This window comes from Pseudochaenichthys georgianus, chromosome 13 (genome assembly GCF_902827115.2).
Source record: "Pseudochaenichthys georgianus chromosome 13, fPseGeo1.2, whole genome shotgun sequence".
NCBI classification, from domain to species: domain Eukaryota; kingdom Metazoa; phylum Chordata; class Actinopteri; order Perciformes; family Channichthyidae; genus Pseudochaenichthys; species Pseudochaenichthys georgianus.
In genome coordinates, this window is record NC_047515.1 from 32245864 (window position 1) to 32300484 (window position 54621).

The 54621-nt window shown below is 40.9% G+C and overlaps 3 protein-coding genes and 1 long non-coding RNA gene across 4 annotated transcripts; 1 reads left to right on the forward strand and 3 right to left on the reverse strand.

Moving 5' to 3' along the window:
- Positions 1-3234: 3234 nt before the first annotated feature.
- fzd9b (frizzled class receptor 9b) lies at positions 3235-6028 on the reverse strand. Its single transcript, XM_034096673.2, has one exon. The coding sequence runs from the start codon at positions 5488-5490 to the stop codon at positions 3745-3747; it is 1746 nt and encodes a 581-aa protein (XP_033952564.1). The 5' UTR covers positions 5491-6028; the 3' UTR covers positions 3235-3744.
- Positions 6029-30011: 23983 nt separating this feature from the next.
- Positions 30012-30621, forward strand: LOC139434948 (uncharacterized). The gene is made up of 3 exons (XR_011644230.1): positions 30012-30100; positions 30230-30309; positions 30421-30621. It is a non-coding gene; the product is annotated as an uncharacterized lncRNA (long non-coding RNA).
- Positions 30622-44388: 13767 nt separating this feature from the next.
- On the reverse strand, positions 44389-48805 carry LOC117457041 (rhodopsin kinase grk7a-like). Its single transcript, XM_034096909.1, has 4 exons — positions 48206-48805; positions 47611-48048; positions 46363-46634; positions 44389-44716 (listed from the first exon to the last, which is right to left on the reverse strand). The coding sequence occupies exons 1-4, from the start codon at positions 48803-48805 to the stop codon at positions 44389-44391; spliced, it is 1638 nt and encodes a 545-aa protein (XP_033952800.1).
- Positions 48806-51161: 2356 nt separating this feature from the next.
- rnf7 (ring finger protein 7) lies at positions 51162-52819 on the reverse strand. The gene is made up of 3 exons (XM_034096723.2): positions 52614-52819; positions 52426-52473; positions 51162-51637 (listed from the first exon to the last, which is right to left on the reverse strand). Exons 1-3 carry the CDS (start codon positions 52777-52779, stop codon positions 51519-51521), a joined length of 333 nt encoding a protein of 110 aa, XP_033952614.1. The 5' UTR covers positions 52780-52819; the 3' UTR covers positions 51162-51518.
- Positions 52820-54621: the final 1802 nt, after the last annotated feature.

Genomic DNA, 54621 nt, shown 5'->3' on the forward strand with positions numbered 1-54621 from the left:
CACTGAACAACACAGAGAATCCTCTGTACTCTGAAGCAGTCTTACTCTCAGATGCCGTGCTTTTATTTCACTGACATGATAGATGCTGCAGAAAAATCTCAGCTGCTTTAACTCTTCAACAACTTGACACTGTATCTTCATTTCAACCATAAAAGTCTCTGCAAAGCCAAATCCTCGCCTTTGTGCATTTGTACCTCTTGAGTGGATTATTCTCAAAGGTCACAGTGTAAATGTTATGAGTCAGCATGCGCAATTGTGTGTGTGATTTTATGTTTGTGTCTTGCTCTAACAGGCGAGACAGCAGCGGCGTAGTGTGTGTCTGACCGGAGTCCGGTTGCGAGGAGTGGTGAGCTGTGTGAACTCTCTACCGCATTTTCATGGAAAGCATCTCTTTGGGGGCCTGCAGGTTTTCAATACGCTCATTTACACATCAAAACAGCACAGGAAAGGGATAGTGCTCAAGGGGGGTGAGGGACTGCAGAAGGAGGGAGGGCAGGGTAATGAAGGATGCTTTATTTTCTCTTTTTTCCCCCTCAGGGGTGGGTAGGGGTTTAAGTCTATGAGGGAGGCACATTGATGCCATAATGATCGCCTTTAATCAGACCCGTGACCAGATGGAGGGATTTCTCCTCGGCAGACAAAAACATGGCGTCAGCAGCTAAAGCGGGAAAGGTGTTTTTACGCCCCTTTACAAAAAATAAATGTACAAATCCCTACAAATGGACCTGTTCTGTGTTGCTCTAGAACAAATAAATACTCTGTTAAGCTCACAGTCAACACAATGGAATATTCCTGAGAAACCTATGAGGAAAAGTGTTGGCTTTTCTGGGAGTAGTCTCAATCTTGGCCCAGACAAACTTGCTGCTCAGTGCGACTGACACTATTTAACCTTCTGAGCCAGAAGAGAAGAAAAACAGCGCGGAGACTCAGCCAAACTAAATCTTATAAGCGAGACAGAGCTTACTTACTCCTGAAGTTGGACTGAATCAACACAACAAGCTTGGTGTTGATTGGTTGCTGCTGCTCAAGCACTGCAGACCTCGTGTGTGTGTGTGTGTGTGTGTGTGTGTGTAAAGGTGTTCCCGGCAGCCACATCTCTGGCGCCAAAGCAGCCACAGCTCAAACAAACTCTGTTTTTGGAATGAAGCTTTATTCCTTGACTCTATCTGAAGCACTGTGCTCCTCTGTGATTCCTTTCCTCTGCGAAAGAGAGGGGCTAAAAATAGCTGTCAGTGACCTGGAAATGGAGTGATAGAATTCATATTTGCGGAAAAAGAAACGGAGCAAAAAGACACCCTGTGCTGCTATAAAAGTCATTTCGGTTTACTTTTGGGATTTTTATAAAACCTGTCTTACTCATTCAGCAAACACATAGGGAAAAGAGGAAGGGCAGAAAGGGCAAGAAAATGCTGAAAAGGAAAAAGAGGTGTAAACAAAGCTGAAGAACACAAATGTGCCCTCTGTTCTACCCCAGTGTCCTTAACCCTCTGCTGCCACCTCCTTCCTATCTAATCAGTGCAGCTCAGCGCAGGTGGGACAGGCTGGTTTGTGTCTCACACAGCAAGTGTTTGGCCTCTCTAGGTCATGTCAATGGAGTGTAAACTGGGAAGGGAGCACGCGCCCCCCTTCAGGCGCCCATGAACTGGAACATGTGTCTGAAACACCACCAGCCGAGACTCTGGCTGGGGGAGCGCTCCAAGCAAAACAGCCTCTTTTTTTTCATAGTTAAATGTGATCCACGCGGTGTCAGGGTCCAGGATTGCAACGCTCGCCTGCCAAGCCATAGCCAACGTCTACAATGGCTAAGTAATGAAAACAAAAAAGGGGATGATGTTGGTATGTCAACCCACATCTTGGTTTGCAGGAGGAAGGAATAAGTAATTAAGGTTAACTCAGGCATTGCACAGAGTTGAAGTGTGGTTAATCTACTACAGAGACATAATACAGCTTTGATTTCGACCCATGTCTTGAATACTAACGTGTGCTGTAGTATATTCTGCTGGATTGCAAATGGTGGAAAAATGAAAACAAAACAACTTTTAACCTCTGGAGATGTCAGCCAGCACACGCCCCCTTCACACCGCTCAGGTTCCACTAAATGTAATGAAAATAAGCTCCTGGTCATCACATTTTTTCCATGCTATCACTGCCATGTGCTGCTGCTAGTGACACGGCACACAATTACACAGACAGAATAATCAATCCCGCTGCTGTCAAACATTGTAATTTCCACCGTGTTTTTCTGTGAAACGACTTGCTGTGTGCGGCGGTAATTTACCTTGGCACTTAAATTGTTAAAGTCCCCGTAATGTAACAGCTATTTATTATTTTCACTTTTTATGGACCATGTGAGAACACAGTGGCTCTTGTGCATTATGAACTGGACTTTTATTACTGAAATGTTAGTTGCAAGGCTAAACATAGGGAGTTTATTAAGGAAAATAATGTTATGCACACTTTTTCTCTGAGTAAGTCATCGATTATTCATACCTGATGGTTGCATTGTTTTCTTAGCCAAATTAAAGGCCTCGCAGTTTATCAAACTCCAAACATCTACACATGGGACAATATGGATATTTTCTATAGTACAATTCCCTTCATTTATACCAGAAACACAGCTTCCAAAGCCACAAACCACATATAAACTTAATTATTAAGTACGAAAATCCATCTACTCAATGAACAACCACAATTCTAAGCGCCTGTGCTTAACCTAAATCTGCCAGTGAGACCATGCAATACGTCTGAAATCCATCTGAGATTGGTCCTCTCAGATCAAAGTGCTGAGTGTTTGCGCAGGGATCAAATGGAGCAGCAAGAGGGCAACAACAATGATTTTATGGAAGGATTAGACCAGCCATTAATTAAATATATTCCTCCCGCTCCTGCATTTCTGAAGACGGTGAAGCAAACATTAATACTTGCCACGGTTTGCCACTCTATTCATCAGTAATTCTCTTTGAGGATTATTGTTGGGGATGCCTCTGGGATGAGTAGCATGCACTTGAAAGACAACACATTTGGCAGGGAGACCCTCTGTACAAAAAAATGGAGAATCCCCGGAGAAGAATGGCAGGAAAATCAGGAAAACAAGACTGAAACGAGCGAGCATTTGTGACTATTAAATCTGTAACCGTTTGAGTCTGTCAGAATTGTTAAATAGTCATTAAAAGCTACTGTGAGAGAGTTACGAACAATAACACCAGGCAGCTGGGATTTTAACATGAATTCCACACATTTATTATCCTCCAAAAAGGCCAGAACCAATTTTAAAAAGGCACTTCATTTCCCTTTTAATAAATGCATCTAAACAACAAATCTGATAAGAGCCAACTTTAAATTAAATATATTTACAATAAATAAAACATTTATACAGATTTATACATGTAATCATGCCACTTTCACGGAGGAAAACACTTCCCCAGATTCCTCCTATACCTCTTTTCTTTTGCTTTGAAACACTGGGCATGACTACTGCACAGAAAAATATGGGTAACAATACTGAACATTTCCCTTTATGCATTGAATACTGTTTATAGATAGTTTTTCATAGTGACGCTAGTACCTGTGTGTCCCTCGGCAGCAGTAGCAGAGCAGCAACTGACATTTAAATTCATCTTCTTACAAAGTCTTTAGCAGCTCCTCACTCAGGGCATTGGTGTGTGCATATGTGTTTTTGAGTGTATGTGGTGCATTTAGCAGTGTGTGTGTGTGTGTGTGTGTGTGTCTCTGTCATGCTCCCTGTCAGACATGTGTAGGGTTGTCTGAGTGCAGGTCAGTCTTGGCCATGTGCAGAACCACAGCAGGAGATTTGTAGTGGCAGTGTGTGCTGCCGCAGCTGACCCCGCTGCAGGGTTTTCTGCTTCTAGTCCTGTCTGTGAGCTTCCGGCTGCATAGCCCCTGCCAGGTCTGCAGGGTCTTAGAGCTCCACACCCATACGCCACTGGTGATGCCCACCACCAGTGACATGAAGATCTTCAACATGAACACGGCCACTGTGGGCACAGAGGTATGGAGCGAGCAGTCCCCGCTGAGACCGTTAAACGAGCCACACTTCATCTGCAGCCCCCTCAGCTTCCAGTAGTCCATGTTTAGCCTCTCGTAGAAGTAGCAGACTATGACGCAGGTGGCCGGCACCGTGTACAGGATGGAGTAGATGCCGATTTTCACCATGAGCTTTTCCAGCTTCTCTGTGTTGGTGCCCTCCGTCTTCATCACTTTCCGGATGTGGAAGAGAGCCACAAAGCCAGTGAGGATGAAGGAGGTGCCGATGATCAGGTAGCAGGACAGAGGGATGAGGACGAAGCCTGTGAGCGCCCCGGGGTCCATGCTCCCCACGTAGCACAGGCCCGTCAGCTCATCTCCAGCCACCTTCCTCATCGTGAGGATGATGATGGTCTTCAAAGCTGGAATGCCCCACGCAGCCATGTGGAAGTAGTTGCTGTGAGCTTCGATGGCCTCGTGGCCCCACTTCTTCCCTGCAGCCAGGAACCAGGTGAGGGTGAGGATGACCCACCAGATAGAAGAGGCCATGCCAAAGTAGTAGAGGATGAGGAAGACGATGGTGCAGCCGGTGGACTCCAGCCCTTCCTGGATGATGTACGGTTCTCCGTTCTCCCGGTCGCAGGCGATGTTCTCAGCCCCGGCTACTGAGCGGATGATGAATGCCACAGAGTAGACGTTGTAACACATTGAGAGGAAGATGATGGGGCGCTCCGGATACTGGAAGCGATGGGGCTCCAGGAGGAAAGTGAGTACGGTGAAGGCGGTGGAGACGAAGCAGAGGGTGGACCACACTGTCATCCAAATGAAGGCAAAGTCTTTGTCCTGCCTGGACCAGAAGACGTCTACAGCAGGGGAGCAGCGCGGCGCACACGACTGGCTCTTCTCCACAAACTGGAATTTTTCCGGGTTCTCGCAGCCTGGGGGGCGACCACTGCTGGGGCCCATTGGCCTGGGGCGATGGGGCACCGGAAGCATGCCTTCGCCCTTCTTGACCTCGGTCCTGGTTTCATTCTCGGGCGCCTCCATGCACAAGGCGTTGGGGTCGTTTCTGGTGGGCAGCTTGGAGCAGTTGAGCGATTCTGGCCAGGTGTAGCTGAACTTCTTCATGATAGGGACACACCTCTCTCTGGCCTGCTCACACATGGGTCTGCAGGCTGGGATGGAGGTCGACACTTTGTCCGTGCACATGGGGGCGTAGAGGGAGCAGAGGAAGAAGCGGAGGTGCACATCACAGCCATAAGTCACCAGAGGGGCAAACTCGTTCAGCTTGATAGCAGCCTCCTTCTGGTCGTCGTGGTCCATGAAATTGGGCATCCGCGTGAGGTTATAGCCGATGCCGACGCACATGGGGATCGTGATTGCCTCGCACTTGGCCGGTCTGTCTCGCTCCAGGTCGTAGGAGCCTATCTCAAAGCTGGAGCCAGATATCACCAGCAAACACCACAACAAAATCACAACCTTCAGCCGACAACCATCCATGCTCATTGTGGTAGTCAAAAACTGAGCAATGTCTTTTAAAAATAGTCATTAAAAAGTAAAAAACACGGGGTGGGTTACACCGCTATTTCTCCATGGCAAAGGCAGGTCCTAATGTAGCCTACCGTTACTGCTCCGTTAGAAAAAAACACTCCACAAAAGAAAAACCGCCTTAGAAAGAAAGTAGTTAAGAGTCCAATTATGAAGTGTTGAATTAAAACGATTAATCCCACAGACAGTCGAGATAAAGGTCCGTAACTAAGACGTGACAGTCGCAAACTTCGACAAACAATGGAGGAAAATCATCTAAATTAAACACCGAGAGCTCAGTGTAAATCCTCAAAGCGACCGGTAGTAATCGTGGATAAAAAGCAGAATTCAAAGAGGCGGTTTTTCTGTTTCTTACGAGTCCAAATAGGCTGTTGAGCTGCGACTCTATGTTTGTCTTTCGCTCTCTGCTCTTCGTTCTCCGCTTTCAGGCTCGACACTGAAGTCAGAGAGCCGCTCAGTGGGACTTCAGTCGGGGAGAGACGGAGAGAGGAGGGGGGTGGGCGCTCTGTGACGCTCACATTTCAACCGGCAGCACCACACAAGGAAAATTATCAGACAGATGCTGGAGGATGGTCAAATTAAATACCTCTGACATTTCTGCTTTCAAATGTGTTCAGACCTTTTATTTGAGAGAAATGTCAAAACTACAATGTTTACATTAGGATTGCATTAATAACTTTAAGTATTTTAGACCTAGTATGGTACTTATAACCAGCACCTAAAATAGGCCAACTATATTTCAGTGGTGGAATGTAATAGACACTCACCCAAGTAGGGTGAGGCTTTTGCACTTTACTTTAGTATTTCCATTTCAAACTTGGGCTACATTTAAACTCTGCTGCAGTTAAGAGGAAATATGGCAACTCTTAGGCATAAGGGACACAAGAATGTGAGTAGTAGGCTACCTAGGAACAAATATTTTTAATTAATGAATCACATTTTATATAATTGCCTGCCATTGTGTTATTTTTTACATACAGGCTCGACTGGTTACTCTATTAGATTGAATTTTACAAAACAGTATAAAGAAGCTCAAATGTGCTTTACCTCACCACCTAAAACAGCCAACAACAGCAATGACACAGACACTGATGCATCAGTTTAATAATTCAATGATATACAATAGTCTACCACTCGTTCCATGCTTTGCATGATGAATATTTTCTTTACATTTTGCTAAGGTAACCTTTTGAATGCTTTACTTTCAGGCTGTTGTATTGCTATTTCTCAAGTAATCTAAATATGCCATTTCTACTACAAAATCCAGATGTATAATCAGAAAAAGTGTTTGTGTTGGTTATACCTAGGATCCCTTATCATATTATTGTAAGTTGACATTTGTATGCGTGGAAATAAGATTTTAACAAACTTGAGTAAAAATATGAAAGTATAATAGACAAAATACTATATGTCAGTGCAATATTAAAACTGATGCATACGTGTATACTTAAGACTACTTTTGTAAGTGTTAAAGTGGTAATTTGCTAAGTAACTAGTAACTGTAATTGTTGGATGAAATGTTAATATGCAAAATACACCACTTTGAGTTTCTCAAAATGTAGCTTAAATGTGTATGACAAAATCCTGAGAAAACAGTACAGTCGGTTATCAACATAATGTGAAAATTAACAACCACCAAATGAATCTGGAACAATGAGTAATAAGCTTTAAGAGTGATGGAGGAAAATACAAATTGTGAGTGCATAACTTCCTCTTCTGGATCCCTAAGACTCTGCCTTTATTGCTGAAAAACTAGTATAGTTGTTCCTCCAATATAGTTATAGAAAAGAAAAGCCCACTCCTCTTGTAAAGCGATAGTCCCAGCGGCGTTTTACTGTTGCTGACTCATAATTACTCTGTCACCATTTTCTGCTAATGTTTTCATTCAGTATAATGTGAAACTTTATTGAGCCCTGCAGGTCGGATCTCTTCTGTAAAACAAAGCTCTCGTGCAGCTGGTGCAGAGTTTCACTGCCTTGCTTAAGGACATGTTGGCAGACGGCAGGTGCTTTAGGAGTCGACTTGTTAGCAATGGTCTCTGTAAAAAAGCAAAAACAAAGACACGTGTACAATTAATCCATAATTATGATGATTTGAATTGGAATGGCAAAACAGTGCACAGAATCAGGCAACATGCAACAAATGGATGCAGCAGTGATTGTGCTGCGAAAGGACTATTGTTTCCATCTAGTGGCTGAGTGGGGAGAGCCTGCAGATCCACAGCTGTTCCAATGAGCATTTGATCTTTTCTCAAACAGGGCTGGAACTGGAACTCAAGGATTTTGGCCTCTCGCCCTGCAGGACTGAATTGGCTGTCAACTGCATACTGTCTCTATTAGCCCCTGTGCTAAAACTCTGCTGGAGGTAGTTTTGCACATGTATGGTCTAAAAGTGATTTGTTTCATGTTGAATAAGCTGAGAAATAAGCACAACGCTTTTGACTGTTGCACATACGACAAAACACAATCAAAAAGAAAAACGTTTTTGAAGGAATAGTTGAACATTTTGGGAAATAACAGTATTTTGTTGAGAGATGAGAAGCTTGATACCACTCTCCATGCTAAATATAAGGCTTAAGCCAATAAACAAGACAGGAAGACAAGGGAAACAGCTAGCCTGTCGCTATCCACTGGTGACAAAATCCAGCACCTTCAAAGTTGACTGATTAACAAGTTATATGTTGTTTATTTATTTTAATAAAACACATTGCACAAGCATTAATTGTTAGAGTATTTTTTTTTTACTGTAAAACCAAAACAATTTGTTTTACTTTTTGGGTTTTGCAGTGATAAAAAACAAGATATCAATTGTTAATTTGTGAGCCTTAAAAGTTGTACCTTTGTCTCCCTGTTTCCAGTCTTTTGGCTAAACTAATCTAACCAACTGCAGACTCTATATTTGTATTTACTGAATAAATATGAGCGTTGTATCTTATCTAACTCTAAGCAGGCCAGCATTTCAGCATTTCCCCCCAAGCTGAACTATTTATTTCAGACAACTGTATCCAACAATATTTAGATATTGTCCAATGAGGTGTGAAAATACTGCAGCCTAAATACTAAACTTTGTAAAATAATCCTATAAATTTGCCTCTGATTTATGAAGGAAAATCTCTTCTAGATGACACATTGAACTAGATGAAGGCACTGTGTGCAGTTTTATCAGATCTGGCTTCAGGTAGAAAAAAAAGCCTCCAACTGTAAATTAAGCCCGATCGAGCGTGAGAGGAAATACATTCCAGACTATGAGATGATATCTTATTGTACGTCAGTGCCAAGGCTTTGGGTGAATCACATAGAAATGCTTTGACTGAAGTTCCATTACTAACTTCTCCACTTTAACATTCGTCAGGTTCACACTTCAAAGACCAGGGGGTCATTGGAGAAGGTTTAGTGAAGCCTGATTGTGCCCTTAGAAGGCCTCAGATTATAATCGGACTGATATCTCTCTCCAAGGTAAGCACAACATATCAGGACGCATTAGTATCTAAGTCACAGAGCCTCTTAAGGTGGGAGCACCAGTGGATCAAGGTTTGACCCTCAAACTAGTTCGGATTAAAGTAAACTAACCCTAAATATGTGTGAGTGAGGGTTGAACTAAGAAGCAAATGTATTGATGCTAATGATTATCTCAACATTTTACTAACTTAAAAGAATTGTCACAGATTTAGGAAAAAAATATTATTTTCTCTTCTGCAAAGAGTTTGAGGAGAAGCCTACTTTTATTTCTGCAAATGTAAAGCTGCATACAAGTAGTCCCTTTCACACATGCACTGCAATCCTCACTGTAGTATTTCCAGTAAGTGATAACGCACATGACACGGAACATCTCCTGTTGTGCGAAAGTGAAACTCAGGTCAATTTCAAGACCTGATTGGGTTCATATCAGAAAAAACAGCTGGAAACAACAGGGGGAACAGGTTGTCCTGCTCCAGCTGGCTCCTTCTTTTGTTGGTTTCAAAGGTTTTTGTACAAATTAAACAAAATAGATGTAACATGTAAATCAGTGGTGTTTCTGGGTGCTGGTAGTCAGAGCTAAGCTAGCTGTTTCCCCCAAAGCTAAGCTAACCAGCTGCTGCTTCTAGCTTTATATTTGTATCAACATGAAAGAAATATATATGTTCTTATCTAACTCTTTGCAATAAAAATGTAATTACCGTAGTTTCCAAAATGTCAAATGTTATAAACGAACAATTGAGCACATTGAGTTTGGGTGGCTTTTCATTTTCCTTTGTGTGCCTGGGACCACATAAAGAATAAATGGCACTGAGCTGCTGATCAGTTTAGGAGACACGAGGTCTGGCCGCACCACTGTTTGTGTCCTGGACCCTACAATAGGATACCATTGTGCTTTCTTTGTGTATTTCTATTTCACCTAATCGTGTTATTTCTTCTTGAACCGAACATAGAATGGAAAAGAAGTTGGACTATGTGCAACTGAGTATTTAGATTTGCTGGCTTGCCGCTGATTTGTTTTAGGAAGGTCAATGCTATTTACTTTGCCATTTGGTAGAGGAAATTGATATAGCTATATATTTCTCCCCCTGCTCGCGCTTCCCCGCCATAATACCGCCGTTTGTCAAGGTTCTGTATGTCTTTGTAATAACTAGCCTCCACAAAGAACCCCCCGTATTTTATTTCAAACATTCATCAAGCGATCTGGTGGAGTGTGGGCCTTGTAATTACTACCTCTTACTTATTGGTTATCATATATCAGGCACAAAGCTATAAACATCCTGCAGAGAACAATGAGAGAGCCTTGCCACAGCCCGGCATGACATTAGAGACACGGGCTGTCTGAGATTGTTATGGGTGTAATAAGAGACACCTCACACTTAAAGCAATACATCTGGACCAGTGTACTGCCTTTGACAGGGAGTATAATGGCAAATTGTTAAGGCTTGGATCATGTAATCATGTCTTTGTTCACATTGTGTAGTAATACTCTGTAATTTATGCAGTGCCAGGGGAATGAGCACAGGAGACGAGTGAAAGCTAGCCGCAGTTTTCTTGTTTTCTAATCACCACTTCAGAGTTATGATGCCTTTTAAAGTGTTGACTTCTTTTTGAATCCACAATTGTAAATGACTGTTTGCTGTAATGAGAGGACACTGGGTACAAAATGTCTCCGTTTCACTGTTATGCAATTTATGTAGCGCTATTAGGTGAGGGAGTGAATGGGCCTGATTCTTCACCTCAGTCCATCTGTGTTCCTCATCCTCCACTGTTTTGAAATGAGATAATGTCCTTTACAGCCTGTCTACAGCAGGTAGCGGTAACAACTCTAATGTCATATCCTCAAAAGTCTGCATTACTGGAATTAAAACAGCGGATAATTTACCCTCAAAGGTTGTAAATTATCCAAGCTCCTTTGACATTTATATACAAAGAACTGTGTTTTGAGTATGAATGCATCCAAGCCAAACAATCCACTAGACATTCTCACTTTTTTGGTGGTATGTCCACACTTGAAAACATTCAAAGTATGCTTTAGAATGCCAGCATGGATACCATAATCACTTGATTTATGTTTTAGCCGTTATAATAATGTCAGTCGATGGTCCCACAGTGTAATACACAGCGGAAATGTAGGAGCTACCCACAGCTGGAAAAAAGGTAAAAAAACAAATGGTGGCGCAATGGGAACAACAGCTCAAAACACAGAAATTAAAGTAATAAATCCTGGGAAGCATTTTTGACAGGGAAGTTAAGGTTTTGAATAGGTTTACTACAGTCATATTGTACTTGAACAGTTATCTGTCAACCTAGTGTGAATATACAGTGTATACTTTATCATACAAATATTTATTTTAGAATAATGGAAAAGTCTCAGTTATATATCTGGAGTAAACTGTCTTAGCTACCAGCTGGAAACATTTTGGCAGTGTTGCCAGCCCTTCTTTCAAGGACAGTGGCTACTTGTGGCTAAAAAGGTTTCAACAAGTTGCCAGTAGATGGTTTGTATAAATAGGATAATTTATTTTCTACAGTTTAGAAGTGAAGGGTTGCACAGCAGATCAAAGCAGTCCAATCAGTGTTTTGAGTTTTAGGTATACTTAACTGTGGTTAAATTGACTGGAATAAAGGGTTTTCCTAACCCAAAAAATATAAAGATAAATCCAAATAGACCCCACCTTAACCAAGTGCAACACTGAAATAATTAATACATTAATTAATTAATAATCACAATACAATTATTTAAAAATAATGGCGCTTAAATGGCCCATTCTGCAAAACGACTACTTTAACTGTTGGTACTTTAAATTTATAATTTTACTTAAGTACAATTTTGAATGCAGGACTTATACTTGTACCTGAGTTTACACTGTAGTATTGCTACTTGTATTTAAGTAAAAATCTGAGTACTTCTTCCAACTTTGAAAATAAGTAAACACTTCCAGTAATCTCACTAATTGTTTTTCTTAATAAGTCAACAAACTTAAGAAGTGCAAAAACTATTCATGCTTAGTTGGAAACATTGGATTCTTATCTATAAAATGACCCATATATTAAAATAAAAGTGAGTTTTAGGTGGACTATTTCTGATATTGAGGGGCATCACCTTTAGCTATAAATCTGCATCTCAAATATCACAAAGCTAAAAATACTTCGGAAAATGGGCTCTGAAACTATTTGACATACTTCCTTACTATATTTACATACATTCAAAAGCTGGAAGTATCTATAAATAATGACTTTAACATGGATTAATGAGTGCAGATCAATACGTCTATTTTAAGAGAATAATAATTGTATAGAAACAGTTGCTATACAACAGCTGTCCTCTCTCTGAACCATCCCACCCTGACTGTGACATAAGTTTAAAATGGCTCCTGTGGGAAAGAGGTCTATAGGGTTCCAGTCCTGCAGCTGAATCATCAACTAAAAAAAGCCATCCGGGAAACTTGCAAAAAAAGGTTACAGATGTTTACAATAGCACTGAAGAGTTTAAGAGATTAAAGAGCCTCCTCCATGGGAGTACAAAGGTGATGATTTTGTGATGGTGTTTTTCTCACAGCACCCTCAGACAACACTATAACGTAACCATTTAAAAGAAGTTCAAAACATTTCTTTTAATTTTATGTTTATCCACTTTTAAGAGATCATGAAGTCAGCGCTTACATTACAGTCACATTTGAAAGGATGTTCTAAAATAAACATGGTCCTTTGAGGGAATTTCATGAATGTGTCCACAATGTCCTTAACGTTTGAATCAGCAGATAATGCTGAGAAAGATACAAAAATCGAAATTGAAATAGATGTATCTGTTTATATATGTGTGGGTGTTTGCACTGGAAGACTAATGCTGAGCAGCTCAATTTGCAACAGTTAAATGTGTCTGCTTTGTTTTTAAAGGCTGGAGTTTCCAGGCACACTCATGGTCCACTCTGGGATGTCCTTGGGGAGCAATGCAGTTGAAAGCAATACTACATCGCGGTCATACAGCCGTAGTGGAGAGCAGTGGGGGTGTTTTGAATGGCTGAGGCTTTGCACAGAGGGAAAGTGGGGTCAGAGGATTTAGAGTTATCTAAAGATATAGTTTTTAGGGGAGAGAGAAGCCTAAACAATGATATTTGGTTGTTTAAATGGTTTGAATTTTTGTGGTAGGGTATAAGAATTGACAATGCCTGTTTGCAAAGGTTGTATAACTGGAGAAGATGTCTTATTCTTCCTTCCAAGAATATGAATTCTCCGCAAACGTCCCGCTCTGGTAAGTGGTTGGATTGATTGTATTTCACTATGGGTTCGGAGTGCAGCGAGTGAACGACTTTAGACTGGCAGCCAGGCCGGCCTGAAAGGACTAAAAATGGACCAAGGGGTGGGGGTGGTGGGCCGAGCAAGGTTAAAGGAACAAGTAGAATATCTGACTTGAAATAACACTTGCAGTTGCCGTTTATTTTGTCAAGGGTCTGTCAATCAGCTTTAGAAACTATACTTACAGAATGAAAACACATAAAGCAAGGTTGAATTTCAAATATGGTTAGTACATTCTAACTTCATCTGCATTTCAAACCACTGTGAGAGAAAGTATTCATACTTTAGAATCAATTTAGAGTTTTGCTTTCTTGCTGAACGTTTACTTTTTTCATAAAGGCTAGTGGGAAAACAGTCTATCAACATCTGCCACTGCTAAAGCTGTAGTTAACAAGTTATAGCTCACTTTTGAATCCGACAAAAAAATCTAAAAACACGTTATATCAGAGTTATGTGTATTTCTTGGGTGTAAAACCACAAATTGTCTTTTTCTACTCTTTTTTATGTTCTTATCAAGCTAACTATCGATATAACATGTCAATCTGTACATTCAGAGGTGCTGGTATAGGGTTTGTTGATATCTTTGGACAAGGCTAGGTTTGCTTTTTCTCTCCTTTTCCTTTCTTTCAGCTTAACAAAGCTGACAGGTTGCTGGCTGTAGTATTTAATGTGCAAATGGCAAGAGAACGACTAAGAGTATTTCCCAAAATGTCAATCAGTTTCTTACATGTTTTAAATTCTTGCACATAAACAAGGAAATTGTTTGCATACTCTGCATTGTGCATTGCCTTTTTAAGGAAATCAGAACAAAAGTACCAAAATATCAAAGGGTAAAAGTCTAATAAGAGACAAAAGCTAGTATAATGAGCAGGCCCTGCACGTTTTGTAATAGTTGTTGGTCAAACTAGTGCTCCGTTTTGGTAAACCATCCGGAGGAGCACAGGTTCAAGTTCAGCCCCCTGCCAGGCCCTCACATTTCACCCTCCTCTCTTTCCCTTCTCTGCTTCTTCTCCGTACCGTCGGAAAACTAATAAAAAACTGAAGGAGGGCGGATCGCTTGCTCTTCTATCGAAAAAACGAAGAGAGAGGGCTATTCCTCACAGCTGTGCAGTCCAGACTCCAGAGGACATATCCAAGGAGCCGCCACCTAAGGGGTCTCACCCTGGCCCTTAAATCAATCACATGTCAAGGCTGTGAATAGCAGGCCAATAAGCTCAATTAACACCAAAATACTCTGAATCCGTGCCCTTCTGCCGCCCGTCACCACCTCCAGGGAGACGCCTCTTAGATCTCGGCACATGAGAAGATACCGACCCATCAGAGCTGCCCGCCCCGCCGCGGCCTCGCAGCCACGCACAGCCTCTATCAAGCTATAGCCACATAACTTAAGCCGGCACTCACACACAAACAGCTCGGGGCCTATTTATAAATCACATCCTGGCAACACAGGGAAAACAAGACCCCTGCACTATCAATGTACCCAGTGTTGTCTGCCTCTTACTGTTCTGTCCCTGTCTGATTCTGGGGGTTAGAGATAGCTGCTCAGGATAGCTGAAAGATGGCTGCTTTAGATAGCTGGAGATACCAAAACAACTTGATTATGTGTTTGGCAGCGGGGAGCAGTTGTTGATATCCAAGACGATGCATTCCCTGCAGGCATTCCTGCATGTGTAATTGTCTGCAGTGTCGTGATATCAAGTCATTATGAACATGCGTTAGCTTGAATAAAACAGCGGGACGGCATGATTCAACTCTGCCTGCGGTGCTTCATGCTGCACTGGGAAATAAAAAGGCACAAATGATTCTTCAACCTCTGTTCTTTATTTGGATCCAACTGATACCTCGATCAAAAAGACTTCACGGAGGGCTGAACAATTAATCGATTTAAAATCGAAATCGCGATTTGAAATGATGCGATTATCAAATCGAAAAGCCTGCGATTATTTTATTTTATTAAATTGTTCTTGTGTGTCAGTCAGAAGTGGCCCATGATAGAAGGTGATTGACAGATTGATCCAATCACCTGTCAAGTATTTTTGAAAGTGCCTGCCCTTTTCCAAATGGCTTCCAATGGAGCTTTCCTAGATGGTTTGGTGAAACAAACCATCTGAGTCAGGTTAGTAATGCTCCATCACATGTTTTACATCTATTACAGGGCGAATCTTAAACTGAAGCTTGACTTTAAAGCAACCCAACGGAAGTTTAATGTAAGTTTAGTTCTTTCACTCGTAGCTCGGGCTGTGGGGGTGCTAGAGATGGGAGCACGTTGATACAACCTTCCTAGCCGGAGATATGGCTGCATTTTACAATAAACTTCCGTTGGGTCGCTAAAAAACAAAAAAATATCGCAAATCGAATCGCAATCTCAATATCTGTCAGAAAAATCGCAATTAGATTATATCCCCAAATCGTGCAGCCCTACTTCACGGCACAACTAGACGAGCAACGTGTTGAACATGTGATGTGCAACATATCAGGAACACCTCACAGTATGTTGCTGTTCAATTAATAGCAATATTTCTGCAATACATTTAATGTAATCGTTTTTGTTATGGCTGTGTTTGGGCCAGTAGCGTAACTATCGACGGTGCAGCCGGTGCAACGCACCGGGGCCCCGAGCCGGCAAGGGGCCCGTGCAAAAAAAATAAAAAGAAACAAATAAATGTATATATATTTTTTTAATATTCTTTTTTTATATATATTCTTTTGGGGCCCCAATGGCATTGACCGGTTCACGCAGTCTTCAAAGTAACCAAGCAACCTAAATTAATTTGTCTATCCAATGACCTTGCTCCCTTTCATGTCATGTGATACCTTGCGTGACGAGCGAACCTGTACTGTACTGTAGCTAGCAGCAGCAAGTTCGACAGCATTATAAAAAATGTAATAGCTTGCATTTATAATGTACAGCAAACCAAAGCACAAGAGCGGTGCTCAAAAGAGAAAGGACAAGAGAGAACAAGGGGATGTAACAGCTAAACTGACTAAATTAGACCGTTTTTTTAGTCATACATCGTCCTCCAAATCGAGCGCTAACGTTAGCACTGTTGACGTGCAGTGGCAACCGGAGCCGGAGGCTAATGATAGCTCACCTCCATCATTGCCATCTAGCTCCACAAGTGAAGCTGTATCCCTGGCCGTGGCTGTGCAACCTTCTTCTCCAGTCAGCCAGGAGGAGAGGCTGGATTTGGCTGTTCCTGGCGGTGGTCCAACAGTTCCCCCAAGGGCCCCAACCGATAGGGGACTCTATGGCGCTATTGAGACCCCCAACGCCAAGATCAAAAGCTATATTATAACAACCGGTCTATGTAGGCCTACCGGCCCATTCCCCAGAGACAAACATCAAGGACACAGGTTTAATCCTCATCTTAGTTCGCTGTGCCATTGTCAGGCTGTGATGGTCTGAGGCCAGGGCAGGCTGTTGTTGATAGCCTATACATGTGGCGCTTCTGAGTGGTTGTGTATGTCCGTGTGTGTGTGAGCGCATCAGCGTGTGTGTCAGTATGTTTGGGGCGATGGGGGGGGGCCCAAAACAATATTTGCACCGGGGCCAATCACAACCTTGTTACGCCACTGGTTTGGGCAGATGTATTGGATTATTATACTGTAACATAGTCTGTTATTTTGTCCAACCATTCAGGTGTAAAAGTCAAGTCAATTTAGACTTTGTGTCACAATCATGTTATATCAAGATAACATTTCAATAACAAATAACAACAAAACAATAAGCTATAAAGACAGAAATATATGTGTAACTTTGTTCTCATGTTTCATTTTCTTATAACAAAACAGTTATTCTGTGAGCTTTACACAAGAACAACAACACCAATACCAATGAACAAACAAAAATGATTTTTGTATAATGAGTATTATCTCTTTAAGCTGTTAATGCGTCCCTGTACTTATCACTTTATCACCCAAAAATAATAAAGAAAAATTGAAGGCTTTTGAAGTAGATGCTGCAGCAAAACAAAAACTTTTAAAAATTACTGAAGCATTTTTTTATGTTGAGCATGGGTTTGCATTTCACCTTAAGAATACTAATTTCACAATATAACAAAAATAATAATGAATAAGAAATAATTAGTAACACATGTCCTTTGAAGGTATTGTAACTGTGACTTGTCTGTAAATATATATCATGTATTTTAGGGTTTGTCAATGATCTGAGTGCCACCAGATGACCCAAGGAAGCACATGTTTATCAGTGTGTTGTGCTCAGGACTGGCTGTGGGAGATCAAACCCAGGTCAGCAGCCCAGCATGGGTCCTCTTATCTCCATTACTGTTTTATCTCTGTTTTCTTACCAGAAGAAGCATCCGACATGGCACCAGGAAGTGTAATCCGCCAGGCTTGTTTGGTTTTAGAGCACTTCAGAGGTGGATCAACAGTGATCACACAATGTCAGCCAAAAAGTATACGCTTATATAAGACAGGGTTTAAAATCAATTTGTTGTTCTCCCCTCACTTAGACTTTGTATTTAATCCATCTGATCTTCTTTAATCTTGTTAATCTGGATATCCCGTTTCTCAGGGACCCTCTGTTGGGAAATGTGCAGGCCAGAAATAAAAATCATAGTTCATATATTAACCTATTAACACATTCTCCTCTCCAGCCAAGTGTGAATATATGTTCAGGGGGGAGGGGTTAGGGGTCCACTATAATTATGATGATGAAGCAGAAATATCTCGGACCATTTGCCATGTGTCTGAGCAGTTAGATTACAAGCTGTCAGCCCAAAGTGAGAGAGAGAGCAGTCTGCAACCCTGATGATGAAGCACAAATACCGCTTGCCATTTGTCATGTTTTCATGTGTTTGACCATTTCAATTACATGCTGTCAGCTGGAGAGGCAGAGAGAAGGAGACAGAGAGAGAGTGCATGAGGGACAGAGTGCATGCCAGAGAGAGTGCGAGTGACACATGTTACACAGACAGAGTGAGGGGGGACACATGGCGAGATAGGGAGGGAGAGAAAGAAAAGACAGTGAGGGCTGAGTTGCATGTGAGAGAAAGCTCGCAGCAGAGAGAAGGGGGGTTATATACAGAGAGAGAGAGCGGTTAGAGGACAAGCACAGGGATATCAACTATCTTTGACCCTCCATCGCCTTCCAGAGAACCCCACCCCCCCTCCATCTGCCCACCCTGTAAGTCTCCGCACTGGTACGTCAAACAAGTCCTATTTATAACCTGTGGATGGATGAGGGAATCAGGTGGACTCCTATCTGAAAACAGTACACATTTGAAGGGTCGCTGTGTGTGTGAGTGTATATAGGTGTGAGAATGTAGCGATGTGTGCGTGTAAAGGGGTAGGAGGTTAGCATAATGTGTATTTATCTCAATTAGTGAGCAAAGAAATGTGCTAATATATGTTGTCTAATTTTAAGAATTAGTTTTCTTCTTTTTGATTGGTTTGTTGCAGTAGGATCCCTTATGTCCATATCTCAAGGGTCGGTGTGTGTATCCATCTCAATTAGTGAGCACAGAACTGTATTAATTTCTAAATAAATGAAGTCTTCCTTTTTATTGATTTGTTGCAGTGGGATCCCTTATCTGTGTCTTTTTTCCTAGGATATCAAGAAGGTGTTTTTATATTAATCAATGCAGTGAACATCATCTACCAATTTCTGTTTCTGATATGTTTTGAGCTGAGACATTCCCAGAGGTAATACACACTATCAAAAGTCAAATTGGATTCAGAAGACAGTAAATAAAATCAAGTCAACATGTCTGAAGATGTGTAGGTTGACAGTAGATTTGGTATGTGAGGAACATAGATGATAGTAGCAGGGAAGTTGCATTTGTTTTGTTGCTGTCTGGACATTGGTAGCGTGCCTGCTAGTTTGGTTATAAAATCTGCAGCTGTTTGTTTTGGTTGGTGAGAGCTTTCTGATGTGTGTCTTGGGACAACTTGTTGGCTAGTCAGTCTTTGTTTTAGAGGAACCTTGGGTGGTCTGCTTAGTTTAGCACATTATGTGTTCCAATTTTGGTTGCAGGAATTTTGTAAAGGCCAACCATCTTAATCTATGTTTTGTCTAACTACAGGACAATATGAAAAAGCATAGATCAACATTTTTTCATGTATGCTTTGGGTCAGGGGTTGAACCTCATTTCCTGCTGACCATACTAGCACTGTTTTTTTTACCTTGTGTTTCTGCAAAAAAAAAATGTCTCAAGGTAGCCACAGCTTTACACTTTTGGATGCCACAAAAGTTCAGAAACTCTCATCCCAATCGCTCATGCAACAATTTCATGTTGACCCTTAAATTGCTCCCTTGGATACGTTGGATGTTGGGTGGGCATCTAATCAGGTAAGATGGATGTTGGTGGTTACTATTCATATAGTCATTTATATATGTCTTTCTACACTTTAAACGCATGTGATGCTAATGTTTTTTACTTTTGTTGAGGTAAAAGGTTGAATCCAGGTCATTTAGCCAAAGCCAACCGAGAAACATAAATACAGCACTGATAATCCTCAAGTTCAGTCAAAATTAACAACTTCTACAAACAGGTAAATGGAAACAAGTGTGGAAGCGATTTGATCTCTTCCAATGAATTTGATTGTTTCTTCTTTGACTATTTGTACACAGATTAAAAGCAGGGTTGTAGGTGCAGGAGCTACTTTGTGTTCATTTGATTTAAACATGTCCAAAATCTGATCTCCTCATCTCCTCCTTAGATGGTCCTCACACCAAAATGAGCGCGTGTGTGTGTCCCAAGGCAGAGGTGTAAGGCTAAACCTGAGCTAACACTCGGGAGCTAATAGGCTCATCCATCATGGAGGAAATGAGACAGGCTCTGCCCCGCACTCTCTCCTCTCTCCCCTTCGCTCAGCCAACTCCTGAGCCCAGATATACTTACAGGCAATATTACTGCAAAGTTCTCCACCATGGGTATCCTTTCTTTATTATTCTAAGTGAACAAGGGGGCCCTTTATAGTCAATGTAATTCATCCAGTGTCTCATTTCAGAATAAAAAAGCTCCAAAAATGAAGCGAAAATGAGCGAGAAGGTCGTTGTGGTTAGAAACCTCCAAACCTCAGGCCTTCCTGAGCGGCAAGAACATGGAGACGAGGACAGGGGGTCATGAGGAGGCCCATTCAGTCCTGGCTCTGTTTTGACATGGGCAAAAACACAGATCCATCAGTAGCACCATTAATAAACCCTCGCATTCCTGCACTTTTTTCCCCTGCTTAATAATTTGCGGTACTGTAATTTCAGAATACTTCAGTTTCAAGGCTTTAAAGAGAATAGGACACTAAAAACATCTTGAAGATCTTTCATTTTCTTCAACACAGCGAGATGGGAAATAAAGTATATTCCCAAGGATATTTTTTAGGATGACATATCAAAAGCCTCTTCACTGAAACTCGTGACACTCAACTTTTATTTGGGTTAAAAAGCTTGCGGCGCCTGAGGAAAGGGTCATAAAACACAATGTTTACAAGGGTGTGAGCCTCATGTGGTACAAAGTTTTGAAGCAACAGATTATTTGTGTTCAGCCAAATGCAATTAAGTGTACAATCAAATGTTACATTTTTCCGACATCAGTAACTTAAACTGAAAGGAATTTAAGTTTTAACATGAGCATTCATATTTTGGTTTGTCAGTTCTGGTATTACACTGAACAAAAATATTAATGCAACACTTTTGTTTTTGCTCCAATTTTTCATGAGATGAACTCAAAGATCTAAAACATTTTCTATACACACAAAATAACCATTTCTCTCAAATATTGTTCACAAATCTGAAAAAATCTGTGATAGTGAGCACTTCTCCTTTGCCGAGATAATCCATCCCACCTCACAGGTGTGGCATAACAAGATGCTGATTAGACAGCATGATTATTGCACAGGTGTGCCTTAGGCTGGCCACTATAAAAGGCCACTCTGAAATGTTCAGTTTGATCACACAGCACAATGCCACAGATGTCGCAAGTTTTGAAGGAGCGTGCAATTGGCATGCTGACAGCAGGAATGTCCACCAGAGCTGTTGCCCGTGAATTGAATGTTCATTCCTCTACCATAAGCCGTCTCCAAAGGCGTTTCAGAGAATTTGGCAGTACATCCAACCGGACTCACAACCGCAGACCACGTGTAACCACACCCGCCCAGGACCTCCACATCCAGCATGTTCACCTCCAAGATCGTCTGAGACCAGCCACTCGGACAGCTGCTGCAACAATCGGTTTGCATAACCAAAGAATTTCTGCACAAACTGTCAGAAACCGTCTCAGGGAAGCTCATCTGCATGCTCGTCGTCCTCTTCGGGGTCTCGACCTGACTCCGGTTCGTCGTCGTAACCGACTTGGGCAAATGCTCACATTCGATGGCGTCTGGCACGTTGGAGAGGTGTTCTCTTCACGGATTAATCCCGGTTTTCACTGTTCAGGGCAGATGGCAGACAGCGTGTGTGGCGTCGTGTGGGTGAGCGGTTTTCTGATGTCAATGTTGTGAATCGAGTGGCCCATGGTGGTGGTGGAGTTATGGTATGGGCAGGCGTATGTTATGGACGGCGAACACAGGTGCATTTTATTGATGGCATTGTGAATGCACAGAGATGCCTAAGGCACACCTGTGCAATAATCCTAAACAAGCGGATGAGACAACACTAAACAGACAAATCCACTCCCTGCATATCATTGTACATGACATATGGCAGTGTACCAGGGTAAGTATCCTAAAGGAGACACACACAGGACTACAACACGCTGCAGTAAGAATGTGATGCTCCTGTGGGTTCATCTGGAGAGGGTGTGGCTGTGCTGCATCCAGCAGCCTTGATTGCAGTAACTCAGGGCACCTGGGTCTGGTGTCCTGCAGCCTCTCTGCTCCTCTCTGTCTTCCCTCTGCTTTTTCCTGCAGGCACCCAGTTCTGTTGAGTATGCTATTAGTTATTTCAGTTGCTTCACTTTGTGCACCTCAACACCCTCACAGATACATGTCCATGCAACCCTCACCCTGCATTTACACTAGTGATACCACTGACGTCCACACCTCATGCTTTACTTACTTTGCACTGAATTAATTTGGTTAATTTGATTTACTTGCTTAAATAAACACATTTTGTTAACCATTGATATGGTGTGTCCTCTTTGTTGTGGCCTTTTGAGCCAGGTCATAACAAAGAACTACAGAACTTATCAGTCTATCTCCTGGCAACACCATTCTAGAATGTAATTGTTGCCGTGGGAAACGTCCACTCTGAAGGCCAAGGCACAGTATTCAAAATATTAAATTCTCTTTAAAATAATATGATACTGTAGCACCTGCAGCATTATTTTAGTTTCCTTACAGGAATTTGTTTTAGGTTCACTGAATTGTTTATTACACACACACACACACACACACACACACACACACACACACACACACACACACACACACACACACACACACACACACACACACACACACACACACACACACACACACACACACACACACACACACACACACACACACACACACACACACACACACACACACACACACACACACACACACACACACACACACACACACACACACACACACACACACACACACACACACACACACACACACACACACACACACACACACACACACACACACACACACACACACACACACACACACACACACACACACACACACACACACACACACACACACACACACACACACCATGGCTTATGGAGACTTATCCTAACCTTAACCAACACATGCCTAACCCTTACCCTTAACATGAACCTTACCCTAAACCTAACCAAGTCTTCACCCTAAAATTAATTCCCCTCATGGGGACCTCCAATTTGTCCACATAAGGGAGGCGAGTCCCCACACGTGACTGTGTAAACAGATTTAGGTCCCCACAAGTATAGTAATGCTAGGCCACACACACACACACACACACACACACACACACACACACACACACACACACACACACACACACACACACACACACACACACACACACACACACACACACACACACACACACACACACACACACACACACACACACACACACACACACACACACACACACACACACACACACACACACACACACACACACACACACACACACACACACACACACACCTCTTTTGATCATAAAAGACGTCTTTGATTTGGTCCCAAGTGCTGTACCCAAAAGTCTGTATGTTTTCCCAAAAGCAGAAAAATCATGAAAAACTCCAGGTTCCTAAATTACTGTCACTCAAAGAGTTTCTTTCTCCTCTTCTCTCTCTCCCGTCTCAATTCACCTCTCTTCCCGCCAGCCCCGCAGTCTCCGACCCTTTCCTGCCTCCACCAGCAGCAATGGGGGCTTTCTCTTGTTTCCTGGTGCTGGCGCTGCTGGATAAATACAACCTCCCCCTCGTATAAAGGCTCAATTCTTCTCCATCATGTTTAAATATGGATACAAAGAGAAACTTGTATGATAATTTTTGGCATATGGTGGTGGGGGTCAGCGGGTGGGGGGGTGTGTGTGTATAAGAGAGGGGGTGGAGCAGGCTAGACAGAGTTCTGCCTTGTTCTGATACTTGTCTAAGATTTCGAGGTTTTTTGTTTTATGCAAGACCAGACCAATGCCATCTGACACAGAGTGCGTGACTGAGCAACAGTTTGTGTTTGAGCGTGCCTGAAAATGTGAGCTTTAACAAACTCCTGCCAGTCGTATGTGATGATATGATAAGTGCTGGCAGGGTATGTTGCAGCATAATGCAGCTCTGTTTTGTAATTTGGGTGGCATGTGAACACACAAAAACAAAGTCTTAATTGGAGAACTCAAATGAAGGGGATCACTTCCCCTCTCCGATGTCCTGTCTGCTATCTTCCATCTTTGATTTTGCGATGGAGTAATGGAAAGGGAGGCACAATCTGGCTCCTGGGTTGGAACATGCCGGAGATGACACAGATACCCAGGATGATACAGATGGCCTGCTGATAGCCTGCAGATCACCTTACTGCCCCCGTGCCAACAGCAGCACAGGCTTCTGAGGAGAGGGGTGATTCCCTCCATGGGTGCTTCAGAGGCTGCAACAGCTTCCAGTTATAGAACATACAAAGCTTGTATAATGACCATTTGCCTCTCAATAACTCACCCTGTGTAACCTTGAATTGTTAAAACAAAAAAATTCAAAAACAGAAAAAAGTCTTGATCAATTTAAGTAAATGGGGGCAGCTTTTAACAACAGCAAAACTATAGAAGATGGGTACTCTCATTCGGGTCATGCAATATAATCATTGTCGGTAAACACATGTACTGTAACTACTCTTTGCACTTTCTTGTTGGATGCAAGCTGCATTTCGTTGTTCACGTATAATGACAATAAAGTTGAATCTAATCTCATGTATGCAGTCATATTTGTACTCCTTCGCAAACACATTGCACCTTATGTAATACACTCCAGTTTCTTCCAGATTTGCACAGATGATAAGTCGGCCTACAGAAGCGTCAGAGTGTTTTAGTAAGTATAGTAAGGATTTAGCATCGAGCATTTAACTGAATTGAATAGACTTAGATTCTACACGAGTTCTGTGATATAGTTTTGCTGTGATTTAAGGAGCTCCTTTTAAATAAAAGTGCAAAATCATAAAAGCTACTGAGTTCACTAAGTCATCAGATCCATCTCTCACATCTGAGCAAAAGGCTCTCTGCTTCGAAAGACACTGAGATATGCTTGGGTCATTTGAAATGTCAACAAAAATACACTAAATTCTGCTGTGTAGCTATGACGTCGATAAAGTATTTGTGTCATATCAACACTGGAAATTAAAGTTAAAGGAAGTTCATCGACCAAAACCATCTGGCTCCAGGATTCTTTCTGCTGCGATCCTGATGATAAAATGGGATCAGCTGGGGCGTGGGACACTGGGAATAGGTGGAGTGTGGAGATGGTTGAACTCCCAATAAAGAGGTGAAAAAGATGGGAGGTGTGGATTATTGCAGAGATAAAATGACAGCAGTGCATGATAACGTGACACAATCCTCTCTGTACAGGGACTTTATTGTTCAGAGCAGTACTGTATTCACTTTCTTAGCAACATGTGGAGTACATGTGCAAATGGAACTATATATCTTAATAAATTCTGGGTTTTTGCCGCAGTGTGAGGGATACCTGTAATGATTGGCAGCCCTGTGCAGAGGTAATAAAGCAGTTCATTCTTCTGTCTGTCAGGACATAGAGCGCACATTCACCAGCAGCCAACGGACACAACCTCCTCTAAAAAGTATGTATAAAAGTCCTGTTTCTTTTGTAATCGTCCCAAAAGCCTATTTGGTACTTTAATCTCACCTTTCCCCCGGCTCTCAAAAATAATAACTTCCAACAATCTAGAAAGAAATAACACATTAAATATACATTTGGCTAAACTCTTTTCCATTTTTACTTTTTCCAATGAGAAAAAATCAAATGGCCTATAATTACTTAATCCCATTTTTAAAAGGGAACCATTGACAATCACAGCTATAGTTGGATTCTTGCACAATATTTCCATCCAGATTTAACTCCAGAAACCTTTTATTCATCAGAGCAGGCATTTCCATTTACTGAGTCTCGACTGTTGATTTTTACACACAGTGTAAAAAAGCTCACTATCTGTCAGTGACCTTGTTACGTTTCGTCTTTCATGCTGGTGGAACAAATAACACCAAACATCAGAGAAGAATGTGACACAGATTACAAACAGTACCGCTACACTGAGAGCCTTTTATTTTGTAAATGTGTCCAAAGTAGCAGAAACCTCACAGGTCTTTATCTAGGGCGGCTTCTCTGAGCAGTGACCCTTTGTAGCATTTTGAATTCATTCACATTTAATCTGGTGATAATTACGTCAGTTTATACATTTTAACTCAACTATATGAATGTGTGTGTGTTGGATCACCTCGTGCCTTCATCAACACTGAGGCACTATAGGGAGGATGATGTGAGATAAAGCGCCCCTATGCCAAACTGTACATCAGAAAACTGATCTCTGAGATAATAAAGATCTAAATCACTGATGTTCAGGTTTCCAGTTGTAACTCTGACTCATAACAACCTCCTCAGAGCAGCAGGCATGAAAGAGAAACCTTGTTTTGTTTTGACATGTAGCGGAGGAGATATGGTCAGTGGATAAGGCAAAAGGTTTTTTCTTCTAGTGAGATATTAAATGTGTCTGTTAAGTGCATAAATAAATACATGACAAAGAAATATAAGTTCCTTTTAAAACTATGTTAAAACTAAATCACTGAAGACTTAAAAAATGGGTTTTCTTAATCCACATGCTTTATTCCAAGCAAAATGTTTTAACCAAATGTCAGATTTCTGGCTTGCTTTGTCATCTGCATTTCACTGTTGTCTGAAAAGAAATTGGTTTATACCTACAGAGGGATGTAGACAGTTAAATCATTTGGAAATAACTCAAGATACAGCCTTGGAACAAGACCTATCCAACAGTACAGTGTTTGGCTCACTTCACATGTCTAGTGAATAACAGTATTTAAAACAAAAAAGACTATTTCCCAAAGAGAAAGAAAGCGTCCATGTTTTGAGGGGTCAAAGCTAGCTACTCCACAAGTTAGACAGCAGAAGCTTACATTTAAATACCTTTATAGATATGGACGTAACCATTTTACCATAAAACAAGCATCACTACTGCTGAAATGTTGTTCTGCACTGACAAAGTAATGTTTACATTTGGTCAAATGAGCTGTCCAAATCACCAAGGTTTGAACTTGTTAGAGCACCTGCTGTAGTGGATGCTGATTTGCCCTATGATATTGAAAGTTAACCCTACAAACACGCTTCATTTTTAATCAAAAGACAGATGAAAGACGTGCTGAATGAGAGATTGCATTAAGTTGCAAAAGCTAGAGAAACAAAGAATGTGACACATTTAGCTTTCTATTCTGGATGTGGCAACATAATCAATATCTTGAGGCTTGTCTTGCTGGAAGGCTTCCCTGTGTTCTGCAACTCTTCTTATCTCTATAAATCGTGCAGGATGAACTTGCAGTTTATTTTATTGGCTGTCTGAATGTAGGACAAAGTTGTTAATATTCACAAAATGGGTTTATTCAGGCCAGAGCAATACAATATTTGCACTCCCTGAAGTGTATGGGGGAATATATCCTCTCTCCACATATATTTTCTCAGCATGTCAGTGAGTGTAGCGATATGATTTTGGGAAAGCTGCCACTGTGCAGGGCATTAATCAGCCAGAGCTTAACCTGTCAACATTCAATAATGTACCTCCCTGTGTTCCTGATGCTATAAAGCTCCAGCCAGCATAGCAAACTCTCTCAGCCTCATCGGTTGAATAAAGGAAGACCTAGGATATCGATTTTTCTCACTTCTCCGCATAAATCCTGTTAACAACAAAGCGTTGTCTATTGCAGCAGTTGGACAGAGAATAATTTCTATCTCCTGGATTGAGAAAAACGATAATATTGTATGTTGATATAAAGCATTGCCATGTAATCTTAAAGCAACATATTTCAAATGGCAGGGAGGAGAAATGGTGAGTAAGTGCATATAAGGTGATGTAACTTTTAAGTTTGGCTCACCCTGAGTTGAGCGCTCTCCGTCAGATAAAGTGTTTCTCCGCAGGTTGAGCAGACAGTTATGATGCATGTTAACCGACATGAGAGTTTTAGTTCCTCTGCTATGCTGTTGTTCTGGCCTGTTGATTTACAGCACGTGTCTAAATGGTTTGGCTTGCAGATTTACAGCACGTGTCTGAGTGCGACCTGGCCCATAGTTGGAGGTCTCTCGGCCAATCAGAGGTTAGAGAGGTCCGCTTCACGCTGGGCGACATGGTTCCACGGGGAAGCATACTGAAGTCTAATAAAGCTCCAGCGTGTCTGAGAGGAGAGAGGCCCCAATCCATAGGGGGGACTCAATCTGTCATGGCCCATCAGTGAAGCCCTAAAGCAATGGCTGTATTCCTAACAACTCACTAGGGCAGGTCTGAGCTGCTACTGCCTCTGCTGCTGTCTCCACAGCCCATCCCACATATATAGATGCAGTATAAAGACCAATACGCCTGCTATGTGACGGCTGACATGGCTTAGCCTAAAATTGTATGAGACAACTGATGTTGACAGACAACACTGTGCATTGCAGCGCAAGCTTGGCAGCAGCAGAAAGTAGCACATACTGTACAGTAGAACAATACATTTCACACGAACATAATGTTATTGGACAACAAAATGATGACTTAAAGGTAGGTAATTCACTTCAGAAACACTTTTTGTTATATTCCATGGAATGCTCTTAACATCCTGATAGCAATGAATAAATATATACAAATATTTCATCTGTGGAAGCCGTGGCGCTGTAAAGGCAAATCCAATTATCTGCCTCGGCCCGCGGCAGATAATGGGCTAGTTGTACAAGATGGCGTCTATCAACTTCCGGCGGCTGGCAGAGCCATATGCGGCTGGGTGTGCGGTTGTAAACTTCTGGTCTACAGTAGAGCGGTAGAGGGAAGAGCGATAGATAGTGTATAGATAGCGAGAGAGATAGCGTATAGATATTATATAGGCACTATTTTACATGTCTCCAAGACCTACCGAAGGTTAACATCAATGATGTACATCGGCTGGTACAAGCGGCAGGCTCAGCGCCGAGGAGCAAAAGAGAAAAGGGGTTCAAGATGTAGCTACAGATCCAGCTACGTCGACAATTATGAAGGTAAGTGACAAACAAAGTTGTAGTTACTGGCTAACTTTGACAAATTGACAGTCTTGATACAGTGTAAAGCGTTTTAATGATGTACTATTACGTTTTTTTGGATAACATGAATGATATCCAATTCTCCACAGTTTCAAACAAAGATCTACCTTCAGGGAGAGTGAGCATCAGGGCTAGCTGTTACAGGTCCATGAGAAAGCATGAAAAGCCTCACGATCTCAGAGTAGGGAGGAAAATAAAAAGTGTTAATCGGTTCAAAGCCTCAATCAGGTTCAAGTTCTGGGGTTTTGATGTGTCAAGAGTAGGTAACCTGTGATTTAGGATTCAGATAAGCCCAGCTAGCTGACGTGTTGCAACTATGGTTGCAACAGATTACATAGTGACAATACATGTGCTCACATCAACTGGTAGCTAGCTATGTGTGTGTAGCATGAAGGGGCTACAGATTTATTTTCGTTTTCTAACCCTCTCGTGTAAAATGATAAATACATTAGCTAAACCCAAACTTAGCTTTCATCAAAGATTCTTAATGAGAGGTTGAAAACCGTCTCTGCTTTCATGGAAACCCCAGAAACTGGTTGTGGCAGCTGCTTTTCTTTACAGAATGTTTAGTATAATCCACGTAGGGTCCAATTATTTGTATTGGCCAGTGTTAGGTAAGTGCTGGTTTTGTACCCTACATCTATGTTAAGCTGTTCAACGTTCTACTAACACTATTTGATGTAGTTATAATACATTGAGAAAGCTGAGATAGGCTATACAAGCGTATAGCTTGAATGTCCTTAAATTACAGTATTCCAAACAGCAGAACTTCTGTGTATGTGATGTGACTGACAACCTGACATGGTTTTCCCACACCTATTACTTGCCTGATCAGCCTGCTCTCAGCTTTCTCATGTGTCTGTGTTGTATTGAAGCAGTGTCCTAAATGTAAAATGACTGACATTTTGTTTTAAGAACTGTTCACCTGTGGAGATTGCAGTGGCAAAGTGTTCCTGTGTAGCTGGAACAGCACTCTGTAACCACAATGTTGCACTGCTGTTCCAGACCGCACACTACTCCACACTCAACCTGGCTGCTGTACCCCCAGCTGTCCTCAGCTGCACTGAAACAGAGCAGCGATGGCACAAGCCATGAACCATGGTAAGTACAGTATGTGTTCACTACCAATCCACGGTTTAATGAGTATTTCCTTTGTGCCAAGAGCTGATTTGGTATGTTGCATCAACAACCTTTTCAATTAATTTGACAATTATTTTGTGTAATTAATAGGGTGTGAAACCAGGCAGAGTGAGTGACATGGTGTTCACTTCCACTAAGCCAAAGCAGTTTACAGTTGCTGACGGTGTAAGGTAATATCTATTGTCCTAAGTAATTGTATGTAGCCTGCTACAACTTTGTGATTGTTGTCTGAGTGTAAAATTGTTCTTAAAGTCTTAATTATCATATAAACATGTTCAAAGGAGTACACGTTACAAGGCCGTGCGGGGGGAGCTGCCAGACCCATCTATGTCTTCAAAGTCAACGAGGCATACAAGGACTTCTCAGCAGACATCGCACAAAAAAACAAAAACGAATGGCTCACTACTCAACTCAACGACTAACACTCTTTCAGAGGATATGTTGGAAATGCACACATTATATATATTTTTTGCATCGACTTTCTGGATATTGTACATCTGTTCATCTGTTATATAAACTATCATTACTTAAATATGCAGAGACTAATTGAAATGTTTAAATATGTATTTTTTCCCCCTGATATAACATCAACCTATGTTTTGTAAAAGTTTATTAAATGAATCTGTAAAATGTTATCATATTGTGGATTTATTAAATTATGTATTTTCCTTTGTTATTTATGTGTGCGTTTGTTTTGAGGATATAATTCATTAGTACCTAAACATAGTATGGTATAACTGCTTTTTGTAATGAAATACACAATTGGTTTGGGAGCAAGAAATCTTTTAATCGTTGTTGCCCAGGCTTGCTGAAATAAATGGAAACTTATCTCCCGATTATAACATTGTGTAACTTGCTGCTGTTAAATACCGTCAAACTATGTGCTTTATGTGCAATATATACTTTATATACATATGCTATCTTTAATAACGGTAATATATATATACCGGGCTGCTAAATCCTAAGAACTGCTACAGGATTTGATTTGTAGATTTGATTTGTTTTTTATCTGTATTTTTGAAAATTATGTAACTTTTTATCTTTTTTTTTAGCATATTGTTTATTATATTATAACTTAGTACTTTTTTAGCATATTGTTTATTATATTATAACTTAGTACTTTTTTAGCATATTGTTTATTATATTATAACTTAGTACTTTTTAACGCATGTAAGATATTCAACTCTAAGCTGTCTGTGTCTCTTTCCTGCTTCAACGCTGCACATTTCCCCTCTGTGGGACTAAAGGTATTCTGATTCTGATAACGGGACGAATTTGTACAAAGGGGCACACAGCAATGTAGTGCCGACTTTCTTACACGCTGGAAGGCCAATCTTTCCCCCGAAAACCGCTCATTCTTGCTCTCGGTGTGACACATGGACTGTATATAAAGGTGTGATATGACAGAACAAGCTGTCAAAACTCTGTACTCAAACCGGAAGTACTCAGCCGCACACCCAGCCGGAAGTTGATAGACGCCATCTTGTGCACAGAGCCTATTGGATGGCCTACCTGCCTGTCAGCCTTCCATCGTGCACAAACGTATCTCGTGCCCTCATTGGTCATGTGCACGTTCGTGTGTGTAGGAGGAGGGGCTCTGTAAGGAAGTCTGAAGGAAGGGGCAGACTTTCAATTTCTAGCTTACTCGAGCTGGTTTCTCCATTCGTACCTACCTTACCTTTTAAAGGATAAGGCAATCCAAATATAAAAGTTGTTATAATGTCAACAAATACCATTTAAAGTCCCCTCTTTATACTTCATGCTAATTCTCCTATCAAGACTTTTTATGGGAAAGGCTCAATAATTCAATAAATTCTAAAACAGCTGGAAATCAATATGTCCCAACCTGGAGGACATAGGCTATTTGATGGTGCCTATTTGAGTCAAAAATAAACTACAGTGTCTATTTTAACCTCAATGAAGTTACATGTCATAGTGCAATAATGTGTCTCATTAATATTAATGTTTACTTCACAAAATGAAAAAAATAAAACACATTCTTAAAAGCTGTAACAAACAATTGTTTTAGCATCTTGACTTAAACAAAATATTGAATGACTAATAACAAATGGTTTCTGCTCTTGAGGTTGGTCAGTCCTCAATCTCCTGAAGGATTTTGATGTTCAGCCTCAGCCTTTAGATCATTTAGTGTGAAAACCAAACTCAACAGGTGATTTAAGCGGCAACTTGAATGCACACTGCTGTTGTGTTTCAATAATCAGAAGCCATATGTCCCAACACCTACAACAGTCTGATAGCTTTGCAGCACTGAGAAGCTTAATTTAAACGACCACTTGACTGATTGTAACCTCTTTATATGTCTTAGCGGTAGCAGGTCTGTATATTCCACACTACTTAACAATGTTCTCTGCAGCCAGCTGAAGCAGCCAAGTCTCTTCTGTCATCTCCTAATGAGCTTTGACTTCAATGGATGGTGTAAGAAGAACTACAGAGAGAGTTTGGCTCAGATGTGATTTTTGTTTTCTCTGCCAGGGTTTTCTAGGGTCGTCACTAGCTCTGGTTTGAAAAAGGCATCTTGATTCGCAAAAAAATGACACCTTGCTTCACATGTCCTAGCTTGTTGTCAGGGACGGTTCATATGAATGCATGACCTGCAGCCCAGTAGAAAAACAGACACAGGCTGGCACTGCTTTTTCCGGGAAACGGCACCACGATAAAGCCTCCAGGAGCTGACAGGTAGTGTTTGTGCTCCAGCTGCTCGCCAGTGCCAACCCAAACAGGTCACTGTGCTGCAATTTGAAGTAGCCAACAGAAACAAATAGAAAGTGAGGTGAGAGACTGTTTTTCCTGACTAATGGTTGCTTTATCAGATGCATTTATCTTCTTCAGCTTTCAATTATCTCAATGTGTTTTTAATTTCTCTCTGAAACCTATTGTTTAAGATGTATATTTTTTAAATGTAATATAAATAAAGTAACTTGACTGTTAATCAGTCTGAAATTAAATGCTAGATGTGGCCAGAGTTGATTTACCTTTCCCTTTCTGATCACACTGAGTCATTGTTTGGTTGTGTGTTGTACATCTAAAACGTGTGTGTTTGCTCACTGTTCCGGTAAACGGACACACAGTATCAGCACGTGTGATAAGGGACTTGTGTAACAGTCAGATAAACAACCCATGAGGTTTATGCTCCTCGCTTTGTACACAATGTCTGCTGTGGACTGTGAGCCGAACAACTTGTAATTCAGTACAATTTAGTGTACATTATATAATGCTAATTTATATACAATTGTCATTCCTGCTTCTTCTTTATATTGTAATTCTACCAATGTCACTGTTGGGATTTTTTATAATGCAAAGCAAGGTAATTAGACCCCAAAATGTGTTTTTGTTTCACACAATTAGCTCAAGTGTCCCTTTGTTTGTCAGTTAATCTTTCTATTTTATGTTATATACACCATAGAAAACTCACTCCAGCTGCTTTCTCAACACGTTATTTTGGTTTATATGTACAGCTGAACTGGCACTCATTTATTTTCAGGACCTCCAGCTTAACTGACACATCCAGGTCAAATTTCACCTACAATCCGACTGACATTGAAACTGCTTTCAGTGCTTGAAGTTCATCTAAATCTTCAGTACTTCACTCAGGTCTGTAATTGACTCTCAAACTTAACCCAGACACCTTAAGGAACACTTCCCCTTCTTTCAAACCTCCACTTCAACTTCTTTCTGTATTTCAACTCATTCAAGTGAAACACTGAAAGAAGTTGAAGTGAAAAAACATTTCTAAATTGATGTTAAGATATCTGCTATATATCGCATTGGATTCGACCAGCTGTTAGGAATTTTAAAAATATAAATTAACAATGGTTTGCTCCCAATAATATAGCTGTGCTCTACTGTTTTCTTTCACCTCTAACACAAACTGAAACAGATCGATATAAATGTTATCTTCGTTTTTAAGTGAAGGTGAAACCAAGTTCATTTGAATGTTTCCTTAAATTGTCAGAAAACTGATTTTCATGATGTTTACTTTAAATGTATTTGCTTCAGAAACATCACATGGAATGTAAACTGTAATTATGAATGATAAAAAACAGGACATATTCTGCTCATTTTCAGGTTCATCTTAGTATTTTGTTCCTCTACTATGACGTGTTTATTTTTCTGTAACAGCCTGTTCTGCAGCTCCTCTTTTCACCCTCTGTCTGAAACCAGAGCCCAGTCTGCTCTGATTGGTTAGCTGGCCGCCTCTGATGTGATTAGTTAATTGCTAAGAGATGCCCCGCCACTTAGCCTGTCACGCACAATTTGTAGTGCTAGCCAAAAGAAGTGTTACATAGTGATGTCACTATGTCATGTAAGTAAACCAAGGAGTCCAATGGAGAAGTTTCAGGCAGTGGGGGAGTGTGTGGGTGTGTGTGTCTTGAGGGAACTTTGGGATGTTAGCCTTTGCAGACCATTAACATGCACAAAAACCTGTATAACAATTCAGGAAAAAAACAAAAAAAACGGTATAGGTCCTCTTTAATATAACTGTAATTTAGGGTAAGTGTCTCTCTCTTTAATACGGAGGCATGTAGCGCAGTGGGTTGTTTGTAGGTGTTCGGATCAGGGGGTCACAGGTTCAAAAGCATGTTGTTGTGTCCCTGGGCAAGACACTTCACTCCAAATTGCTCCTGTGGGGATTGTCCACAGTATGTAAGTCGCTTTGGATAAAAGCTTCTAACAAGTGACATGTAATGTAATACAAACAGGTCTTTCCTCTCTGCTCCTCGCCCCTCCTCCCCCAACACTGTCCACTATGTTTGCAATGTAAGGAGGAACTATAGTTTGGCTTCCCTACATCTCACAGAGGACTTCCCTTCCAGTCATAAAGGCCATTTATACAGCTGTACATCTGTGACCCAGCCTGTGGAAATGTCACATTGGGCTGTGTGCGACCTCTGTGCTGGGAGTGGGACACACGCACTGCTCTTACACCCTCTCACCCACATGCCAGTCAAGCATGACCGGGCCTCACTAATACATGCTAATGCATTCAGAATGGAACATGTGCTGCCAACCGCACATTTTTCTGGAGCTGGATTCATCCTGTACATCGATACTAATGTTTAAAACATTTGACCTCCAAGTCTTGATATTGGTGCAAAGCAAAAAGAGTTAAATCTGGCCTTGGTTGCTGTGACTGGTCAAGTGACGAGACCTCTGCACATGTGCGCAATGCCAACACGGATTACCTCGATGATCTGTGATAAAGTGCTCAACTGTTTTCCACAGACTGCTCGCATGGCCACAAGGGCATTGGAGGCGGATAGAGACAGAGAGCGCGAGGGAAAAGAGGGGAGGGAGACAGAAATAGTAAGCGAGCTCGATGGATGCAGAGACAAAGAGTGACAGAGAGACATTGAGAGGTAGAAACAGAGGAAGACAGAAGGCCGGGCAGAGGGAGAAATGAGAAGTGGCAGAAGTGACAGACTGCGAGTATGAGATGGCAGAGAGGGAGAGTGAGTGAAAGAGGGGAACAAAGAGCATATTGTCAGTGCTGGGCGCTAATCGTCCCCTCTTAGGCTGCCAGAGACAACAGGTGAGAGCAGTTTGACTCCCTGCAGGCTCCATGAAGCTTTCAGGGCTGTGTGTGTGTGTGTGTGTGTGTGTGTGTATGTGTGTGTGTGTGTGTGTGTGTGTGTGTGTGTGTGTGTGTGTGTGTGTGTGTGTGCGTGTGTGTGTGTGTTTGGACCTCAGGAGAACTCTGCCAATGCCAACTCCAACGGCAAATGAGGAGTAAGGGCCGCACCATCAAAGGGCTCTTTTCAGACATGCTTTGGCTGTATATATGTGTGTGTGTTTTAAGTGCGTGTTATGTGTGTGTGTACCCACATCTTCTAAGACATTTTCCTCACACCAGCAGAGTAATAATGGTATATGTGTTCAAAGCAACAAGGGGACATTGCATCGACAGGGGGAAAGAATAAAAGCGTCACACTTTGATGTTTACAAGAGTGTGTGCGCTTATTATGTGTTAACAATCTCACAAAGCATGTGACCCAGAGCAGCTGTTTGTAGAACTCTCACCTTTGGAGCAAGGAAGTGAATTTCAAACAGGGGAGATTAACAAAGAAACATGTGGAGAGAAGTTGTTATTGATATTATTTTAATAGCAAAATACATTTCTGAAGGTACAGAGGGAGTCTTTTAAGTCTGTATGTTAGACCCCATTGTTAATTCACCTTACCACGATGGCAGAGTGGGGCTATAGTCAATCTGGAGACTTTGCTGAGTAAGAGAACCTTCTTTTGGAGATACAATTATACTGCACGACATACAACATTAGAACATTTAGCAAAAATGGTTAAAGCATGTCAGTCAGGGTCATAAACAGACGATTGTGCAGGCCCACCTTTTCAAAAATAAAAGGTGTAACAGATGTCATTTTATTGTACAATTGTAATTCTAACGTTACCAATAGAACAGGTGCCCCAAAAATAAAACCCAAGTTATAATAAACCACACTAATCTGACAGCAAACTAATTACACATGTATCGCAATTTAATTTGCATAGTATGTGGATTTTGTGTAAGCAAGAAGGAACAGACAAAACCTTGAAAATATCCAACATATTAAATTGAGTACACTTTAAGGTCAAATTGATTTGTGATGAATAATTGTTATTCAGTGGTAGATGTGATTGATAGAGTCATGAGATGCAGGACAGTTGTAATGCTTTTTTATCTAATTTGAATATGTATACTTTATTGTAGGACTAGTGAGGTAAGTAATACAAAAAACACACATGTGAGAATGAGGAAGAAACATACAAATAGAGTATAATAAATACCAAGTACACAACACACTGTTAAAGCAGTCATTTAGAAATGCGTTGGTTCCCTGGCGGTGTTTCAGGCCAGAGAGCAGATGTCACCCTTTAGCAAAGTATTGTGGTTTCAGTCTGATTATATGTCTTCCCATTATAATTTTGTATCATTGCAAGAAAAAGGAGTGATTACTGGCAATAAAGGTGCACTGATTAATATTTCTATCCATTGTATTATTGTGGTGGACTTGTAAAAGAGTGAGTGGAAAAGAGTTGCAGTGGAAACGTGCATCGCTCTGTTGTTCAGGGGATGGAGAGTTAACTGCGCATGCAGAGATAAACAAATGTCCTGGCGTCACAGTGGACCATGTCAAGAAACATCTGGTGGCAGTGTGTGAATGTTTTATGCTGGAAAATGTGTGTGTGCGCCAACACATCCTCATGATCATCACAAGATAAAGCCCATTAATCCATCGTGAGTATTAAACGTCATTCGCTAGAGATAAAAATAAGAAATATAAGGTTACAGTGTGGAGTTTATAGATTTGAGGCGTGTTACCCCTGAAAGCATTCTCAACGGTTAAGTTATGGCCGCCGTTACTTGAGCTCGGTTGGGGTTGAAATGCCAAGAGATGGCCTGCAACGAGAAACAGCCAGAAGTAGTACTGCCTGTCAAAATAAGACGTAGTATCGCTGAGGAAGCCGCGTCCAGAGTGTTTCAACCGTATTATCTATCTTGGAACCAACATTTTAAATCTTTTCTCACAAACACACATAGTTTTAAGCTTATTAGATACAAGTTTTACCCAGTATTTAATTAGACTGCTAAGTATGTGTAGCACTGCAGAGCACTGGATCATTGTCATTTGGACCTGATAGCATTATCAATATTCTTCAATTCATTTGTTGTTGGTGGAAACACATTGTTTGATTTTAGCCATGTAACACTTATTGGATGACACCCTCCAGTTGCAGCAAAGGAGTTTAAATGACGCTCATCTGCCTCTGACGCTCTTCTCTGCTCCATTTACAGAGATACATCAATCTTTCCCTTCCCGTCGGTGTCCAGAGCCTTTGGGAACCGCAGTACTGATACTGCAGGGAAGTGCAACTGACCTAATCGGGGGAAATACATGTTATCCTTTTTGTAGCTCACAGGCTCAAAACTTCAGGGGATGAGTTCTCTATACCTGCCTACAATGTGAGTGTGAATCCACCCTGAGATTAGGATCCGCTCCTGATTTTAACTGCTTCTTCCTGGCTCTTGCTACAGATACAGCCTGCACCAAGTTTCATACAAATCAAACTTGAAGACTTTCCACTGTCAAACAGATAAAACAAATAGAGAACCAAACTTTCTTGTTGGGGTTTATAATTTGCAAAGAGATTATAAAATGTTCCCTAACTTTTGTTTTTAACAGTTTTATGTGCCATTGCCTTTGTAAATCACTTTGAACTGCCTTGTGTCTGAATTGTGCTATATAAATACATTCCATAAATATCTCCAAATCTAAAATCTTTTCATTTGTGAGCCAACCCATTGCAACAATTATATTTGTTTTTATACCTATAACATACATCCATTCTTGCATTTCTGCAAACCAGCCCTAGACGTTGATACTAGATCCCAGCAATGGCCTTGTGAGTTCTACCAGATATTTGACTTAACAAAATGTGAGGTACTGTACCTACATTTTGACACTTGGGGCAGCGGCTTCTCGCCTCAAGTGGGGCACATTTTCCGGCTTGTGAAACCAGGATAATGACATCATCTGAAAAAAGGGGAGATGCCAGGCTGAGAACTCTCCAGACCTTCTGCTAAAAACTGATATTTGGTCCATAACAAATGTAAAAGGGGGCAATGTGTACTTTTCGCCACATGAGTCATTGGTGTGCGGAGTACCTGTGAAGAAATACCACATAGTTTGGTCAGAGTGTGAAGAGAAGTTTTATTTTCCCGTTGCCTACTTCAAACCCAACTTTACTCAATAACAGATTTGTCTGTAATATTTCATCCATTAGCAGCTGTATAGAAACACCCCAGATATCCAGGGACGGTTTGGATACACACACACACACACACACACACACACACACACACACACACACACACACACACACACACACACACACACACACACACACACACACACACACACACACACACACACACACACACACACACACACACACACACACACACACACACACACACACACACACACACACACACACACACACACACACACACACACACACACACACACATACACATACACACTTATGGTCAGATCAAGAGTTTGAAAGTACTGACAGACTATAAGGGACAGGTTACAGAGTCTTGGAGCAGATATGGACTTGGATTCAGTCCAGACGGGCTGCCGTGCCAACTGTCAGCCGTATTACACCGCTAACAAAGAATGCAATAAGTAACTGCTAATTCAATCAAACTGGGTACCCTCTTAGAAACTAACACCACCCCACAGCTTATATTTCAGTTTTCGTGTCACACTGTGGAATAATTTGCTTTAGTACTGACTTCTAAAGCACTTCTCTCATTCACTGACACACAAACACACACGCACGCAGATGTCCACACAAGCACAGATGCCAAAACCCGCTCGGTCAGTCACCCCCTAGGCAACATGTTGTACTGTAATTAAAGTACATTAACACATGCACCACAACAGGTTTTTTCCCTTCGGGATGAGAGGTTTTAAAGAGTTTCCCTCATAGAGTATTCTGTATCATTATATCCCTCTCCCTTCGTTTGATGTGCTGATCTTCAATCACCCTGCAGTGGAGGGGTGAGGAACATCAGAAAGCTTTACACTCCGGCAAACTCGGGTTTCAGGATGCTGTAACTATTTGAACTTTAAGCTGTTTCCATGGGATTTTCAACTTGTGGGGGAGAATCTTATTTCTTGTGACAGGTGACCGGAGAGATGTGACAGAGTGCTGATCACGGAAATGGCTAAACTGAAAGTTAGGAAGTATGGTAGTTTTAAAAGTTTGGTGTAGTCCCAATGTGTATACCATAGTTGCCAGGGGTTATGTGGAAAGATCTTAAAGTGATTTAACTCATTTAAAAAAAGGTAGGCATGTGGCGCAGTGGACTAGTGCGTTCGGATCAGGGAAGCACAGGTTCAAACCCCGCTGCAGTCAGCATGTCGTTGTGTCCCTGGACACTTCACCCCAAATTGCTCCTGTGGGGATTGCCCACAGTATTGAGTATGTAAGTCGCTTTGGATAAAAGCATCTAACAAGTGACATGTAATGTAATGTAATAGTCCAGTGAGTAACTCAGTCTAGCCAACAAATAATGGACAAATGGCTGAAATTGACACCAACATATATCTCTGTGCCTCTATTTACCTCCACGTGGTGACTTATCATTTCTTATGATGGTTTCAGTATGCTGTAATAATTGTACCTGCCCCTAGTTTTTCTGTGTCATTTTGGTACAGCACATTGAACAGTTATAGAAACTTGTATGGAATTAACATAAAGTTATATCATTTAGATTTTCTTTCAAATGTTCTTTCTTTCTAAAGTTTCTCTCTAAAACACAAAGGCAATAAGACGGTCCTAGTTGATTAGGTCAAGTCCAGTTTTGCTTTGTAGCCCTAAACCCAAAACATTGGTTTACACAGTACAGGAAGCTATATTCCCTATTTGGGCCCAATGGCAGCTTTCCTTAGTTGAAAGAAAAATAAATATTAAAGTCTGAACATGCGATTGAATGACATAGACAAATTACTTTTGCAGCGACCAAAACATGGTTCAGTGATACGACAAGAGCGAAGATTGTGGTACTGTGTACGTAGGTATGAATGTGTGTGTGTGTGTGTGTGTGTGTGTGTGTGTGTGTGTGTGTGTGTGTGTGTGTGAGAGATCAGGCTCTATCCATGACGTTGTCCAGCCCCTGGCAGTGGAAATGGTCTGAGGTCTGACTGCCATGGAAACTGCCCATTGGGCCTCAGTGGGGAAGAACATCACACGCACACGCACACCCACACCCACACACACACACACACACACACACACACACACACACACACACACACACACACACACACACACACACACACACACACACACACACACACACACACACACACACACACACACACACACACACACACACACACACACACACACACACACACACACACACACACACACCACACACACACACACACACACACACACACACACACACACACACACACACACACACACACACACACACACACACACACACACACACACACACACACACACACACACACACACACACACACACACACACACACTCTGTTTCTGTTGGATGGCTCTGCAGGAATTCACTTATTTGTGGAAATGTTAAGAATTCCAGCAATGAAGCTTCAAAACTGAATGTTAACCAAAAACTAAACACTTCCTGAGCGGTCGTGGGGTCACGCTGGTAGCTCGGTAAAACATTGCTCTTCTTACTTCTAATATATCTACATTTTTGTGTCATAAAATGGCATACAAATGGAACACTATTTAAATCATTTAAAAACATATTATAAACACAAAGAAAACACATTAGCAGTGGGTATGAGACAGCGTGGAACAACCTTCCTCTTCCTCCTTCAATCTCTCTCCCACATGGCTGGCTCGCACTTTCCCTCAGCACACAATGGCCTCTCTGTTCCGACTGTTGAACCACTTTCTCACCTATCCTAAATGCTCACACTCTCACAGACACACCCTTGTGCACACGCAAATACACAAATCAATGTTCATGTTTAGATCCCTATCAGCCACACACATGTTCCCCTACTTGCAAATACAGACACACATTCACAGCCAAAAAAGGGGAGAAGCAGCGATATTGCTGGTGTGATACCTTCCTGAGGATGCCAGGGCTGTGCTGAAGTGTGGCACATGCCTTTGATGTGAATCCAGAGCATGGGCATGTAACCAACGCAGATACCAATGTACACCCTGTCCTGCTTTGATCTCGAAAGCGCCTGCTTCTACATAAGATGTATGTGTGTGTGTCTGTGTGTGTGTCTGTGTGTGTGTGTTTTTGGGTTTTCTTTTAGAATATGTGTGGGTGTTGTGAGGCTTATTATTTTGATGTGTGTGTATGTCCATGCCTGCACGATCAGCATTACGCAAGTATGGGATGGATGTGTGTGTGTGTACGTGCATGCATGAGTGCAACTGTGCGATAAGATGGACTGTGTGCATTTGTGAGTGTGTAATTGTATGTGTGTGTGTGCATTTGTGAGTGTGTGATTGTATGTGTGTGTGTGTGTGTGTGTGTGTGTGTAAGTGAGTATACATTAAGATGTCATTTTATTTTTGCCTGCATGATCAGCATTAACACAAGTTTGTGAAGATGCAACCTTGTGATGTGTGTGTGTGTGTGTGTGTGTGTGTGTGTGTGTGTGTGTGTGTGTGTGTGTGTGTGTGTGTGTGTGTGTGTGTGTGTGTGTGTTGCATAGTAGCTTATGCACTCAGTGAATTGGAGGGCAGCAGTTACAGCGTTGACTCTTGGGGGAACTAATCCCTGGGAGAGGCTTGTAGGCACTTGGTAAAAACATGTTCCTGGAGACCTTCTCCCGAGTTTGTCTTGTCGTCACGTCGTCCGCAGTGGACTCCCCACTCTGCCTTTCGCAGCCGCCGATGATCAGGTTGCGTCTTGGATTTCCATCTGAACCACCCTCTAATCTCATGACAGTTGAGCGTGAACGGAACCACTTCTCAGCCCTGTAAGGTCACCCCTCGAATTAGCACAACACATGTTTATGTGTCCCTCATTACTTCAATGTGTCTGAGGTTTTGGATACACTAAGTGACGAATGATACACTCCGAATCAAATATTGAGGTGGCATTATGTTGTAAATATAAATGTAATGGTTACTATAAGAGACTGTTTGGATACATGATGAGAGATGTGTGCCTTGAGATAAGCAACAAGAGGATCAAAATAACTGCATATCTTTGAAAATGTCATCCTTTAAAAGACTTATTTGCAACAAAAGTAAAAAAAAAAGATTAGAAAGAAATTTGCTTAGTTTTTTTGTCATCACAAATCATGACAATTGCTGTCAACCTGCTTGAATGTCTAATCAAATGAAGCATGAAACATTGCTAGAAAAACACATGCATGGCTTTAAAAGGTATATAATCATTATTTGCCAAAAGGTCACAGAACATTTCAAGTCATCATTTAAAAATCACAACTAACTATTACAAACTACAATTGGCACTGTTATGCACTGACACGTCATATAAGACTCAAGAACCAGAACGAAGTAAAACAGAGGTCAAATGTCAAATATAGTGTAATTCAGAAAAAGACACCTTGGGCATCCTGGTAGCAGAAGGTGTAGGACATGATATTGAACATGTGCCGCATATTGAGGATTGCCAGGGGATTTAGTCACCCTTTATTTCCTCTCTACGCTCGCTATCAAATAAAGGCAAACATACCTGAAAAAACACCTAAAAGTAATATCCTGAGTTTCTCATGTAATCATCAAGGGATTAATACTTTAACAATTAACATCAACATGGAACGAGAAGCTCGCCATGTAGAAAAACAGTCCACATCACCTACAAGAACTTAGCATGTGTAAAAGCTAAATAGATGTTGTTGCTATGTTTTATGAAGTACGTGTAAACATCTCTTTTTCTTAGGTTGTGTGTAGCTTGTAAACACAGGCTGGGTTTGGGGGGTAATAACGGGGGTTGGTATTGCCTTGTAAAAGACCACAAATTCAGTGTATTTCTCTGGAGGAAAACAACGACAATTTGTCTCCCTGCATCCCCTTGTAAAAGCTGAACAAGTCATGCAGTGCTTGTAAATACCTCAGCAGCACAGGCAGAATAATGGGGATGATGAACAGTCCCACTTGATGGGTGTCTAGCGGCTCTTAGTGGTGAACTTCTGCAACGGAGAGACTTCACTGAGGTTGCATTACACGGTCCACTCACATGAGCGAAAAGGCATTCATGGAATTTATGTCCGTGTAATATATCTGGCACATTACTGCAAATACTGATAATAATCCTACTGCTATTCAATGACCAACAACCACTATAACGCTTGTTTACAGACACATGTAAACACTTAGGACCTGCCAAAATGGCTGAGTGATGTAATGGAAACTATGCATGCACGGCTGACTCATCAAAATAGAGCGCAAATTATAAAGCAGCAGTACAATGTCAGCGTGTGTTTGCATCTGGGCATGAACACAAGAACTGTGGTTTTATTTGACCCATGCAACAGAGGTCCCATCAGGTTTGGCTGTGGCTTCAAAACAACTCCTCTTCAGGAAGAAGAAGAACACAGATTTGTGAAAAAGGCAAGTGTCTGTTATACCTGAGCTACTTCATTTGGTATTAAACCAGGCACTTTGGATTTTTTAAATAAATACAACTAAAGGACATTTGTGTTTTATAAATATGCTCAGTTGATCAAATTCTCACAAGATATTGCACATGCTGGACTCGTTGTTGTAGCCATTACAGTTATTTTCTTTGTCGTTCAGATGATCAAACACACCACTGTTGATCATTTCCTTCTGCCATTGGATGGAGACTGCTCCTGTGCTGAACTTCTTGTAGAATTCCTCATCCCTTTGCTCAAACTGAATGTCTTCAACGACGGAGGATTCCATTAAAGGATTTGTGTCCTTCGCGTAGACCACGTTGGATTTTGGCACCCATGGCGGATCAACCAGCCCGGCCTCCAGACGGCGGAAATTGATGCTCTTGAAAAACACATGGTTCCGTGGATCGTCATTGACATTGCTTAAAAGAAACAAAAGACATGTAATGATTAGAGTGGGGAAAGAAGGTTATAAAAGCAGTAGGAAGACGAAAGTATTAACCTGGGCAATAAAAGTGTTTGGATAGTTCAGTGAACAAAACTGCATTACAGAACGATAACATACAGCTTAATATACTGTACATGTCTCTTTTAATTTATTTATACATTTCCATTCTTAACAGAGTTGCAGGACAGACAAACCCGCTTAAAAACAAACTAGAAAAGAACAATAGAATACAGATTCTAAAAGAGAAGCATTTACTTGGTCGAATACGACATTCTCTGCACTATTAAGCCTTTTGCTTTATTTATTTCTGACATGTACATAGTTTACATCATCTGCATTTATTGCAACATAATCTGCACTATTTTATTCTAATCTATTCTAATATTTTTTATTTTTTAATTAGTTTTGTTGTTGTATGTCCTATGTATATTTTATGTTGCATTGTTGGAGGAGCTCGGGACTTAAGATTTGAATTGCCATTTCTACACTGTTGCATCTGTGCATCTGACAATATAGCCTTTGAACCTTACCACCCAAGTTACAACCCCACAGGTGTTTTTACTTAACTTGCTTGATTAGACCCTCACTCTAGTCTACTGTTAGTTTAATTTGTTTATTTGTTGCACCTGTTGGATTAGGACTACCTTATACAGGCAGCCCTCAGTCAGACTGGGTGGCCAAAGGGCAAAACAACATCCTGCAAGAAGGGGAAAACTACAAGATGAAACTTACGTAAGTATAACAAAATAATATCTTCTTAAATTAAAGGCAGTTCGATTTAACGTTGTTGAATACACATAATTACTGAAGAACCAGTGGTACATGGAAATTGACATGTGCCACACATTATGTGCCTGATTTCCACACTAGGGAAGTATACTTGGTAAAGCCTGAAGGAAAGCAATAGCTTCACGATTGGTGGAAATTCGGATTTGTTAGCAAATAAAAAAATAATGAGGATTTTTGGAAACGATGAGCTTGTTTTTATGTAGCGTACACTTTCTGTGTTTGTATTGCAAATTGCTTTATGTAACGGAAAAAAAAATGTACACAGAAAATTAATAAAAGACGATTAATAGTCAATACTTTTTCATGATTTACTTAAACGTCCAACATTATAGAAGTGCATTGGCTGCTACGAATCACCTTTTGGTGCCTGGAAGCCAGTTGTTTTTATGAACCTCAACAATACAATAGTTTTCTCTTTTTTCAAGCTTTTTCAGTCTGTAAAAAATATGATTTGTATAGTCGAAAGCACAAAAGCATTTCCAAGCAACCTTAACACTTAAGCTTTCTGAACTGTACAACTTCATTTTTTGATGTCATTTTGAAAACAAAATTCTCCATAAATGTAGAGAAGGGGATATGGGGCTTGTTGTTGTCTGTGCTCTGGCTGCAGTGGTTTATTTGTTTCCCTTTTTAATTCATCCAGGTTTGTGATTTGGAGATTTGGATTCTACTCTTATTTATTCAAAGACTGTATTGAACCAACAGCGTATGTTTTTACTGCTGCCGAAGAAGTGACATTTTTCATTTCCTTGACTGATGATTTGTTCCATGGCGCCTTATCCATAATACGATAATAAACTAGGGCTTTAGAAATGTGAAGCTTTCACTGACCGGCACCCAAGGCGATACACCGACTTCTTCTTAAGAAAGCATCTGATGAGATCTTTGGAGGAATCATTAAAGTTTTTGTGTTCGAACTTGCAGTCATCCTCAAGAGTGCGACGAGTCACCTCATCATTCTGCACCTTTTCCCTGAAGTCTTTAAAAGGCAAACGAGCAGCCAGCATCTCATAGATGGTGCAGCCCAGAGACCACCAGTCCACAGATGTGCGATAGGACTCCCTCTTTAGGATCTCAGGGGCCATGTAACCAGTCGTACCAGCCTGAAAACACAAACAGGGGGGAGAGAAAGTAGGATGAGGCAGATCTCATAAACATAAACCTTTGTTTTCAGGCACTGGGGCCTACAGAACATATTTCTACTTGGACTTTTATGTCATCTTTGCATTTTTATTCAAACCTTAAATATTATTGGAAGATAAAACTGGTGATGAGGAGTCTCAGGCAAACTGAGGAACAACTGCTATGACCTGTAGCATTGTATGCACACTGAAAGAGAAATATTTAACAACAGATTACACAAGTGCCGTGTGCAGATGAAAATGTGCTTTAAAGCTAACTGCAATCCGACACATCAGACGGTAACATTTACATCTGTTTTTAGTGACTTTAAAATATGTATCACTCTCCTACAAAGACGTTTTTGTTATTATTCTGTGTAGAGTTTTAGTTTGGAAACAAAACATACAGATAGAATAATACAATAAGACACTGTTGCATTAAAAAAATGCTGCATCAATCAGATCAGTGGGCATTATTGTTCACTCTGTATCTCCTCTGTTGTGAGTGAAGCCTGCTGAGAATCTCCTGACTCATCTCCTTAGACAGATACGTGGAAGCCATATCTGGTACTAGTAGCTCAGATTAACCGGCTAATGCTAACAGTAGCGTCCAACTGGGGAGGAGGTCAGGCCCCTTTTAATCAGATTAGGTTGAGTCCAACAGGGTGCTGTCTTATGTTGTCTGTCAGACGTCAGAGCAGGAATAGGAATAATCATTTCTATTTCCGGTAAGCTGCTTGTATTGGTGGGGGAACAATTATGCAGTGAAGTAGTATAACACATAGCAAATATTGATAAACGAATGAGAAAACCAAGCAAATATTCGATATATTAACAGTTTGATTTAGAGGTTATGTTGTGTCGCACAAACCTAATCAAGGCTTTGTACAGGGCACTGCAGTGTCAATGTATGATGGCGAGCACTGCAGGTTAATCTGGGACACGTCACCACACCTACCATCTGGCAAACCTTTTGGTTCTTTGGCAGCTCCAGAGCCAATCCCAGGTCTGACAGCCGACACTGTCCTTTGGCATCCAGAAGCACGTTCTCAGGCTTCATGTCCCGGTACACTATGTCCAAAGTGTGCAGGTGAAGAATCCCAGTGGTTATCTGGGCGGCGTAGTAAACAACACGCTCCACACACATACCCCGCTCCCCAAGTTCGTATATGTGGAAATGTAGGTCTCCTCCATTCATAAGGTCCATGACCAGGCACAGGTGGTTCTTGTTGTCGTAGGCGTAAGCTAGGTTCACAATGAAGAGGCTGTTGACCTGTTCCAGGATCCGCTTCTCCAGAAGGGCAAGCCTCTCGCAACCTTTCTTCTTCAAGCACCTCTTATCCAGCTTCTTGCAGGCGTACATCTGGCCTGTGTGTTTGACCTGCACTGCACACACCTGCAAGACAGAGGAACAGTGAATGTTATAACTGTTGCTGTGGCATCCTTACATTTGTTTCTAATAATTTTACTGGGAAGACAATGCAACTTTTACTTAACAATGGCCATTCTGTATACATGTTCAACAATAAGATGCTGGGATTTGTTGAACTTACCTCACCAAAACCACCTTTTCCCAAAGTCCTAAACTCATAAAAGTATCTGTCATTGATTTTCTGCTTCTCGTACTCCTTCCACTGCAAGAACTTATAAAAATAAGGGCTATCCAGATACTCCACGAACGGTTTGTCCCTCAGCAAGTCTCTTGTGGCTTCTCGTAACTCGTCCAACATCTCCTCATCAAATCTTTGGATTGATATTACCTTGCATATTCCAGCTGCTTCTCCTGTAAAGTATGAGACAACACTCCTGGACCCGGGCTGAAAAAACTTAGCAAGGATTCTCTGTTTGGCCTTCTCTCTGGCTTCTTTTTCAGCAAAGCTCCAGTCACTAAGCTCCAGCAGGAACTCAGTGGCGACCATGTACTGCGAGTTAGAGGCCAGGAGAAACTGCTGGAACAACTTCTTCCCAATGGGCTGTTGCTCACACAGTGACTCGTAATTCCTCCCCACTGAAGCCTGGAGATTGTAGGACATCCTTGGTTTGGGCAGCGAAAGAGATGTCCACTCATCTCTGAGCTTATTGCGATTGATATTCTGAGCCTTCAGGTAGGCCGTGTTGGCCACCAAGTTGTCCAGTCCAGGCAGGGTATCCATTTTGGATTGTATGCTGTCACATAGCCTACATGATCAACTACACATGCAGCTCAATCATCTGCAGGGTCCAGGCACAACTAAGCACCTGAAGCACCTTCATGCTGAACATCCTCTACCGCGTGTGCCTATCCTCTTGTAGCATTAAAAGTAGTACTATTATTGGGGATTTGCCATCAGCTGAGTGTCTTTGCATGCGTATTTGTAGATGCCACTAAGAGAAAGCAACTTATCTGGTCTGAACTTAAGAGGCTTTAGGCCTGTCTATTTTTAGGAGATACAAAGTAACTGTGTGTGCAGTAATTGGGCGGCCAGCATGACACGATGATGTGGCAGATCCTGACCGTAACAAATAATTAGTGATTTTAGCTTGTTATGAGATAAAGAAGCCACTGAGATGAGTATAATATGGGAAGTATGCTCACTTCTTTGCTTATTATAGGAGAAAGGGTGGGGGATTACGGATACTGAATTAGTCCTAATTAGTTAAGTAAGCAGCCTAAGATATTAATTTTCCTCACAGACTTTTAATGTAGCTCTCATGGGAGTGAAAGCTGTACAGCTCTCATGCTCAAAATAACAAATCTTTTCAGCATCAGCAGCATGAAAGGTACACCTTTTTATTTCCCCTCCGCATTCAGCCACATCACTGGCAACGCAATTGAATTATATGCACCCATCATCAAGATTTATTGTAGTCATTTTATGTTTAAGATAATTACAAATGACACTATTCTTTCTGTTTCTAACACTACCGCCTACAGAGGATTTGGACAAAATAACATGAACACCTGCACACATGGTTAGACATTACAATTGAAAAGCTGACATTTTTCAAGGTTTTCTAAGGTTGTGTCAAATAATGCATTATATGGTCAAATACCTCTGCATGCATTCTTCTGATCAATAATTAAATCCACACCTCACAGATTTAGTATTATTTTATATTATGCACTTTAGGAAAGTAGTTATGTAGTGTTTATTGCATAATCAAGCGACTATGGCTGAGTACTGTATTTCTGTTCTATTAAAGCAATGTGTCAATAAAACTAATTACAGCATTTAGTGAATAATTGATTGGTCAATTGTCAGAAAGATAATAAATATGTCTCCTTATCTAACATTATAGGTAATCATATATATTAGCAGAGGTTTTTAGGTACACCCCCTTGGGCTTTAAGAAATGGTTTTCCTCAGCGTAATAGACTGAGACATTATATAATAAATGGCAGAATATATAATAATGAAAATAATCATTAGTTGCAGCCATAATACTTTTTGTCAAATCACAATAAGGGTCCTTTATGTGGCATTTTGACAGAAGATGAAAGCGAAGGGAGTGCTTATTTTTCACTTCCTCGAATGATGGTTGTTTGAGGCAATGACCTTCCCCTCATTAGGCTCATGTCTAAGTGAATTATCCTGTTCAGTCTTCCTGACTAACAATGTTCCATGACGATGCAACTGCAAAGGGAACACTGATATGTTCCGTATGAGTGTGACTGCAGAAAATAAAACATTTTATCATGTTTGTTTATCATGTGTTTTTGCTAAAAAAGATATTAGAAAAATAAATGTGTAACATCCTGGCTGGACTTTACAACTGCTTTGTGTTTGTAGTGATTCATATATATTACTCAAGGAAAAAGTTTTTTTTAAAAAGCATGACAAAATGTGTTACAAATTGGCCATTCAAATACGTACTTATATACATGCTATCACTTGAGGTAAATTGTGCTTGATCGAAGAAATGTGGTAACTGACTCCACTCAAAGTGTTACTTATTATATATCATTTGTATTGCTGATTCATCACCATCTAAGCAGAAAAGTACTTGACTGAATGTCCACGGGAGTCGAGCTTGACTGTAACAAGGCCAACCTCCTTATACATGTTTAACAAGTGTTAGTTAGCATGGCCGCCTTCCAGGTAGTTCACTCGGACTGCCAAGGTACTTATAGCAATAAAGGGTTACTTAAGGATTGTATAATCCATTCTTTAACTAGACATTACTGTTTGGGGAATGCTAAATCATTGTGAACTCCAAAGATAATGATTAAGATATTCATACTTTTAAAGGCCGATTGTTTTATAGCATCGGCACATTTAAATCTAGGTCTGATGGATCTATAGCTCCAGCACATCAGCTGAGTCTAATATTTTTGTGACTGATCATTTGAATCATTCAAGAATATAAATATGTTTTCAATAAGAGGCAAAACATCTAAAATAAATGATTTCTAAAGACAAGCAGTGTTAAATTATCAATAATAATAAATGTAAACTACCATTTACCATGTTTCCACTTGTTTATAGGAATTATTTACTAATCCTGAATTACTGGATGAACAAATACATGTTTACAGCTATACACAGTTCTTTTATTTTTTTTAAGTCACATGTTCAGGATGTGCTCGACACCACCACAGACAATAACATAAAGCTAACATGTGACCAAACACTGACACAAGGTTCATCCACCTCTTCATGATTCCTCCAGCCACATCCACCAATCAGTGACCAAAGAGTCTGCACCATTTTATTTTGTCCATCGTCCTCCTTAGACACTGGGACAACTGGAACATGCATTGATAGGTAGGAGGACAGTCGCCAGGGTCAGTGGCTCTCTGCACAGGACGCTGCAGTGATCATTGTCAAGTCTCAAACCACTTTTAGGTGCACACAGGTGTCTCCTGAAGATCCAGACCGCCTGGAGTTATTTGCCAATTCTCTGAACCACCCAGTCCTGCTGGCAGAGGGGACAGCGATTGTTCTGCTTCACCCAAAGGGACATGCAACAGTTATGGAAGGAGTGGTTGCACTCTCCCCATACAACTGAGAGATGAAGAACATAGAAGAAATTGGGAAAGACAATTAATGAGTTAGTCACACAGAATATAAAAGTACAACTTTTTTATTTAGTGAATGGTGAACACTAACTTCCTTTCAAAGTGCAGGTGCTTACATTTGTGTTTTATCTTAATCTCTTCATAAAAAGGCACAATCTTTGGCATCTAGGTGATTCTTCAGTAAAATCAAACAAGGGAACATGACACTAATTAATGGTATATAAATGGTGTATTAATATAGATTTACACTAGTCAATAAGAAAGCACATTAACTGCATTCCTGTGTAGATATAGTTTATTCATTTGCAATAAGGCTCATTTTACATCTTTAGTTTATACCTTAATTGAACTTGTACTGTTTATTTTCAAATGTTTAGATCTTTGTTTACTCTTCTTATTAACATATTCAATTATTATAATTATAAATTACAATTATATTAACTTGTCAGCTAATGCTTTTGTAATATGTGTGCATCATACATATAGATCTTGAGTTAAATATCTGTTAGCAATATGCCTACTATTATTAACTATATAATGTGCGTCACCCAAACAAAACAATGATAAATATGCAAATTCAGTGTAACGTCAATCATTGACATGACATGAAACGACCAACACAACCCCTCTCTATGACCAGCTGCTTTAGTATGTTATTTTTGACAGCTCCGACCGACTAGCTAATGCTAGCTTGTTGGATCGACCTGCCATCTAGGAGTTTGTTTGGTGATTAAAACACAGCTGTAACATATTGTAAAGCCAATTTAGTCTTACCAACACAGTCCTCTTGTTTGTTTTCCGCCTGGCATCGGAGACAAGCGTCTGCAAACAAAGAAAAACATGTTACAGAGACGCTGGTCCTGTTACTTCAGGCATTATGCTGATATTAGCTACGTTAGCTCCACCAGCCCGGTGTTCGAGGCTAGGCTAGCCGAGCAACAGCGTCGGTTCCTCGTACTCACCCATCACTTGTACCCGGCAAATGGCACACGTATCACACTCAACGTCCCAGCTCCACATCGCCACAGCATTCCACTTCTTTAGGGAAAACATTTTGTCCCCTCCCGACTTAGAGCTTAAAGAAGTGTTGTGAGAGAGGACAATCGGCGGCTCGTCACCGTCATCCATCTCTGCTGCACAGTTAGCCAGGCTAGCTAAACAAAATGGACGTAACAGTTATAAGCAATGCTAATGCTAGCTGGTCTTGTCTCCATAGAAACAAAAGATGGCGCTGTTCTTCCAGTGTGTGAATTACATGGATTTATTGACAGCTTCTTTGTCAACACACTGCAGGTATTGGGGATATTTTTGAATGTGTAGCCTTTTTTGTTTTTTTGACATTATTATTATTATTATTATTATTATTATTATTTTCAGCCTACCTATTTACAGTAGCCTATCGTAACTTCAATATTACAGTGAATTTGCTTTACATAGCCTATGTTACATTGTTTAATAGTTGATGATTTAATATGTTTGGAAGTATGAAAGCCTACTGTTGTAAACTGTTTAGGCTACTATAGTCTCTCATACAACAAAGTATTTACTGTAATAAACATTAGCCTTATGCAAATTCAAACACAGGTTGACTGGATTTAATGGCTCTTATAGTAAATAGCAATTAATTTAATCAAAAAGGTATCACTCTGTGCAGTGTAAATAGCATGTATTAATGTTAAAAATAGCATTGACTAATTAACATTTTGTGTCTCATTAAATTACAGTAACCACCAATTATTGTTTTTTAATGCAGTTCATACAAAAAAAGGTGAACAAAAGCATTGTTAGTTGACAAATGCCCATATGAACTCAGTTTATAAATAGTGATCATATTAGAAGCTTGGCACAAATGTGTTTCCCACACACACACTTAGTTTCTTCTCATTTCAGTTAGTAAAAATGACAGAGAATGAGGGAATTTTGTTTGCTTTAACTTAAAAAACTAAAGGAGATGGAGATGTAAAGGTTATTAAAGTTTCTCGTCAGAAGCTTCTTTTGGTGTTACAAGGATGACCGAGTGTCAATGACATCTCTTTTATAATGCAGTAGGGCTTTGACTAAATCAGACTCAGTTCTCTGAATTAAAGCTTCTTTTAAATGTTGAGAAAACCAAGGTAATGCTCTTTTCAAAAGCAAAAAAGACACCAGAGCCTGTTTTAGATATTGTAACTACGCAAGGAACAAAACTTGAAGTTGTTGCCTGTTACAAATACCTTGGTATCTGGCTTGATGATTGTCTCACTTTTAAACTTCATGTCAATAACCTGCTAAAAAAACTGAGGGTTAGGCTAGGGTTCTTTTTCAGGAACAAGTCCTGTTTCTCGCTTGAGGCCAGGAAAAGGCTAGTCACTGTGACCTTTTTACCTGTGCTGGACTATGGGGGATCACACACACTTAGTTTCTTCTCATTTCAGTTAGTAAAAATGACAGAGAATGAGGGAATTTTGTTTGCTTTAACTTAAAAAACTAAAGGAGATGGAGATGTAAAGGTTATTAAAGTTTCTCGTCAGAAGCTTCTTTTGGTGTTACAAGGATGACCGAGTGTCAATGACATCTCTTTTATAATGCAGTAGGGCTTTGACTAAATCACATTAAGACAACTGTTAATAAAGCTTCTCCAAGTATACAGTGGCGATAACCTCCAATAACCTCTTCTGGCTTTGCATGCAACTTCTGTGTAAACCACTCTGGATTATTTACAACTATAGTTGAATACTTACCATATTGGTAAAATCAGCTCTGCTGATGAAGAGCGGTTTGAGCTTCTTGTAACATGAATAACTTAATGGCAAAGGGTGCATATTTCCGACTTCCAAATAAGCTTGATAGTCAAATCCTCTGCTAGGACTAGGACAGTAACAGTAGATGGTCTCATGAATAATTTACTATGGCTCGGCTACAATGTTTTTGCTTGTCTAGCGCCACTCTGTGTATAAACAGGGCACTGCCGCATCGACCCAAGAACCTTTT

What these genes read in the sequence shown, in the direction of transcription:
- fzd9b (XM_034096673.2), bottom strand. Translation starts at nt 5,490, where the DNA reads ATGAGCATGGATGGTTGTCGGCTGAAGGTTGTGATTTTGTTGTGGTGT.
- LOC117457041 (XM_034096909.1), bottom strand. Translation starts at nt 48,805, where the DNA reads ATGGATACCCTGCCTGGACTGGACAACTTGGTGGCCAACACGGCCTAC. An exon ending in ACCAAAAGGTTTGCCAGATG is followed by an intron (nt 46,635 to 47,610) that starts GTAGGTGTGGTG and finishes TTGTGTTTTCAG; the next exon opens with GCTGGTACGACTGGTTACAT. An exon ending in GTGTATCGCCTTGGGTGCCG is followed by an intron (nt 44,717 to 46,362) that starts GTCAGTGAAAGC and finishes GTTTCTTTTAAG; the next exon opens with CAATGTCAATGACGATCCAC.
- rnf7 (XM_034096723.2), bottom strand. Translation starts at nt 52,779, where the DNA reads ATGGATGACGGTGACGAGCCGCCGATTGTCCTCTCTCACAACACTTCT. An exon ending in TTGCCGGGTACAAGTGATGG is followed by an intron (nt 52,474 to 52,613) that starts GTGAGTACGAGG and finishes CTTTGTTTGCAG; the next exon opens with ACGCTTGTCTCCGATGCCAG. An exon ending in CAAACAAGAGGACTGTGTTG is followed by an intron (nt 51,638 to 52,425) that starts GTAAGACTAAAT and finishes TTCATCTCTCAG; the next exon opens with TTGTATGGGGAGAGTGCAAC.